The sequence below is a fragment of the Armigeres subalbatus genome, chromosome 2 (assembly GCF_024139115.2).
Source record: "Armigeres subalbatus isolate Guangzhou_Male chromosome 2, GZ_Asu_2, whole genome shotgun sequence".
NCBI lineage: Eukaryota > Metazoa > Arthropoda > Insecta > Diptera > Culicidae > Armigeres > Armigeres subalbatus.
The window spans coordinates 272,725,754-272,786,701 of record NC_085140.1 but is presented as its reverse complement, the minus strand read 5'-3'; the positions used below and the strand labels follow the sequence as shown (position 1 = coordinate 272,786,701).

At 40.9% G+C, this 60,948-nt stretch overlaps 2 protein-coding genes across 2 annotated transcripts; one reads left to right on the top strand and one right to left on the bottom strand.

Moving 5' to 3' along the window:
* Positions 1-940: 940 nt before the first annotated feature.
* On the bottom strand, positions 941-31,013 carry LOC134216356 (pancreatic lipase-related protein 2-like). The gene is made up of 3 exons (XM_062695263.1): positions 30,714-31,013; positions 11,044-11,808; positions 941-1,229 (listed from the first exon to the last, which is right to left on the bottom strand). The coding sequence occupies exons 1-3, from the start codon at positions 30,845-30,847 to the stop codon at positions 1,133-1,135; spliced, it is 996 nt and encodes a 331-aa protein (XP_062551247.1). The 5' UTR covers positions 30,848-31,013; the 3' UTR covers positions 941-1,132.
* A 10,360-nt stretch (positions 31,014-41,373) lies between these two features.
* Positions 41,374-43,127, top strand: LOC134216355 (glycerate kinase-like). Its single transcript, XM_062695262.1, is given in 3 exon segments — positions 41,374-41,489; positions 41,557-41,920; positions 41,922-43,127. Coding segments are annotated over 2 exon segments (1,527 nt in total). The 5' UTR covers positions 41,374-41,489; positions 41,557-41,588; the 3' UTR covers positions 43,117-43,127.
* The last annotated feature ends 17,821 nt before the right edge of the window (positions 43,128-60,948 follow it).

Sequence of the window (60,948 nt, the reverse complement as noted above, 5' to 3'; positions counted from 1 at the left end):
TTAGACAACTGACATTCATTCAAATTGACGATCGTCAATTTTGGTTTTCGAGTTTTCCAGCACATGCTGGCTGGAATCCATGATATCGAAAAAGTAGTGATGAAGTGCTGTTACCGTAAAATCATATAAGCAAAACACTTTTTGGCGAGTAATGCGTCGGGAACAATGTACCACGCGTCGGCAGATCTCTTTCTGGTATAGAAAGTGTGTGGATGCGCGTGGTACATTGTAGATTAGTGCCGCAAGGGCGAGGCGAGGCAACGGGAACGTTAGATGAGAAAAACTCATTTTTCCTGTTTTTCTATAATGGGACTAGTTTTGTTACGTCATTCAATTAATTTCATAAAGTACACTTCATTACTTCAATAACATTAGGATCTTTCTAACATTCAGTCGATTGGCGGTCAAACTCAATCACTTCCTCATAACCTAACTACACGAACAACAAATGAGAGAGAGGTTAATCACCTGATACAGAACCGCCACCGTGCAAGCACTTACTCAATATGAAAATGATCGCAGTGCAAAAGCCACCAACCTACCTTGATCTCCTTCGAATGCAATAATGACGCGGCATGTTTGTGGACCGCAGCAATTCGACGATGCCGGCAAGAAGCGTTAAAACTGCGAACATTAAATTCCTTCGCAATGCATATCGGAAAACATTGAACACAAATGCAGCATTCACCAAAAGATACCAATCTGAACGTCAAATTTCACAATTCACTGCTGTTCTTGCGGAGGTGAGTTCGACTGTTGACTAAAACCGCTTATTCAGAATTGACGGATGTTGAGTTCGAAACGCCTTCATTCGATCTATAGTTTAGCTTGTAGTGTTGATTTTTTTAAAAGAAAATATATCTATAAAGAGGTGTGAGAACAGAGACAATACATCCATGCCTGCGGTTGAATTGGTTGGCTCGGTTTTTATTGTCTAAAACTTTGTGCTCCTAGGTACATTGTCACTGGTCATATGGAGATGCTGTAAGCACAACATGTAAATCAAACTGAATTATTGAATAAGAATTACAATTATTTAGGTATTCAATTTATACTAAATAGGCCTAGATTACAATCCAAACAGAGGCATCATGGTTTTTTCATACTGCGCACAGTTTGTAACTGCCATTTTCTAGTCATGGATGGGAAAATCATCTTTTAATGAGAAGTCTTTTCCTTGCGCATATGGTGGGTTCATGTTGACGTTCAGGAAGTACAGCCCCCGTGTCCTGAAAATAATGAAAATACTATTAAAGCTTGTTTGAATCATGCTATTCTCGTGTTTTTTTGGTTTGTTACAAATAAACTATTGCGAAAATTGATATTTTACTTAAAAAATAGAAACATCGTTTGAATTACATACCTTTGAATTACAATATACTTGGAAAAGAAGGTACATTTGTTCCCAAAGAAACTCCAACAGTCCCCCCCCCACCCCCTAAATAAGACTAATTTTATTGAGGCAAATTTTATGTAAAATAAAGTTTCAATTTTATTTGATCAAGAACAATTTATTGAAATTTATGAAGCTTTACATCAATTTTGTACAAGACCTTTCCATTATAAGATTATCGAAGGTTACACTTTTGAATACCATTTTTGTATCTTGTGGTAATCGGAACAACCATAGACGCAGCATTATTCCCACATAAAATCACTCTTTAATGATATGTCTTTGAACACCTGCGTTGTCTATTCTTCTATGTTGCACAACATGCTGCGCTCTGTTTTAACAACGCAACCTTCCTCCTACTAAGCTCACTGAAAAAAAAAAAACCGACAAGGAAATGCAACGATTGGCTAATAAGATGAATACAAATGAGACTGTTTGCGTTATTTTGATGATACAGACCAGAACTAATGCTCCCAGTAGCGTAAGTAGTTATGAGCTATGAAGCAGTTGTTCAGCTGGTCATTTATTTTAAATTTTAGATGCCAAAGTAAATGTCATGGAGATAGCCAGGATTTCGAGAAGGGGGGGGGGACAACTTTTTTGGTCTTCTAAATCGTAGTTTTATAGTAGTTTTATAAAAACACATGAAATCCAAACCAAATCGAAACAATAATGATTAAAACAATAACGGATTTGAAAATGCGTGATTTATTGCTCATCAGATATTTTTAAATAAAGTGAGAAAATTATTAACGAACTTAGAATTCAGAAAGAATATAAAATCGGCTGTAACAGTTATTATAAAAGTCCTGCATTCTTCCATAAGTTTGAGAAAACTAGAACCATACATATGAATTTCTAAGCAAATCCTCTCTGAGATAATATTTATTATAAAATAGGCAGAAAAAAAAACAATATGCTTTCTCCAGGAATTCCTTCGACAATCGCTCCAGAAATTCTTTCCCCAGGAATTCCTTCGACAATTGCTCCTGAAATTCTATCCGAAATTCTATCAGGGATTCTTTAGAAATGCCTACAGCAACTTCGTCGGCAGTGTCTTCAGGAATTCCACCATAAATTTTGCCGGAATTGATCCGAAAACTCCACCATTATTTACTCCAAGACAATCTTCACGAACTTCTTTATAAGTTCTGCAGAATTCCCTGCAATAATTCAAATAATTTCGTGCTGTTTCCCATAATTTTTAAGAATAAGAATAATCCGTGGAAATTCCGCAGAATTGCCAGTAAACATTCCTGAGAATTTCACGAAAAATCTTCGAATTTCTTGTGTAAATTCCATAAAATTTTCCGTGAATTGTTTCGAATAATTTCTTGTTAAAATTTCAAAGAATTTCTCCAGTTATACCGAAAATGAAATCAACAATGGAATTTTCGGAGGAATTCCTAGATTAATTCGCAATGAAATCCTGAAAGAATTCCGGTGGAAACTTCAAGATTTCCACTGGGAGATCCTCCAGGAGTTTCTCCGAAAATTCCTCCTGGAATTCTTCCAGGAGTTCCACCGGCATTTCCACCAAGAATTTCTCTAGGATTTCCTTCGAGAATTATTTCGGTAGTTCTATCGGCAGTTCCTCTGAAAATTCTTCCGGGAATTTCGGCAGAATTGGAATTTATTTAGGCTTCTTCAGGAATTTATATAGATTTTCCACCAGAAGCTCCTCCGAGAATTTCTCTGCGAGCTCCTCAGGAAATTCTCCGGGAGGTCCTCTGATGATGATGATGGTCCAGCTACAAACCCCAACAAAGGTTTCAGCTAGACGAGATTTTTCTATAAGATGAATTCTCTTGTTTCCGAGAATGCTTCTGGTAGTTTCCCAGGGGTTCCTTTGAAAATTCTCCCAGGAGTTTCTTCAGAAATTCTTCTAGAAAATTACTTCAAGAGTTCCTCCGGAATTCCACCAGCAATTCATCCGGGAGTTTCTCCGGAAATTCCTCCGGGAGTTCTACCAGAAGCTATTCCAAGAAATTATTCAGGCTTTTTCAGGAAATCATTTAGGCTTTCTTCAGAAATTAGGCTGGAAATTCCTCCCGAAGTTCTTCCGATAGTTTCTCTGAGAGCTCATCCGGGAGGTCCTCTAGGAATTCTTCTGGGACTTACTTACTTACTTATGGATCCTGTACACCTCCGGTGGTGCAAAGGGCCGACTTGAAAGATCTCCATCCTGAGCGATGCCCGGCTATCGCTTTAACCTGTTGCCAGGTTAGATTTCGGTCGACTTCTTTTATTTCTTTATTGAGGCTTCGCCGCCATGAGCCTCTGGGTCTGCCTCTGCTGCGATGTCCCACTGGGTTCCAGTCTAATGCTTGCTTACAGATTTCGTTTCCGCCCCTACGTAGAGTGTGGCCGACCCAGCCCCACTTCCGATCCCGAATTTCTGTTGCTATCGGCCTCTGGTGACAACGACGATGGAGCTCGTTGTTTGAGATCCAGTTGTGAGTCCACCAGGCCCGAATTATATACCGCAGGCATCTGTTAATGAACACCTGCAGCCGTTGAGTGTTCTCCACTGATACACACCATGTTTCGCTAGCGTATAACAGCACAGATTTCACGTTAGAGTTGAAAATTCGTATTTTGGTGCGTTCACTTATCTGCCTGTTTTTCCAGATATTTCTTAAACTCGCAAAGGCAGCCCTTGCTTTCTTGATCCGTGCGCCTATGTCGATCTTGGTACCGCCGTCTGACGCCATTTGGCTACCAAGATATTGGAAGCTTTCAACATTCTCCACTGGTTGCCCGGCTACTGTGAAACTGGAAGGAGTCACCGTGTTTACATCCAACGATTTGGTTTTGTTGACGTTGATGACTAAACCTGCCGAGGAGGAGCGATCGGCAAGGTCGTTGAGCTTACTCTGCATATCAGAGCGCCGTTGCGCGAGCCAATTCGAAGTCGTTTAGGTGCTCCATGGTTATAGGCTGCCATAACAGCCCGCGGTTTGGTTCACGGTCAATCGCATCTACCAGAATCTCATCGATTACGATGAGGAACAGTAACGGTGATAGAATACATCCTTGCCTCACACTAGCTACGACCCGGATAGGGTCGGACAGGACCCCATTGTGCAGCACTCTACACGAAAAGGCCTCGTACTGTGCTGTGCTATTCTTCTGGGAGTTCCTCCTGAAATTCCTCCGGGAGTTCTTACGGGAGACCTTACGGGAGCTCCTCCGGCAGTTCAGGGATTCCTCCGGGAGATCCACCAGCAGTTTCTACGAGAATCCTTCCAGGAGTTTCACCGGCAGTTTCTCAGGGTGTTTCTCTTAAAAAGAACTCCCAGAGTAATTTTCGGAGGAACTCCCGGGGGATAGTCTATAGGAATTTGCGGAGAAATTATCAGAGGAATTCTCGGAGGAACTGCCGGTGGAACTTCTGGAGGAATTCATTGAAGAACTACAGGAAGAATTTCCGGAGGAAATCCTGGAGGAACTCTCGTAAGAATTCTAAGATAAACTCCCAAAGGAACTTCCGTAAGAATTCCAGGAGGAACTCCTGGAAGAATTCTTAGAAGAACCTCCCGGAGGAATTCCCGTAAGAACTCCCAGAGAAATTCTCCGAGGAACTTCAGGAGGAATTTGTAGATAAATGCCTAAAAAAATGCTAAATGAATTCCTGAAAGAAAGCCTGATTGAATTCCCGAAGGAACTACTGGTGGAACTTCAGAGGAACATCCGGTGGAATACCCTAGAGGAAGAGAAAAAATATTTCTGAAGGAACTTCCGAAATCCCATTTCCCGTGAAATTCCTGCCAAATATCGTCCAGGAATTTCCTGTGAAGTTCCTGGAGGTATTACCGGAGAATTTCTTGGAAAAACTCCTGGAAGAACTCCCGAAGGAACTTCCACAAGCACTTCCGGAGGAATTCCCACATGGAAGTCCTGAAATAATTCTTAGAGAAGTTCCTAAAGGAATTTCCGAAAAAAATATCTAAAGGAATTCCCAGAAAAATACCAGGATTAATTAATGGAAAAATTCCCAGATGAAATCCTGAAAGTATTCCCAGATGAATTGCTGAAGAAAATCCCTGCGGATTGTTCCGAAGAAATTTCTGGAAGAACTCTTAGCAGATATCCGAGTAAATTCCGAGTGAAGTCCGGAAGGAATTCTAGTACACTTCCGCGGAAAATCTCCCGGAGAAATTCCTGAAGGAATTCCTGGAGAAGTACCTTAAGAAACTCCCGAAAAAATAGCTGTAAGAATTTCTGGGGAAATACTTGGACGAATTTCAGGAGAAATTCATTGAGATATTTCTAGAGGATTTCTTGAAGGATATTCTGAAATAATTGCGAAAAGAATTCCAGATTGGAATGCTAGATGATTTCGCTATTGAATGTTTGGAGGTATTAAAGGTAAGTTAAACCGTTCACGTAAGGGCCACGTGCCACAGCCTGATATGTGCAAGGACATAAACGGGAATCTTCTTACGAACGAGCGTGAGGTGATCCAACGGTGGAGGCAGCACTACGAAGAACACCTGAATGGCGATGTGGCAGACGAAGATGGCGGTATGGTGATGGACCTGGGAGAACGCGCGCAGGACATAATTTTACCGGCTCCGGATCTCCAGGAAATCCAGGAGGAGATTGGCCGGCTGAAGAACACCAAAGCCCCTGGGGTTGACCAACTACCAGGAGAGCTATTTAAACACGGTGGTGAGGCACTGGCTAGAGCGCTGCACTGGGTCATTACCAAGATTTGGGAGGAGGAAGTTTTGCCGCAGGAGTGGATCCAAGGTGTCGTGGGTCCCATCTACAAAAAGGGCGATAAGCTAGATTGTAGCAACTACCGCGAAATCACATTGCTGAACGCCGCCTACAAGGTACTCTCCAAAATTTTATGCCGTCGACTAGCACCAACTACAAGGGAGTTCGTGGGGCAGTGCCAGGCGGGTTTTATGGGCGAACACTCCACCACGGACCAGGTGTTCGCCATTCGCCAAGTACTGCAGAAATGCCGCGAATACAACGTGCCCACACATCATCTATTCATAGACTTCAAAACCGCATATGATACAATCGATCGGGACCAGCTATGGCAGCTAATGCACGAATACGGATTTCCGGATAAACTGACACGGTTGATCAAAGCGACGATGGATCGGGTGATGTGCGTAGTTCGAGTTTCAGGGGCATTCTCGAGTCCCTTCGAAACCCGCAGAGGGTTACGGTAAAGTGTCTGCTATTCAACATCGCAGGGAGTAACACGAGTGGTACAATTTTCAATAAGTCCGTCCAGCTATTTGGCTTCGCCGACGACATAGATATTATGGCACGTAACTTTGAGAAGATGGAGGAAGCCTACATCAGACTGCAGAGGGAAGCTAAGCGGATCGGACTAGTCATCAACACGTCGAAGACAAAGTACATGATAGGAAGAGGTTCAAGAGACGACAATGGGACCCACCCACCGCGAGTTTGCATGGGTGGTGACGAAATCGAGGTGGTAGAAGAATTTGTGTACTTGGGTTCACTGGTGACTGCCGAAAATGACACCAGCATAGAAATTCGGAGATGCATAGTGGCCGAAAATCGTACGTACTTTGGACTCCGCAAGACGCTCCGATCGAATAGATGAAATAATGTTCTCTCTTGACGTCACATCGCTGTATACCAACGTACCGGTGGACTACGCTATAGAGTGTATACACCAACGCTGGGACGAGATCGACAAACACACACCGATCGACCAAGATAGTTTTCTTAGCAGCAGTCAAACTAGTATTAGACTCCACATTTTTCACGTATAAGGGAATCTTCTACAAGCAGACCTTCGGAGTCCCAATGGGTTCCCCTCTATCACCAGTAGTTGCAAATCTAGTTATGGAACGTCTGGAACAGGAGACCATACACAAACTGGAGGAGGAACACATACCTATGAAGATATACCGTCGTTACGTTGACGACTGTTTCTGTGTTGCTAGTGAAGGACACATAGAGACGATTGTGGCTACCTTCAATTACTTCCATGAGAAGTTAAAATTCACGGTAGAAAAAGAAGAGAACCACAAACTGAAATTTCTCGATATGACACTACACCGAGTACAGACAAAAATTCACAAAACATGGACACCGAAACAATCCAATGGAAGGTATCTGGATTTCAACTCAGAGAGCCCATTCCAGCATAAACGCAACACGGCGATCGCATTAATCGATCGAGCAATTAAACTTACCGATGCCGATGAAAGACACAACACTATCACCAATGTAAAGCACATTTTGTTAATAAATCATTATCCAATATAGTTTATTAAACAATTTCTTAAACAACGAACACATGAACATTACAACACCTGCACCCTAACAAACGATAACACGAGAAAGGAAACAAATTTTGTGTTAACACCCTACATACCATGCATGAGTGAAAAACTCGCAAAAATACTCAACAAACAGAACATAACACTAGCACACAAACCACGAAACAAAATCAAAGAAACCGTATTTACCCGTCTTAAGGACCCTATCCCCAAAGGAAAACCAAAAATGTTGTGTATGGCATTCCGTGCGGTACCGATGATGGGAAAATCTATATGGGACAAACAGGCAGAATGCTGGACACAAGACTCAACGAACACCAGAACAACATGAAGAAAAAGGAGGCAAAAACGGGTCTAACACAACATTTCCTGGAAGAAGGACATAACTTTAACTCCAGCAAAACCGAAATTCTGGAGAGGATTGAAAACCAGGAGGGCAGACTGATAGCAGAGGCTTTCCATATCAAGCTAATTGGTGACGACAGAACCGTCAACATGCAGCGTGAATGTGGTGGAATTAATTCTGCATACAATGGCCTAGTGTGCAAAATACGATCACTCAGAGCCAGGGTAGAAATATTTCACAGTCAATGCAGTGAAAAACATGGATCTCAGTCTAATCTGCAGTCGCCTTCATCGCCGCCGTGGTGAGTGCGACTGGGTGCAGCCGAAAAATCATTTTCAACACCGGATGGTTCAATTTCGCATTCAGCCACTCACAAGTCGCTCTGACAGGCTGCTCAGTTCGCCCCTTACCGTATGACTGTGAGTGGCCCATTTAAACGCGTGGTGAATTTTTTCAATTTGATGGGTGAATATGTACATTTTGCTGTGGGAAATTTCATCTTCGCGGCGCAGTGGGTGATGTGAGTTCTGTTGTTTACTTTTCTGCCTCTCCGGGAATGTGAGGTTGATTTCAAAGCAGGAAGAAAATAAAAACATGATATAAAAAAACATCACCTTCAACCAGTGCTGAACCGAAAATTTACAACCCTGCTTAGAACACATACAACACGAAAAGAAGATGGGTGACGTCACGCAGAGCCTCGTGTGGGATGCAGAAATTTAGTGGGGTTTTAGTTTGAAAACCACACTGGTGGTGAACGTTTGATTAATTGCAAGTGGGTAGAAGAAAATTGTATTCTGTATTTTTTTTTAAATGAAATTTTTTAACTTTGTTTCAATAAATCTTTAGATCTGATGATGGCTGAAAAGCAGTAGGCCGAAACGTTATGCAAAATTATGCAAAGTGTGTGTTTAGTTTTCACCGAAAAATATCAACAAATTAACGATATATTGAACTTGACTTGCTTTTCAACAATTCTATTAGTATATCAACAGTTCATCCATTGAAAGCTTTTCTATGCCGGTCCATTGCATAACTATGTGCCTTGTGTCCATCGCAAAGGATAAACTATGTCAAGAAAGTTGAGCACATTTCCCACTCAAAAGCATCTTAGATCCTAAATCGAACTTGACATCTGCGAATTGGTAATCACGCTTGTACTTTAGAACTGAGGACCCTGGCAACATAGATTTAAAAAATTCAAGGATTTAAATTGTTTCGGAAATATGTTTTTACGAGTAGCAGGGATATCAGATGGTTTACCACAAGAACGAAACAGATTTCCGTAGAACCTAAATTTTGTGGATTCGATATTCTGTAACCGCTAGTGTTCTTTAGCTATATGCGAGCTCGTCCTTATTCGATATTGAAGATAACATTATGTTATCATGTTAAAAAGGATATCTAGTAAGAGAGGTAAACACTACCGAGCCGACTGTTTTTAATTACATTTGCCGTTTTACCGTTTCGATGACAAACCTTCTTGAAGGCCCTTCAGCTTATGAAAGTACGTTTCAAAAAAAAATTCAAAAATGTTGATACTTATGCAACTAGGATGACCGCAAACTTGTCTGTGGATAGTTTCAGATGTGGCGTTTGTGGAAGTCAGCCGTAGCCACTGTTAACTGCCACTTGAGTCCCCGCGGGAACCTATTTCGGAATGACCGTTCCGAGACCAAAGGCTCAGGTAGTTCTAATTCTTTGTGAAGCCATAAACCTTGAATTGTCCACAAAAATAGGCACTCGCCACCGCGGTGCACCGTCGACGGTTTTCGAACTTCTTCAAGTGACACTGACGAATATCTAAACCATATCTGAATAAGGGTCAATTTGATATTCGATACCCCAAATACCTCATGTTGGCATGTGTATTAATTACCTTGGTATAATAATAACTCTAATCATGATTGATAGTTATTATTAGTATTTTACCTCTTATGCATCTTATGCATCTTCAATACTTCATCATGATAAAGAGTATCGGGTATTGAATGCCTCCACCGAGTACTTTGTAGCTATTTTCTCCTGATCGGGTTCGGAACATAAGCTTCAGGCTGATGTGTGTGGGAAACGCTTTTGCATATCGGACCTTATCGTTAACCAACCTGACCTTGACAACTGAAACTCTCCGTTGGAGTACGATAGATGCGTTAAATCGCATAACAAAAAGGTGGTGCTAAATGGAAAGAAGATAGAGTCAAAGGCAACTTTGTGGGGAGTTGATTCCGTTTGACATCTTCAATTGATACGAATTACGATTCAGTTCAGTTTAGTTCACTGTTAGAATTAAAATATGTTAAGTTAATAAACTTTAAACTGTCATATTTTGAAACTGATTTCAATTTGATGTGTAGATCAATAAGCTAGGAGAAAAAAAGTATAATGACAAAAAAATGCAACAGCCGTGTAGTAAAAAAATCTGAAATTTGTCAAACTATATTCAACTGAAAAAGAGTAGCCCACTTTAGTCTAGTTTTATCCTAATATGCAAATCTAATAGATTGTAAGTGGGTTATACGTAGTACCTAACTACTTTGAACGCATGGCGTTATGCCACCGTAACCAATTGAAATGACGTATTTCATCAATCAGTTACTAATACTTTTTGCCACTCTCTATAAAAAAAAAGAAAAACGCATTTGTTACGAGTCGGTCCATGCGTCATTTCTTTATATTACGGCAGTATAGTAAAGTACCACGCACAACAAACACTTAGTTCCTCTATTGCATTGAACATAGTTGAATGATTTGTCGAGATCAAATCACGGTGACGCAAAAAAAGATTTTTTATAATGTGTGGAATTAAAAATGATGGCAAATGAGCAGACCTCAATATGGCCCACATACCTGAAAAATAACCCTCTTTCAATATGCGCTCTCTGGCTTCGCCCACGGTTCCAACACCGTACGTTAGCCATCCAACGTCGCATCACACCAGTTACTAATGTGACTGCACTCACTCACTCACGGGAAAATAAAACAAAGAACAACCACTCGCATGCAGTTGGCTCCGTTTGACTTACGTGTTTGGCGTGTAAGCTCCCATTAGTGCAATCTGGCTATCCTCATTGGGGTTGCACAATCCCAGCATATACAAATACCAGTGGGCACATCGATAGCCATAGAAGCCAACTTCCGTGGCGATGGACTCCGCGTAATATTCTGGCGCCCGATTGTGGTTGCACTCTCCGGTGGTCATCATCGATTGGGCATTGCAACCCGGCTGCTCCACACCCCCGTTGACGTAGAAGTCCGCATGGCCGCTGGGGTGCAAAATCCCCCTCGCAAACACGTCGGTGTGAATCACCTGCACGAATTCCGCATCCGTTTGGTCCAACTTGTACTGGCTGGGTGCGGTGATGAAGAGCGGTTTGGCCGGATCCAAGCCGGTTATGCGCTTCAGTTTTCCCGCCGTAATGTAATTGGCGATCATGCCGGAAGTCTGGCCTCCGAGGCTAAAGCCCACCACGTGAATGTCATCCAACGTGAACATTTTCTCCGCGATCATGTAATCCAGCAGTTGGGCCGTGCAGTTGGCCACCGTCGGAAGGTTTCGCACCGCTTGGTAGTAGCACGGCTCCAGCACCAGCGGATTGTAGTCGAGTGAAATGATGTTGAACTGGTCGTGGTCCAGATAGGCGGGTCGGATCGATGTGTTGGGTGCGTAATCGCGGTGACCCGTGTAGCCGTGGATTAACACGATCAAGGGCCGGTCCAGCACGAACGGAGCTTGTTTTATCGTCTCGGGTGCGAACATGCTCAGCTCGGTTGGGTTGTCTTGAGTATCTCTATGAATGAAGGGGGAAAACAGATTTGTAAGAGGTAGATTTTGTTTTATTGTTTCTTTCTATAAAACTTTCATTGATTTATAGTTTATTAACAAATCAGAATAAATTCTAAATATTGAAATAGAAATTTTTCATTAAAAAAAACCTATATTACACATCGAATAAACAGAATATATTTTCAACTAGTCGACCCGGCAGACGTTGTCCTGCATAGTAGGCGAAAATGTGGGTCTGAACCACCCATTCAAAATGCCCATACGAATCTTCATTTTAGTTATCCACGATTTACTCAAACTTACTTGTGAGTTTTGCATGAGGAAATATCATATAAACCCGTCGGAAACTATAACGAATGTAACTGCTGAAGGAATGAAGAAAATCCATCCAGCCGTTTTCGAGTTATGCGGATACGAACACAGACCATTTAATTTTTATTATATAGAAGATATCCCGATTTTATCACCCCCCTGGTGAATTTTGGGGTGATAAAACAGGGTATGTGACAAAATTGGAAAAAAAATATTTCCAATTTTTTAATTCATTCCACAAATATGAATCATTTTATGCCTTGGAAAGGCCAAATGCGTGATCGGTACCCGTTATTTCTTGTCGAAATTGCTTACAGAATATTTCCCAGGTACTCAGAAGTCGTTCGTAATAAACTACAGGCGGTGAAAGTTATTTCATGAAAATCAATGTTGTTTGTGGTATTATTTACGAAAATAAAAAGAATGACAAAATTTTTTGGGGTGACAAAATCGGGTCGAAAACGTAAAAAATGGGAGTAGGCTTTGCCGCGAACGGTTGACATTCGATTTTTCGCCACGAGTTTTTTTTTTCTTTAAATGTTTTCTGTATCGCGATCGTTATTCGGAAAAGTGACCATCGGAATTCTGGTGATTTACGTTTTGTTCGTGTTTCAGCTTCCGTGTTGCTTTTAAATTCGACGCCGGAATAAGAAGATTTTGATGAAAGTGAAATGAATCTATTTGGTCTTTTGGTGAAATATGTAAAAAAAAAAGTGAAATAACGGAACTATCAATTCTATACTTTCGCCTCTAATACTATCATGAACATGTACGTCCAAGTTTGGAAGATGATATTAGCATTTCCATATCATTGTAAATCGTTTAACTTCACGTAGAAGTAACACACACGAAATCATTAATTTAGTAAAAAATGAAATGCTTTAACCGCGAAGTTTTCGAATAGTCTCGTGTTTCATTTTAACAAACTATGGGATCATCCTACCTACTCTGTCACATCCAAAGAAGCTGTTCCTACTTTTTCGAAAATCACGCCATAATCACCTACGGGGTGCAGGCCTTATGTGTCAACCAGTGTTGTAAAATGTCATTTGCATTCGTTTGTATAATTTCCCAAGAACTTTTTCCCGAAGGTAGCTATCAATTCATGGTGTATGGCGAACTTATAGAGCTTAAATGTGGCTACAACTTTGTGTAACAAGACATTGCTGTAAATATGTAATCTGGGGCGTGGGAGGCAAAATGTCATTCAAATGACATTATGTCAAGTGACACGTGACATTTTTGAGAGTTTTCACTTTCCAGCCTCAGATGTTATATTTAGAGCACTGTACTCTTGGACAAAAATATACACCCTTATTCTTGTTTACGTCCGTATCGGGCTTTCGAACGAACGTCTCGATTCGAATGAGTTCGAAAATGGTATTCCCGTTTTCGATCGAATGCTTTACGTATGCGATTCGTATGCGAAAAAGTGTTGCCCTATCGATGATCGTTCGCAACAATTCTAAACTGTCAAAAAGTTGTTTGACATTGTTGTTGTTTTCATTATTTCTCCGGAGTGAAGCAAGCAAGTGGGAAAAGTATTGCCCATCGGAAAGTTACCCGCAACTACGGCCCGGCAGCGCTGGCCCACCAACTGGACATCCCGCTAATCGTCCGACGGTGTTCCGAAGTGCAGGAGATGCTGACGGGAAAGCACGGCGAGGGAAGCAAAATTATCAAGTGACGAGGTTCTACGTTGCAATACGGTTTGGCGGCACCATTCGCAAGTTTCATCGTCATGATAATTGTGCTTAACATCCAGCGGTATCACACCGCAAAGGTCTACCGGAGAGATAATCCCACCATGGCAATGAACTAGTTCCATACGTACATGATGCTGCGTGACGATGCTGCTGAATTCTATAAAAATATGTACGAGATTTTGAAGGAGTTGGAAATTGGACTGGAAGGGATGGTGAAACAGGAAAAACAGGAAACAGCTGGAAGGGATGTTTAAGGATTGCGGGATGACAGGGGAGTGCTTGCATGCGGATGTATGGTGATGCGAAGCTGGATGACCAATTGGTGGAGTACCAGGAAATAAAAAAAAACAAACTAACATCGAGGACGACATTTTCGGGTTGAAGCATAAAGATTCTTTGAGTTTTTCTCGTAAGCCCGTGAGTTAATTATTTTCAATGTTACTGTTATACGTTATACTTATATATGCAAATAAAATGAATGCCTTTTATTTTTAAAAAGCTTTATATCCCAGCTGGAACTTGATTCGCTTTTTCGTTTTTGGTGTTGCATTGGTATTACCCGTCGGATCGCTATAGAGAATTATTTTACCGGTATAACATTCCGGCTACGTGCCTGGTTAACTACACTTGTCTGGTTTTAACGGTCTTCTTCTTCTTCGATGGCTCTACATTCCAACTGGAACTTGGCCTGCTTTTCAACTTAGTATCCATTAGCATTTCTTCAGTTATTAATTCAAAGCTTTTCTATGCCCGCCATTGCATGAGTATGTATCTGGCAAGTGGTGTGGCAAGTACAATGGATACATTATACCCAATCAATCGAGACTGTCTCCCACCAGAAAACATCCTAGACCGGACCGAGAATCGAACTCGCCATCTCCGGATTGGCAATCCTAGGTCTTTGCTCGCAAGGCTACTGTAGATCCCTGGTTTTCGCGGTGTGTACCGTACCCATACTTCCCCTATTCGCATAAGCGTCCCATGTCAGTTTTCTTCAATTTGAGAAATATGCCGTTGAATTTTTCAAACTCGTTTTACATGGAGAAATTAAAAAAATTCTAATAAATCGATAAAACCAGCAATCTTTCTGAAAATTTGGCATAATATTCTTTATCTGTATACATTGCTATGGAACTATTGAATGGATCATAATTACATTGATGTTTTGTGCGAGAGTTTATCAAAATCTGGAATGTGACTGTTATGCGAATAAATAGCAAGATGAGACAACACAAGTGGGTTTTGATTTTCAAATTTCTAGAACAAAGCCTATTATTTTATCAGTTTTTCTTAAAGATGAGTTCATTTTAAGCTTATTTCTGAAAGAAAATCAAAATCGACAAAAATCGACATGGGACTCTTATGCGAATCGCGGCAGTATAGGGGAAAAGTAATTCAACCAGATGTTCTATTGATAATTCATGTTTAGTGAAATCTTTGGGAATTTGTGGAGAAAATTTCGGGTGAATTACACATTGAACTTCTCCGGAAAAAATGTTGGAATGGTTAAAGCGCACAGTTCAAGTAAGAAAAGAAAACGAATTCCTCCAGGCATTCTCGGATAACCTCCCAAAGGAATTCCCAAATTAATTCCTGAGGAATTCCCGGATTAACATCTTGAGGAACTCCTGGTCTGGAAGAACTGCAGAAGAAGTTCCGAGAGGAGCTTTTGTAGAAATGCTTGGAAGAACTCCAGGAGTAATTCCTTGAGGATTTCCCGGACGGATTCTTGGAGGAATATCCGGAGCATCTCCTGGAGAAACTACAGCAGAAGTTACGGGAGGATCTTCAGGAGGAATTACCCTTACGGAACTATTGTGGAATTCCCTGAAAATTCCTGGAGTTCCTCCTAAAGTTTGGGACAAAGTTCCAAGATTAATTCCAGGAGTAATTCGCGAAGTAAGTTTCTCTCTGAAAGTTACTCCAGCAATTCCTCCAGAAGTTCCTCAACGAATTCTTTCGGAAATTCCTCCAGGAATTCATCCGAAAGTTCCTCCAGAAATTCGTTCGGAAATTTCAGGAGTTTCTCCGGAAGTTCTTCAAGGAATTTTTCAGGAAATTTCTCCCTAAATAAGTTCATCGGAAGTTCTTTCAGGAATTCTTTAAAAGTTCTTACAGGAATTCCTCCAGAAGTTTCTCTAAGAATTCTTAAAGTTCCTCCAGGAATTCTTCCAAAAATGCCTTCGGGAGTTCCTCCGAGAATTTCATCAGAAGTTTCTCAATGAATTTAATCGGAAGCTCCTCCAGGAATTCCATCGGCGATGGAAGTTTGGAAGTTTCTTCAAGAATTTCTTCTCAAAGTTCCTCCAAGAATTTCTTTGAAAATTCCTCCAGAAATTACATCCTTCGAAGTTCCCCCTATAATTCTTAAGGAACTTCTTTCAGGAGTTCTTTTGGAAGTTTCTCCAGAATATCTTCTAAAAGTTCCTCCAAGAATTTCTTTCAAGAATTTTTTCTTAAGTTACTCTAGTAATTCCTCCGAGAGTTTTTCCAGGAATTTCTCAAGGAGTTCCTTCAGAAATTTCAACAGCAATTCCTCCAGGAATTTTTTCGGAAGATCATCCAGGAATACCTCCAGATGTTCCACCAGGAATACTTTCGGAAGATTTTCTAGGAATTCTTCCGACAGTTCCTCCAGAAATATCTCCGGAGGTTCCTTTCAATTCCATGAAGAATCCCTCCAAAAGTTCCTTCAGGAGTTTCTCCGAAAATTCTTTCAGAAATTCTTCCTGAAGCTCCTTCATAAATTCCTCCATGAGTTCCTCTAGAAACTTCTCTGGTAGTTCCTTCAGGAATTCTTCCAGAGTTTCTTCCGGAAGTTTCTTCAGAAATTCCTCCGTGAGTTCCTACTAGAAATTCTACCGGGAGTTCAATTATAAATTCCTCCAGGAATTCATCAGTAAGTTCCTCCAGGAATTTCTCCGGGATTTCCTCCAGGAATACCTCCGAAAGATCCTCCAGGACTACTTCTGGAAGTTACTCCATGAATTCTTCTGGAAGTTCCTCCATAAATACTTATGGAAGTTCCTTAAGGCATTCCTCCGAGTTTCTCCAGAAATTCCTCTAGAAGTCCCTCCGTGAATTTATCCGGAAGTTCCTCCAAGAGTTCCTACAGGAATTTCTCCGGCAGTTCCTGCAGGACTTTCCTCGGAAGTTCCTCCAGGAATTCCTCCTGAAGTTCCTCCGAAAGTTCCTCTACGAATTCCTCCGGAAGTTCATCCAGGAATACCTCCGGAAGATCCTCCAGGAATTTCTCCTGAATTTCTTCCAGGAATACCTCCGGAAGTTTCTCCAGGAATACCTTCGGAAGTTCCTCCAGGTATTCCTCCGGCAGTTCCTCCAGGAATTCCTCCTCCAGTTGTTCCTGGTATTTCTTCGGAAGATTCTTCATAAATTCCTCAGGAAGTCCCTTCAGGAATTCGTCCTTAAGTTACTCCAGTAATTCCTCCGTGAGTTTTTCTAGGAATTCCTCCAGGAGTTCCGTCAGGTATTCCTCCGGGAGTTCATTCAGGAATTCCGCGGGCAATTTATTCAAGAATTTTTCCAGAAGATCCTCCAGGAATACTTTCTTAAGATCTTCTAGGAATTCTTCCGACAAATCCTTCTGGAATTTCTCCGGAAGTTCCTCCACGAATTCCTTTCAGTGGTTCCCCCAGGCATTTCTCCGGCAGTTCCTTTGGAAGTTTCGTCAGCAATTCCTCCAGGGATTCCTTCGAAACATCCCCCAGCATTTAATTCGGAAGGTCCTCCAGAAATTTCTTCGCAAGTTGAATCCAAGAATTCTTCCTGAAGATTTCCAGAAATTCCCTCGGAAGTTCTTTCGGGAGTTCCTTTGGGAATCCCTCCAGAAGTTTCTCCATTAATTCTCCCGAGAGTTCCTTCTGGAATTTCTCCGGGAGTTTCTCCAGAAATTCGTCAGAAGTTCCTCCAGGAATTCATCCGAAAGTTCCTCCAAGAGTTTCTCCAGGAATTTCTTTGTCAGTTCCTTCATGAATTTCTCCGGAGGTTCCTTTAAGAGTTCCACCAGGAATCTCTCCGAAAGTTCTTTCAGCAATTCTTCCGGGAGTTCCTTCAGGAATTCTTCCAGAGGTTCCTCATTTTTTTCATATACTTTATTTATGTGATTTTTCAATTCTAGGATTAAGTTCAACACAGTTCCTCTAAGAATTCCTGTAAGTAGTTCCTCCAGGCATTCCTCAGTAGTTGTTCCAGGAGCTCCTCCAGGAATTCCCCCCGAATTTTCTCCAGGAGTTACTTCAGCAATTTTTCTCGGAATTCCTGTAGAAGTTCCTCACGGAGTTCCTCTAAGCATCTTTCCGGGAGTTCCTCTGCGCATCCCTCCGGGAGTTCCTCAAGGAATCCTTTCAGGAGTTCCCCTAGGAATCCCATCCGGAGTTCCTCCAGGAATTCCTCCGGGAGTTCCTTCAGGAATTCCTCCGAAAGTTCCTCCGAGAGTTTCTTCATGAATTTCCTGACCCATTCCTTTGAGAGTTCCACCAGAAATCACTCCGAAAGTTCCTTCAGGAATTCCTCCGAAAGTTTCTTCAGCAATTCCTTCTGAAGTTCCTTCAGGAATTGCTCCATGAGTTCCTTCAGAAATTCTTCCGGAAGTTCCTCCAAGAATTCCTTTCAGTAGTTCCTCCAGGCATTCCTCCGGTAGTTCCTTCGGAAGTATCGAGAGTAATTCCTTCGAGAGTTCCTCCAGGGTTTCCATCGGAAGATCTTCAGGATTTCCTTCGAAAAATCCTCCAGGAATTCCTTCGTAACGTCTCCTATGAATTCATTAGGAAGATTCTCCAAGTATTTCTTCGCAAGTTCATCCAGGATTTTTTTCGGAAGTTGTCCAGAAATTCCATCGGAAGTTCCTCCGGGAGTTCCTTTGGGAATATCTCCAGAAGTATCCTCCACTAATTCCCCCGAGAGTTTCTCCTGGAATTCCTCCGGGAGCTCCTCCAGAAATTACTCAGAAGTTTTTCCAGGAGTTCCTCCAGGAATTCTTCTCGGAGTTCCTGTAGAAATTCCTCAGGGAGTTTCTCTAAGCATCCCTTTGGGAGTTCATCGAGGAATCCCATTGGTAGTTTCTCCAGGAATTCTTCCGGGAGTTCCTCTAGGAAATTATTAAGCAGTTCCTCCTTGATTTCTTTCAGGAATTTCTTCAGGCATTTCTCCGGCTGTTCCTAAAGAAGCTCGGTCAGGAATTACTTCGGAAGTTTCTGCAGGATTTCATTCGAAAGATCCTCCAGGAATGTCTTCGCAAGTTCCTCGGAAGTTTCTCCAGGAATTCCTTCAAATTTCCACGGAAAAAGTTTTCTGTAGTTCCACGGAAAATTCTTCAGAAATTCCACGGAAAATTCTTCTAAATTTGTGAACTCTACTGCATTTCCTCAGGACATTGATCTGATTTTCTAGGAAGAAGTCCTTATTTACACGCGATTTTTTTCTGAAATTCCAAAGAAAATTCTTTTGAATATCAACTTCTGAATCTCCTCGACTAACCTCTGCACTTCTACTTCTTTTTCTTCTTGATTTCCACGGGAAATTCTTGTGAATCCCCAGTGAAAACTCTTCTACATTTCCACAGTAAATTGTATTCAAACTTTCATATGGATAATAATTCTGAAATTCCACGCAAGATGTCTCTAAGATTCCATGAGAAAATTCTTCAGAATTTGCTTGGAAAATGTTCCCGAGTTGAATTTCCACGGCAAACTGATTCTGCTGAATTGCAATGGAAATAGTTCTGAATTTCTTCTGGATTTCAATGTTTTTTTTTTATTTCCACGGACAACTCTTTTGAATTTCTGCGGGAAATTTTTCTGAGATTCCCGAAAAATTCTTCTGAATTTCCACATGAAATTCCCCCTAATTCCCACAGACAATAATTTTAAGTTTTATGAGAAAATTATTCTCCATTTCCTGGAAAATTCTACTGCATTTCGCTGTAAAATTCTTTTGCACAGATTCTGTTTTCTGTTTTACACAGATTCTGTTTCCACGGCAAATTTTTCAAAATTTATACGGAAAATTCTTCCAAGTTTGCAAATAAAATGCTTCCTTGGGACATTCTGAGATTCCAGGAAAAAATCTTCTTAAGTACCACGGAAATTTTACTTTTATTTCAATGGGAAATTCCGCCGAACACTACAAAAAAAATCTGAATATCCAAGGGAATTTATTCTTATATTTCAAAGGAAATTCTCTTGAAATATGAGAGGGAAATTGAAGGTAGATCACACATTACAAAATAGCGGAGACGAAATCTGCAAGCAAGCGCTGGACTGGTCATCCCAGCAGAGGCAGATTCGGGCTCATGGAGACGTAGCACTGTAGCATTGTGCCCTAAAATGAAAATTTCAAAATACATTTATGTTTGGTAGCAATAAAGCGTAAAATACTTACACTTGAGATAATCTATGCTGATGTATCGCCAGGAACACCGACTTCGCAAACTTGGTTTGCAATAAACTTATTCAATTCGCAAGGTCAGAGTGACGAATTGAAAAGGTATCAAAATACGCATTCGAACGAAAACGGGAATGCGACAAACATTCGAAAGAGTGAAGTTCGAAAAATCGAATGGTTAGAATTGGTTCGAACGAAAACGGGAATGCGAATTAGTGAAACGTTCTCACGTATCCGCTTCGAACGTAAACAAGAATGAGGGTGATAGCCATACTCAAGCGTTATGAGTACATCTAAAATTATGGAATAAATTTGGCTTCTAAAGAAAGTTATGAACAAATTAGTTAAATGACATGCAGATGACATTTTACAAGCCTGGTGTCAACTATAACTAAGGCCACTCGTCGAAAAGCCGGTGAATGTGTTCTCCTCTGTCTCTTTTACACAAAAATGGATTAATTTGGTGAGATTGTTTCATTATATTTTTACTATGACTTCAATAAAAATAAACTAAATACGCGCTGAATTTCAAATTCAGAAGTTTGTTTATGGATCCATTATCCAATTGATAATGGTAGCATAAACAAGCGGGGCTTATTGTTAGTGAAAGTGGCCTCGGACTGGTCATGAAATACCAGGCAGTCTGAAATGGGTCACTGGATCTGCAGTAGAGCTAGCACCATCTAACTCCCGGATTAAATCTGACTGTAATATAAACAGACAGCTTTTTTCCATCACTGCCAGCCAGTGGGGGTTAGATTGGACAAACACACACACACAAAATCAGGTCGAAAACGTGATAAAATCGGGGGTAGACAAAATCGGGGAGTGACAAAATCGGGTCAACACTGTATATTAGGGTGGTTCAAAAAATCGATTTTGCTTCACAGTGCTCATCTGATTCTTAACCATGTTCTGAATGTCCTCTGAAAATTTGAGCTCATTTGGATGAAAACTGATTTAGCACAAGCCGTTTCAAGTTTGCATGCAAATTAGTACGGGGAAATTTATTTTTTCATTATACTGTTAATGACGTTTCCCCATTAAGCACAGGTTAAAAGAAAACCTACATAGCTAACAGGGATACTCAACAGCTTTCACCCAACGAAAACCGCATGTTGATTAATCGTCCCAATAATTAGTAATCGAATTTAATCTATACCGTGGTTTTCTGGAGCTAATCGCATAACTCATCAACATGGAAAAATTCGTTCCCCGAAATGGTAACATAGTTCATAATCTCCGGAAGCCATGTAAAAAAAATCCACCATGAACTTATTTAGTGTTTTCATGATTTTGTATATTATTTTTATGTAACGCATTCAATGCGTTACGATTTGATTGTTAAGATTGAAAAATATAAAAAGGCTAAACATGAGTATCGAACTCGAGTCCATTGAGTGAGAGCTCAAGGTGCTGCTTCTCAGCTGTCTTTGCTTCTTGGACAAGAAACAATCGCAGTGTAACTAGTTATGCATTTTATTCACTGGTGAGTATTGTAGAGTGCCATGAATAAAGTTTCTGGAATCACTATAAGCATGATTTCATGAACTGACAAATTTTATGATTTCTTCATTTTATGTTCATTAGGGTGGCTCAAATTAGTATGGGAAAAACTTTTTTCAATTTTTTTGATGGGCCGCCCTCTTATTCGGTTCTATTTGATGCCTTGATGCTCTGGACAAAATTTCAGCCAAATCGGTCAACGTTTGGGCGGTGCTAAACTCGTTGGAAGTTTATATGCAAAAATGTATGCAGAAACATCCAAAAACAGTGAATTGAAGTTGGACGGCACAACTTACGATGATGAACTATGATACTCATTCAGATCTTGAAGAATTTAATACAAAATGTTATGCAGAAAACCGCGAGAAGATTAGAGTTTGCCCGGCTAAGTTATTAGCATTTTTCTGAAGTGGAGTTTGAGTAAATTTCGTTTCTTTTACCTTTGAAAAGAAATAAATTCACCCCTACAACACTCCAGTAAAATGCTAATATCTTCGGCCAAAAAACTCTAATCTTCTCGCGGTTTTCAGCATAACATTCTGTAATTAATTCCCTAAAAACTGAATGTGTTTCATAGTTCTTGATCGTAAATTGTGCCGTACAACTGCAAACCACTGTTTTTGGATGTTTCTGCATACATTTTTCTATATAAACATCCAACGAGTTTAGCACCGCCCAAACGTTGACCGATTTGGCTGAAATTTTGTATAGAGCATCAAGGGATCAAATAGAACCGAATAAGAGGGCGGCCCATCAAACAATTTGAAAAAGTGCTTTTTGAGCCACCCTAATGTTCATGAACTTGTGAATGGATTTGTTTCCGTGCAGTTGAACACCGACTTTAGAAAGATGTCTACAATTTCTCATAGGTGCTACGGTGCTAGTGAACTAAAATAGAAACACAATGTAGGAAAGAGATGAGCCTGGAATTGAACCCACGACCTCCTGCTTATTATGTACTTGGGTAATCCACGTAGAGATGGACGAACGCTCACGAGCCGTTCGTTTGAACCGGTTTGTAAGAAAAAGCGTTCAAACCACGGCTCTCTAAATTTGAGCCGCGGCTCTCAAATGAACCGCGGCTCAAATAAAAACACTAGTGCTGTCCAATGAGAGCTTGAATTAGCTCTAAGTTTCTCTCTGTCCTGCTCATGCCCATTTGTTGACAAAAAAGAACGAGCAGGATGGGAACAACATCGAGCTACTTCGAGCTGCTTATTGGACAGCACTACTGTGTCACTCGATCTGACGCTTATTTTTGACATTTGCTGCACCCAAAAAAATCTGCACGTTGTTTCCACCTGAAAAAGTACGTAGATTTTTTCCACCTGAAATTCACGTAACTTTTACATGATTTTTTGATAGAATTTTCATTCTACGTGAAAATCAGGTAAGTTCTACTTGAGTTGAAAATTCGGGTGGAAACAACGTTTAGATTATTTGGAGTGTGTTTCAACTGTCTAAGACGAGTTCAGTATTTTCCATTTAATTCCACTACGTTTTGTTATCTTTACAGATACGTATTTCGACCTCAACTGTGAGGCCGTCTTCAGTGTCTCGTACTTGACTCAACTTGAAAAAATGCTGCACGAGTGAACTGTTGGTTTAAAATTAGGCGTATGTTAGGCCAAGATTAAAAACCAGCACTTCTTTGATTTTTTATTCGAGGAAAGAGAAAAGTCAATTCGAAAACAAGTACAATTACTAAAACAGGAAATCGAAGAATAAACAGCCACTTCATTGTTTTTTTGATACACCTACTTGGTATTTTGAATTTCTTTGAAAAATTGGTTTCTTGTTAATGATATTTGTGTTAATGATGTTTGTGTGTGTATTTTCCTCATTTGAAAGTAATATCAACAACAATAATTTGGCCTGGTTTATCTGAACACTTTTTAATTTAAACTCCGGTAATCCTTTAATCGTTCAAATTAAAATGAAGCACGGAGAACAAAATAAAACAGAACAGCAAAAAAAATTCACGAGTTGAAATGAGTTTTAAATTAAGAAGTTACTAGAAGTTCAAATTAAAAATGAACTCCGATAATTTGAATGATGTATCGCTCAAACCACCGGGAGTTCATAGTTCTTTTGAATAAACTAACGAGCCGTTCAAATGAGTCGGCTCATTTAATTGAACGCTTGGTTCAGAGCGGCTCATCTGAATGAACTGTTTTGCCCATCACTAGATCCACGTACAAATTGGAAATTCTTATATGAGTTCCTTCAGAACTCCCTCCAATATTTTTTTCAAAGGTTCGTCCAGCAAGTTCTCCAGACAGAATTTCACAAGGAGTTCTTGGAGGAATGCTTAGATAAATTACCGGAGAAATTCATGTAGCAATCTGCGGAAAAATCTCTGGGGGAATTTAATAATGAATTCCTGAAGAAATTTCGGAATTACCGGAGAAAATCCTGAAGGATTTGCTGCAAAAATTTCCAAAGAAATTCTTTGAAGAATGCTCGAACAAAACCTAAAAGAAATCCTGAGTAGCACACGGGTTTCAAATTAGTTGCCAAAACTTCTATGTGACCGAATTTGGTCACAAATACAAGTTGTTGTATCCAGATTTGATAGAAATGTGCTACTTGGGATCCCGAAGGAATCTCTGGATTTTTTTTTGAATGAATACCTGAGGTATAAACCAAAGTATAAACCAAGTCATGAACCAAGGATAAATCAACGATTTTTCACCTATATAAAAAGCAACGAATGTAAGTTTGCCAGCTATTTCAGAACCACTCGATCGATTTCAACCAAACTTGGTACACATATTCTAATGGGAAGATTACCCGATCAAGAATGCATAACAAAATTATAACAAGGGGAGTTATTTATTTCAGAAAAATAATGTAACAAAATGTGTTATAAAATTGGCTGGTTAGTTGTTAAAATAATAAAAATTATATCAAAATTCCCTCTAGCCGTAACATAATTATATCAGAGGTTGTTACCTTTATTTCAACATTATAACAACCGTTGATATGATTATGAGGTACAAAAATCTACTTTCATGGTAATTGCCTACATCACGTATAAAAATGTGGTACGCTACAACGCCGGATTCCCATCCATAATGTAGGCAATTAACTTTGTACTAGCTATTAACATCGAACATTGATTCAAGTTATACTGGAGGTGTTTACCTCCGCTTTTTTCCAATATCAAAAAATATAGGCAATTATTTTGTGTAAATATACATAACTAATGTTGTTATAATTTTGATATGAAATAAAACTGGCCGAAGACACATTTTTATCGAATTATCTAATTATAACACACGTTGTTTTAAATAACAACCATTGTTAGAATTGAGTTATAATTTTGTTATGTATTCCTGATCGGGTATATGGGGCATTGATGAAGTCATTGAGAAAAGATGGAAGGTATGGAGGGAGGAGTACTGTTAAGAAAACGAACATTTCAGAGTTATTTCTGCACCCCTAGTCTGATTTCAGCCAAATTTGGTACACATATTATTTATCCTTAGTAGACAAATATTATTTATTTGTTAGGCACTCTGTGTTACTTAACCGCTACTGTGCCGAGATCCACTGTGGTATTCTGCTGTACAGAATCCACACAGAACCTTTTTTCAGATTTCCATTACCTTTATCTGAGTAGACGAATAGTAGGGTTAGAGCAGAAGGCAGGTGGTGGGAACCTCTTGAATTTGGAGCTTCTCAATCGATTTCAACCAAATTAGGGATACTTGTACTCTATTCTCCGTATAATCCTTGAGCAGGTCGGCGAATTCTAAAAGACACTTTACTTGGTATTCATTGACTACGAAAAAGCTTTCGACAATCATCGGACTCATCGAGGCACAGTACGAGGCCTTCTTGTGTAGAGTGCTGCGCAATGGGGCCTTGCTTGACCCTATCCGGCTCGTAGCTGGTGTGATTCTTCTTCTTCTTCTTATTGGCATTACATCCCCTCACTGGGACAGAGCCGCTTCGCAGCTTAGTGTTCATTAAGCACTTCCACAGTTATTAACTGCGAGGTTTGTAAGCCAAGTTACCATTTTTACATTCGTATATCATGAGGCTAACACGATGATACTTTTATGCCCAGGAAAGTCGAGCCAATTTCCAATCCGAAAATTGCCTAGACCGGTACCGGGAATCGAACCCAACCACCTTCAGCATGGTCTGGTTTTGTAGCCGCACGGCTAAGGAGGACCCCTGGTGTGATGCAAGGATGTATTCTATCGCCGTTACTGTTCCTCATCGTAATCGACGAGTTCTGGTAGGTGCGATAGACCATGCACCACACCACCAAACTACTGCAGCCTTTAACCATGGAGCACTAGAGTGGCCCAGCCTAGTATGGAGAGAAAAAAAATCGTCGGATTCTACGGGGCACCCTCCAGAATTTTGCCTTTGGGTAAGAAAATCATTCTCTGAAAATGTCAGCCTGATCGGTTATTGCATAAGCTGGCGTAATTGATTTGAAGTTAATATGGGGGTTTCAGCCGAAATATATGGGAAAATACACTTCTGTTACTATTTCGTACATGAAATTGAATGGAAGAGCCCGATTGAGCCCAGATTTGCAGGAAATGAAGTTAACATGCCCATGAACATTTTGACATAAAATTCTACTATTACTAAATAAACTTTAAATTAGTTTTTGGATGATTTATTTGGAGTTGGGTTGATCACTTTGAAATTCATTAATTGCCATGAAAACATACGCATGCAATCAAAGGTGCCTGCGATGCGTGATTTCGCGCGCACTGAAACATAAGTAACTGCACGCGCGCCACAACACATATCGCAGCTACCTTCGATTACATGCGCTTGTTTTCAAGGCAATTAATGAATTTCAAAGTGCTCAACCCAACTCCAAATAAATCAGCCAAAAACTGATTTAAAGTTTATTTAATCATAGTAGAATTTTATGTGGAATTGTTCATTGGCATGTTAACTTCATTTCTTGCAAATCTGGGCTCAATCGGGCTTTTCCATCCAATTTATTGTACGAAATAGTAACAGAGGTGTATTTTCCCATATATTTCGGCTGAAACCCCCATATTAACTTCAAATCATTTGCACCAGCTTATGCAATAACCAATCAGGCTGAAATTTTCAGAGAATAATTTTCTTACCCAAAGGCAAAATCCTGGGGGATGCCCCGTAGAATCGGACAACTTTTTGTATCCTGGGCCAGTCTAATGGAGCACCTAAACAACTTCGAATTGGTTGATGACGTTACACTCCTCGCTCAATGGCGCTCTGATGTGTAGAATAAGCTCAACGGCCGTGTCCAGTTTTCCTCTTCGGCAGGTTTATTCATCAACGTGAACAAAACCAAATCGTTGGATGTAAACACAGTGACCCCTTCCAGTTTCACCGTGTCAGTACCAAGATTGACATAGGCGCATTGATCAAGAAAGCAAGGGATATCTTTGCGAGTTTAAAAAATGTCTGGAAAAATACCTCACCTCTGACGTGAAATTCGTGCTGGTAAACGCTAGTGAAACATGGTGTGTATCAGTGAAGAACATTCAACGGTTTCACGTGTTCATCAACAGATGCTTACTGTACATAATTCGGGCCTGGTGGCTTCACAACTGGAACTCAAACAACGAGCTCCATCGTCGTTGTCACCAGAGGTCGATAGCTACAGAAATTCGGGATCGGAAGTGGGGCTGGGTCTTCCACACCTTACGTAGGGGCGGAAACACATTTAGTAAAAAAACATTAAATAGACTGGAACCCAGTGGAACATCGTAGCAGAGGCAGATCCAGAGGCTCATGGTGGGGTAGCCGTAATAAAGTAATGAAAGAAGTCGACCGAAATCTAACCAAGCAACATGTTTAAGCGATAGCTGGACATCACTCAGGATGGAGATCTTTCAAGTCGGCCCTTTGCACCACCGGCGGTGTATAGGATCCACAATTAATGGTATCTGTTCTGAGGAGACGATAATAGGGAGTAGGAGAGTTAGTGGTTAGATGGGGAAAAGTATTTTTCAGGAAACAAGTAGTAGTTTACTAAGTGAACACACAAAGTGAATTAAAGGGATGAAGAACGCTTAAAGTAGAGGAAAGATAAAAAAGAAAAAAAGGATGAATAAAGGAATAAGTGAGAATAAAATAGGGCGACGAAAGAAGGAAGAAGAAAAAGATAAAAGGGGAAGGAAGAAGAAAAAAAAGATGAAAAAATGTAAGAAGGCATAAGGAAATAGAAAAAAAAAGAAGGAGAAAGAAGAATGACAGAAGAAATAAAAGGAAAAAGCAATGAAGATAGAAGATGGTAGAGAAAGAAGGTCCAAAAGTTTTTCAAACTATTGTAGTATTAAGCCAAATGACCTAACACCAAATAGAACACAAAGACAAACCATTACAGCCACCGTATTGAGAAACCGATCACAGTGTACACACCGAGTTGTATCTATGTCGCGACGAAAGATAATGTCAATCTTTCTACTTATGCGCGTTTAGTGCTGTAATAAGACAATTGCATTGCATAATCTACTTTTCAACCCGGGCAAAGCCGGGTACATAAAGATAGTAGCTTCATATAAGTGCTGATTAATTAAGAAGATCCTGGAAGAATTCGTAAAAAAGGCATGTAAGAACTCGAAAACCGAAGACTCAAAGGCCTTTACTCCAAGGTTTGCTTGGATGACCTAAAACATATTCTGTGAACGCATTCTATTGATGGAGCAGGTTGAATACAAAGAAAACTTTTGGTAGACTCTACCACAACATTCAATTTCCCAAAAATACTACACATCAAAATACGTCAGATCTCACATGGAACAATATACTCAAATATAACTGCTCACTAGCACCGCCTCTTGGAAGAAGTGTTCATTACACTGAGCACCACTTTGTAGTTCTGGACATCCTGAACAATTTTGCCGAAGACAACTTGGATGTTGGTAAGAGGGATCTTAAGCTAGAGCAATATTCCACACATGCAAGAATATTGCAAGCGTACTAGGGTCGCCTAATTGTAAAATTCCTAATTAATTTTTCCGCTACAAAACAGTCTATTCAAGTCTCCTCACTTTTCCCTAGTATGGAGCAGAGCTTTTTGGTTTTCTCGTACAAGTTTTACCGATAGTCTTTCTTGTCACTCCGAAAGCGAACATTTTTATTTGAGGCTAGGACGCCCACATCAGAGGAACACACGTGTTTTATAACAGTTTGAATAAAACCAGAACAAGTCACATGTCACACGGTGTAAAAACATGGATTATTATCGAAGTTTCATGTACCTCTGATTTTCTTTCACAGAAAGTTAGGCAAGGTCACTAGAAATGAGGTACGGGGTGTTCAAAAATATTTCATCGGCGATTTTTTGAAAAAGTGATTTTTATTGTTTTCTTCCCCATATACCGCATAAAAAGTCAATTGAGAACTCAGAAATTTATTAATCATTTTAATTAGCTCTCAAAGTTAAAAATATACATATTTGTAGCCTTTTTGTATAGACAACATATCTTGGGACGGGTCTAACATTTTGGAGAATATTGCGAATGCTCTTGGGGTTTGCAGACGAAATGCTGGAAACTTTTGCCTCACTGAAGATTGAGACGGTAATTCACTCTACAAATACGAAGTACATTGTTATGGATAGAAATAGAAATGTGGTTGGAAGTGTTGGAGAAATTGTTTTCCTTAGAATACTTGTGGATTGCTGTTGCGAATACGGTCTTCTTCGACTTACGTAACCAACTTACTGTCCATGAAGATATAAATGACACACATAAATGGAATCACTCAAATATGGGACAGTTGTGCTTGAATCACCAGCTTAGCTTCGGTAACATGCAGTCGAAAATTTAATTTTCTCTGTAGAAAGCATTAGTTCATCCGATAGCGTATTTCGGACATGAAGCGTGAAAACTGTAAGAGGCAAGCCAGGAAGCTTTCGGGGTTTCAAGCAAAATGTGCTGCGAACAATATTCAGTGAGGTTCTTCTACATGGCGTGTGCCACAGGAATGACACTGTATCTAGAGGAAAATACAGTCGCGATTCGCTGGTTGGGCCACGACCTCGGCCCAACTAACGAATTCGGTTTTTTTAGTTGGGTCAACTGACAGCCATTTGAACACGTGCATTTCGACTTGAACATCACAAATGATGTCCAATGACGCCAAATCCCGCTTCCGTGTTTACATTGAATTTTGACGTTTGCTTGCTTTTTGATTAGGTCATGGCCCAACCAGCGGAGGCGCAACTAAAAAGTGACCCAAGGTATTAAAATCTCAACCAGTGAATTCCGACTGTATTATGAATTCTGTAAAATGTGGCAAACTGACAAAGGGCTGGCCATCTAGTGCGTATGTCGTAAGAAAGAATTGTGAATACAACAGATAACCAAGGCTAGAAATAAATGATACTAATAAAAATGAAAGAAATGTCAATGAAGCAAAAATTAGAAAAAATAATTTAAAAACGCTTAAATCACAGAAAAAAACATATTTTTCAAAATTTTAGATTTGTTTCAAGATAGATTTCTATACAAAAATGGCTACAAATGTATATATTTTTTTAATTTTGAGGGCTGATTACAATGATTTATCAATTGCTGAGTAATCAATTGACTTTTTATAAGGTATATTGGGGAAGAAACCAATAAAAAACACTTTTTTCAAAAAATCGCCAATGAAATATTTTTAAACACCCCGTATCTCATTTCTAGTGACCTTGCCTAACTTTCTGTGAAAAAAAATTAGAGGTACATAAAACTTCGATAATAATGCACTTTTTTACACCGTGTGTCAGTTACTATTACCAGATGTTGCTAGAATTCTGATGTGCACACAATCGACCAAACTTGATGAACTGAGTAAAAGTATGTCTTTCCATTTTTTCATTTTGTAATCCTTTAACGATTTTCTCGCAATAAATTACAACAAAAAACTAGACAATCACTATTAAATTGGATTACAATTGGTCATAGTGTTCAAAATATATTCAGAAAAATGTGTATAAAACTTGTGTTTTTTTTTACCAACACACCTTGTATATAGCCAAAATGTGACATTTTCGTTCGGGCACCGTTTCTCCGTTTCAAAACATTTGAAAAAGTTCCAATCAGCCAATCCTACGGAAAGCACTCCAGTAAGTATTCCTAATATCCAGTATCGTGCCATCTCTTCGGTCTCAGCACTCAGCACAAATTCACCTTATTGTATTCTTATCTTTGATCTGTTCGTCATAGTTTTTTGGCTTTCATCTTCACAAAACACTTCATTTTCTGATACCAATTCCTTATTTATCCGGACCGGAACTATTACATCCAAGACATCCCGATCGAAAATGTCGTTAGCTTGTTCTGAAAACCACTTTCCACCGTCGAGCACTCTTTTATAAGAACTGCCACCGAACGGAAGCAGGCAAGAGTTTTCGTCGTGAGCCTACACCATGTGGCGCTATCGGAAATCGCACACCCCCAAACAATCCATAATTCATTTTCTTATCAACTTCCAACACAGAGCCCGAAAGACGTATGTCGAACATGGATAGTTGGCCAGAACACGCAATAATGAGGATCAAGTACCAAAAGCTTCTTCCCACCAGCAATTAATAAAATCCGCCTTACAACGGTAATGTACACATGGGGTGCTTCTACAGAACGTAGAACTATTAAACAAGTAATTCTTCCAACAAAGCGCCGAGTTCTGATATGTGGATCGGTCCCATCCGATGCAGGGCTTTAATTAGAATTTTATGCAAATGAGCTCCGTCGTATGTAAATACTGGCGATAATTTGGCAAGGCACTTGTTGAACCCTTCCTTTTCTTTTCGTCGACGTGATCTCCTCCGTTTCGATGTTGTCTGGTGTCTCCTGCTGATCCGGCGAAATTCGCGACAGGTACAAGATAATTACCGTTAGAGAGTAGTCACTATCAGTGTCGGCTGCTCGGCTCAGACAGGTTGACAAACCGAGAACATTTTGAAGGCGCTGCGAACTTGACGCGACCTGGGATCAACTGGGTGGGTAATTACTGGTGGAATTTAACGGAAACACTGCGGCTATCACCGACAGCACTGAACTTGAATTTGTACTTTGTAGCGAGGAGTAGAGCAGACATATGGTCGAGGGCGCCACTTTGTTGCATGAGGTTCAATTAGTTGATTAGTTAAAAAGTGTGACAGTCGTTTGATTAGACCTTTCTCTAATTAAAATTTATCGAAGACCAACAACAAGTTTACTTTGAACAGGTGTTATCACCGGCTTAATTGAATAAGTAGCTAGACGATTTACGAACTGTTTTGTCGACCAAAAATCAGTCTTCAAGTATTGCGTAGAGTATAGATTTTTGAAAATTCAGATAATTTCATCTTTCCGTTGACTCCAATTCGAACCAAGAATATGATTATGAATTGCGCTTAGGTCAGGGTCTTCGCGTTAAAAAGTTTTTATCGCAATTTAATGTTTGAACGGTAATAAAACATTTTTGAGCATGTACAGAACTTTGATGTATCAGGACATAGGAGATCAGTCTTAGTACCGATCGAATGATTCCCTAGCTTTAATTTCGTGCCTGCTACATGAATACCGAAACATACGTGCAAATACGTGCTTTCTTAGAAGGTTCTGCAACCGTAATTGAATTCTTGGTTAATAATCATAGGGTCAGCACTCATGCGGGATGCATATTAAAACAGCTGTTGCTTTGATTTGAATATTTCAAACATTACTGAAACCTAAAACAGTGATAAACGAATCAGTTTGCCATATCTGTTTGGAGAAATGATAACGAATATCCGATTGATGAAAGATAGAAAAGGAATGTTTTATCCAATATGATATCTTGTCTCTTATCTATTTACCTACGTGTGCACAAGCAAATGTTGAAGTGCAATTGTTACCAGAGAATCATCATCCAGGTAAAATAGGGAATCTTAGGGTCACCACACGATCAGTTTGTAAATAGCATTCTCTATTAGACCGTAGCAACTCATAACGACAACGGAGGAATTCCTAAGGAAACTTCCGACGGAATTCCTTAAGGAGTCTCTAAAGAAATACCTAACGAAATTTTCGTAGCAATTCCTGACAGAATTTTTTGTATATGCATTTCCGGAAGAAATTCGTAAAGGATGTTCTGAAGAAATCCGTAATAGAAATTCTGAAGGGACTTCCAGAAGAATTCCTGAAGTAATTTTCTAATAAAAAAATATTTTAAGCTCTTTTTAGTGGAATGTATTCAACCGTCTACGACGAGTTATGTAACTCCATTTAATACCACCAATTATTTAGATATCTTTGTAGATACGTATTTCGACCACAACTGTGTGGTCATCTTCAGTTAATTACCTTATTGCAATAGGGCAATTAACTGTATAGGTAAATGAAGTAGGCAATTAAGATTAGATTAGGTACCTAGCGTAGTATAAATAGTGTAAGTTGCGATTGTTTTCTTCAAGTCGAGTCAAGTATGAGACACTGAAGACGAGCATACAGTTGTGGTCGAAATACGTATCTGCAAAGATACCGAAATAATTGGTGGAATTTAATGGAGTTACTTAACTGGTCTTAGACGGTAATTTTCTAAGTTTTTTTAAGGAAACTCGGAGGAATATCTCGAGCAATTCACAAGGAAATATACCAGTGGTTTTGTCAATCATATTCAAACAAAGAAATTACAAAACATAAAAAATAGTTATTCTGAACAAAAAAACCCAGATTAATCCACCTAGCGTTGGTGGTGCCTTTCTCGCATTTAGTTAAGACACCAACCTTATATAGGGTTTATATGGTTCGATGTACCATTTTCTTCATAACTTTAAAACGCAATGACCGATTGTTATAAAATTCAATAGTGATCAACAAGGCTTTGTCCCCTGTCGAATGAAACTTGTTGCGAGAAAATCGGTTAAGGATTTCTATACGAAAAGTTGTCTAATGTTTTTTATAGCTTTTGTGCACACACATACACACACACATACACACATACATACACACGGGGGCAGCAGGGACAGCAGGGACAGCATGGACCATGTCCAAGGGCTTGACGACCCCTCCCCAGCTGTCTGTGAGTCAGGGAGAACTGCCTAGGGCGTGGTGGGATTTAGCAGTGGGCTCTGCTAAAATCCCTCCCAAAAAACCACAAGTGCCCGTAATCAGACTCTATCAAAGCGACTGTGTGCCGCTTCAAAAGCACAAGCCCAGGGAGTGCCAATTGGCATGGGGAGTGTCCCTACTTCGGTAGGGTAGCGCGTGAGCTGCTTCGGCAGGGAGTGAGTGATCTGGTTGTGCTGAGGCAGGAGTGTCACAGCGTGTCGCCGCTATTGTCACCTCGAAGCGCAGCAGAAGTCTGAGTATGGACTGCACATGCTGAGGTAGGAGTCGAGGTAGCTATCGACACCTCGAGGCATGGCAGTGGAGTGTTAGAGTGAGCACCTGAATAAGGGTCACATGGAGCGAATGGTCTTTGGAGAAGCTGCTTCGGCGGCAGGGTAGCAGTGGGTTGTACCCACACACCTACAGTTGTGCACATGTGGTGCATGGGGAGTGTCCCTGCTTCGGCAGGGTAGCGTGTGGTCTGCTTCGGCAGTGGTGTGATTGATCTGCTCGTGCTGAGGCAGGAGTGTCGTAGCGTAATATCTGTACGCCCAGGCAGGTACCGCTATTGACACCTCGAGGCATGGCAGCGGAGCGCCTGGGAGAGTATCCAAGTAAGACTCAAATGGTGTGAATGGGGTGCGAGCACCCAAGTCAGTCTCGCATGGGACGGGTGCCCGTGTGAGCGATAATGAGCGAGTACATTTAGTACTGCCATCCCCCAGAAGTAGTACTGGGAGGTAGTTCCTGGGGGAAACGATGGTGGAGCCCAAGGGAGTTTAGTCGGTATTACCGGTATGGTCGAGTCCGACACTCCACTCTCCAGTACACTTCCGTGTGGTAGTTTGGCAACTACAATGCACGTGTACTGGGTTAGTGTGTAAATGCATTCTCCCCTGTAAAAAAAAAAAATACATACACACGGACAGACAGACATGTGCTCAGCTCGTCGAGCTGAGTCGATTGGTATATAATACTATGGGTCTCAGAGGCTTCTATAAAAAGTTCGTTTTCGGTGTGAAATGATAGCCTTTCGGTACAACTAAGTTGTACGAGAAAGGCAAAACCCAGATTAATCCACCTAGCGTTGGTGGTGCCTTTCTCGCATTTAGTAAGGATACCAACCTTATATGGGGTTTATATGGTCTTATGTACCATTTTCTTCATAACTTTTAAACGCAATGACCAATCGTTATCAAATTCAATAGTGATCAAAAAGGCTTTGTCCCCTGTCGAATAAAACTTGTTTCGAGAAAATCGGTGAAGGATTACTATACGAAAAGTTGTCTAATGTTTTTTTATAGCTTTTGTGCACACACATACACACATACATACACACGGGCTGCGAAATGGTGAGTTGACATCTGGGAAGCAGCGACCTACACAGTTCTGGTCCTCACAAGTTCCAATCTCACGCTTCCACGGGTCTTCCGATGACAATTGACCGCCAGCTAAGGGTTGCGTACTTAGCTGGTAAAGCACTTAGCTGGTAAAGCAGCCTGGGCACTGTTGTCCTTCTGACATCTGCTAGAGTGAGTGGGTGCGACCAACGTGACCATCGTCCCTAACCCCTAATCCCAAGGCGTTAAGTGACCCGTGCCGAGGGGATGCATGGCCTGGTGGTGAAATAATAAGCTAGGCCTTTAACGGAGCCTGTGGGGTACCTGGGCACCCTCCACAGTAATTGTCCCTTACCGCGTCATGCTGGGCTCTGGCGTGGTGGGCCTCTTTTCCCGAGCAACTCGTGGGACCAAAATGGAAAACCAAGTTAATTCTTCAATTAGTGGTAGTAGTGTAGGCGACAGCCCCTTCGCAAGAGGTGGGTTGTTCAGGTCTCCGCCTAGGAGGCCAGAGGCAATAGTTGGCAGCTCAGTGCGCAGCTCCAGCGCGTGGGTCACTTAACCATCTCCCAGGCTCCGCCCATGGCTTGTGAAAGCAATGAACCGCAAACGCGATGGGCTTTCGGCCTTCGAGGTGGCGACGGAACAGCTGGACGCCATCATCGACTTTGCGTCATCGAAGCATAATATCAGTAAGGAACTCAAGAGGAGCTTGCTGAAACTTCGAAAGTCGATGTTGGACGCCAAGCTGGAAACGGCGGTCGGGACGGCCAAGTGCGAACCCGTGAAATCTGTGCAGTCGAGGTCTACCCAGACTGAGGCCCAAGAATTCGCGGATTCGGGCAAGGTCGAATCGACCGAGGCACAATGGTCGGATTCGTCAAATTTCACGACATAAATCGATAACTCGAAAACCATCAGTGTTAGAGTTTTGACGTCTTCAGAAGAAATGATCTACAAGAAGAGATGAGCCCCTCGGTGATTTTTTTGGAAATGTACCCTTTTATCCTTTTGAGTTAGGAGTTCATATAATTTTACAAAGTTGTAGAGAATTTAATTCTTAGCATTTTTGCTTAATAAACATTTATTTTATCTCATATAGGTTATGTTTTATGACAAAATTGCTAAATTTAGATGGGGTGGTCCCGAAAAAAATAGTTTTTTGCTTCCACTTTCATCAATTCAGAATATTTTCAAAAACTGTCTTAGCATCGCTTCACAATCTTTGGATGGCGCATCTTTTGGTTACATAAGATGGCTGATAGCTTCATTTTCAAGCATGTTCTAAGCGTTTTTTTCATGAAAAAGTGATATTTTTCTGCAGCTAGTAGCAAATATTAGCAAAAATTTCAATCGCAATCTGAACGTATACATGCAAGCCCATCAAATCTATGGTATTTCAATTGTCCATCTTTGTCCACTTACTATCGTCTATTATAGTATTATTTTTATACGAAAAATTAGGGTGAAACACATATATCATCTTTTGGATTTTCACAATATTTGGTAGAATAAAAGACAAGAACACCTTCTTCGACCAGAGGTCGTACAGACTGAACACTTAACACCTATACAACTGACAGGACACTTAATACCCAGTGGACCGGTGGAGAATTTTTCGATCACGAAAAGTTTCCTTCTTATCGAGGCGGGAATCGAGCCCACGCTCCATAGTATATGCTTCTAGATGATTGACGGTGCTAACCGTACGGCCACAAAGCCCACAAAGAATCGTTCTTTATCTAAAATATTTAAATCAACTCGTGTGGAAAAGAAGTCGAAAAAATCATTTTGACATTTTAACTACTGGAACGATTTTCAAGGTGTTCTCATGAAATAAATGCTTAAGAGCGCTACTTTTGTGGCGAAATACAAAATCATAAAATTCAAGTTGGTTTTTCATGGCTAATTCGCAGAATAATTTCATTTTCACAGTTTCTAAGTGAGGGTCGCCAATGACTACATGTGATTCCATGAACATTGATAATTGGTCCAGTAGTTCAAAAATTATGTTTTAAAAAAATATTTTTTCCAAAATGTTGATTTTTTCGACCATTTGGATCGAAATCGGACAAAATTAAAAAGGGAGTTTATTTATTTTCGAAAAAGAATGATTCTACCCAATATTGCGAAAATCAGAGATATGGTATATGTGTTTCCTATGGAATACCTGATTATTCATACAAAAACTAATATGATTATCAAACAAAAGCGGACAAACATGGACGAATGAAATACCATGGATTTGATGGGCCTGCAGAGAGCTCTCAGCCGCCCCAGACCAGGGAAATAGAGGGGGATGACGCCTCCCTGACCCTGGTCAAGAACAAGAGGAAACCCAAAACGTCAAGGGCCGAAAAGAAGGCCCAGGCGAATGAGGGTAGCAAGAAGTCTAGGGTAGGCGCCAATCGCTCCAGTGGCATGCCCTAGTCATCAAGACGGACGAGGCTAAGTACTCGAACGTCTTGAAGGCGATGAGGAGTGACGTCAAGCTCGGTGAACTCTGCACCGACGTACGTCGAATAAGACGTAAGCGGGGTGTCTCGCAAAAGGGCGCCGCCTACAAGAAGTTGGCGAAGGAAGTCCTAGGCGAGACGGTCAAGGTGAGGGCACTCACGACGGCGACGGAGGTGAATCTAAGTGTTAAAGACCTGGACGAGATCACCGAAGTCGAAGAGCTCGTCACGGCACTGCGGCGACAGTGTGAAGTGGAGACGTCTACCGCAGCCGTTCGGCTACGGAAAGGTCCGGCAGGGACACAGGTAGCATTGGTTCGGCTATCTGCAGCGGACGCCTCCAATGGGTCTAAAATGGCGGCGATATGGACAACGGGGAAATACCCAGTCCAAGAGTTGGTGTCTTCGACACACGAGGGCTTCGTCATTGCCAAAATCAACGGGGTCTTCTTCTGCAGCTGCTATGCGCCTCCTCGATGGTCGATCGAGCAGTTTGGTCGAATGCTAGATTGTTTGATGGCTAACTTGATGGGGCGTAGGCCGATGGTGATAGCGGGGGACTTCAACGCTTGGGCCGTGGAATGGGGAAGCCGATCCTCGAATCAACGGGGGCAGATCCTGCTGGAATCACTTGCCATGTCTGATGTGGACTTAGCTAATGTCGGTGGGCTTCGTGGCCGTGCGGTTGGCGACGTCAATCGCCTAGACGCATGGGCTATGGGGCGAGGGTTCGATTCCCGCTCCGGTAAGAAGGAAAATTTTCGTGATCGAAAAATCCTCCACCGGTCCACTGGGTGTTATGTGTCCTGTCCGTTGTCTAGGTGTTAAGTATTCAGTCTGTACGACCTCTGGTCGAAGACGGTGTTCCTGTCTTTTTTTTTAAAGTGTGTGTGTCCGGTGTGCGCAGGTTTAGAGGAAACGGCGGAACACCTGTTGTTCGTGTGCCCGCGTTTTCTTACAATGCGTGACTACATGCTTGCCACATGTGGTCTGGACACTACCCCGGACAACCTAGTCCGGAGGATGTGTAAAGATGAAGTTGGCTGGAACGCCGTTTTATCGGCTATCGTCCAAATCGTCTCGGAGCTACACAGAAGGTGGCGCGTGGACTCGAGGAATGGCTAGTTCAGGCGCAAATAAGAGGTGGTCCAAGGGTTCGGAGTCGGCTTCATGGGTCATACCGGTGGTCATGCCCTGTGGTCGAACTCGATCCTTTTATCGAACAAGTGGCCGCGCGAAGAACAACATGGTATCGTCGCTTTCGCGGCGTCGGTCAACCGGGCGGGTTCCGAGCCCGAGGACGGAAAGGGGTCCTCGTCAAGGCTGGGGCAGGCGTAGGCACCGCGTCGGCAAGTCTCTCTGTGTGCTGGCGAATAGGCCCTATCGCAGAGAGGTCAATTTGGGGTGACGCGGCTTCATCATTCTTGATACCAGGCGTGCAGAGGGAAGCAGGCGCGAAGTCGACCCCTTCCGAGGACATAGGGCGTGGTAAGGCCACCTGGAAAGCCGGCAATGCGCTGGCACTATACCATGGTGTTCTTCTAAAAAAGCGAGTCACGATGTTCGATGCTGCAAGTACACGCAGCTAACCTCGAGGGTGCGTTATCCACTGGCCCCCTTTGAAGCATTACTTTCTGGTTGTACCGAAGGGAGCTTGGCGGCAATGGAAACGGTTTAGCGGGTCGGGGATGCAGTCCTGCCTCCCTCGTTTGCTGTTGGAGGTGGCCCCTAACCCCGTACTTCCTGGACAACCCAGGATGTCCGTTGAGCAGATTCCCCCTCCATTGCTTAGGAAGAAAAAAAAAACACATACATACACACGGACAGACAGACATGTGCTCAGTTTGTCGAGCTGAGTCGATTGGTATATAACATTATGGGTCTCAGAGGCTTCTATCAAAAGTTCGTTTTCGGAGTGAAATGATAGCCTTGCGGTACAACTCTGTTGTACGAGAAAGGCAAAAACTGAAGAAGCATTTACAGTAGGGATCTTATTATTTTGCTAAATTGGTTTGCCTAATAAGTCAAATGTCCTAATAGCACAAATCAAATCATAAAGAAAACTGAATTAAAAAGTGACCTGGTTGATTTTAATAAATAAAAAATAAATATTGTCAAGATGATTATTGTGCTACTTAACTTGAAGTTCCTGAACTACAATGATTTGCCTACACCAATGTCAGATCCCATAAGAATGGGGGATCCTTGGGGCACGTATTCAAGCCTTCACAAAATTTTCTGTAGCACAACAAACATAATTTGAGAGTCACCTATAGGCTTGGGTGCCCGACTAAATGAAGCCTTAGCCTAGACGAATTCCAAAGATCAGTAAAACATTTTATGTATTACTAGCATACCCGATGAACTTCGTTTCGCCTAAAATTGATTTATGCTCTGATTAGATCTCGAGTTATGAAAAATTTGGTGTTTCATTTGTATGGGAGCCTCCCTTTCCAAAGCGGGGAGGGGTCTCGAACCATCTTAAGAACCTTTCCCGGCTCCAAAAAAAATCTGCAAACAAAATTTCACGCCAATCGGTTACGTAGTTTCCGAGTCTATAAGTTTCAGACAGACAGAAATTCATTTTAATGTATATAGATTATACTTAGTAGATTAAATCTACTAGATAAAGCCTCATTCAAACCCACAAACTAATCAACTAACCTATTCATTAACCAAAATTATGTATGTCACTAAATCGTATGTATTTTTCCTTCATTGACATTTAGCACCCTATCCTAAAAAAAATGCTAATGTTCAATTTTTATTGTATTGGATCTATTGAAAACAGGTAATTGAGTAATCTTCTTAGAATCTGTCCGGTAACCAACATATTGCAGACACATGCCTCGGAATCCGGACACCAAGAATTTATATAAAAGTGTTAATGCTACGTAACTTGAACCTATTTTTGCCAATTCATTAAAAAGTTAATTAATCGTAACTACCCATAGAATATGATGCAATATGTATGATACGTTCCTAGCATTTTTAATGTTAAGTCTAAGCCGTAGCCAGCTTTAAAAGAACAAAATATAGGGGAACTGTTCCATTTTCCATCTTACTGAACATATATTCATCTCATCGCAAAACAGAGAAATACAGCACCTATCTTGTCGCTTCTTTTTGCTAACATGCGTGCTCAATGCTGAAAAAAATCTCAAAAATAAAAAAAAACAAATCAAATTAGTTTTCATTGCTTTGTTTTTGATGGGATGGAAATGGGAGCTATGAGATGAAGTCCCGAACCGTTCCCCTACTATTGAATATCAATACAAGGCTAAACAAGTTAAAAAAGCCATTTTTTAGCGAAATTAGCCCTTTATCAGCTTTCAACGTTTGTTGGGCGGAAGAATATTTGCCATGATGTTTTAATGCCTAAGAAGTGTCCTCTGTACCAATAATCCTACAACGTGCTACAACACTTATTAAATAAATCAAATCGGTCCCGATTTAGGTAATTCAAAAAGAGAAACAAAAAGAGTGGAAAGCTTTCGACAATTTGATGTCTCTGATTTGAACCTAACAGACAAAAGGATTTATTTCATAAGCTCAGATGATATAAAATGATAATCAACGAAATCCTATAGGAATCCATATGCATACATAATAAAATTTCCAATTGGATTATCTTATACACCTTCCTCTTCAAAAAATGTAACAACAGATGGGGGTAATAAAAGTTTGACCGAACCATCAGAGCTTTGAGCTTTTTATTCTCTTCCGCACGTTGACGGCGTCCATGTTTTCGAAGTTGGTTTCAGTTTTGCTGCGTGGGCTAACTTTCATAATGAATTATTGTCGATGTATATGCGCAATGTTTTGGAAAAATTGTTTTTCAGTGGTACCATTTTCACTCCTAAACTTGTAAATGTTGTCTAGAATTATTTTTTTCCTTCAGCTTTCTTATCTTATCTTCTTTTTGTAGGTAATAAGGTAAGCGGTTCGATGGATTTCATAACAATCATAATAATCCTAAAATTTCTGAATTTTAGTTCAGTGCTCCTCCGAGGTTCCTTGTGTATCCATGTTATCTTTGCTTCGAAAACATTCAAATCACATATCGGTTGGATATCGACGCTCGCACGTGGGTGCCAATATGGATCATCATATTGATACTCTCAACACATTGTTTAACCAAGCAGTAAACTCAGTCAGACCGAAAGCACTATTTGAAACATATCTTAGGGGAGATTTAGTCAACAATCAGCTTCATATTCCGAATAAACGCTATCATGTAATTGGCTTTGGCAAAGCGGTACTCGGAATGGCGGTTCAAATTGAACGCATACTCGGCGATAGACTGTCCAGCGGTTGCATTAGCATTCCAGTGGGAACCCTTGATCGATTCAAAGGGACCCGATTTCCAACTCAACAGAAGTACAAGAATTGACGTTATCGAATGTGCTCGGAATAACCTACCTGATAAAAATGCGCTCGAAGCTGCTCACAAAATCAAATCATTCGCGGAGGCTATGACCGACGATGATGTTCTTTGTGTGTTAGTGTCCGGAGGAGGTTCTGCTTTGCTGCCACTGCCTAAACATCCCGTAACTCTGAGCGAGAAATTGTCTGTGATAAAACTGTTGGCCTCAGCAGGGGCAACAATTGAAGAGCTGAACGCAGTACGGATTCAATTGTCGGATGTGAAAGGCGGAAAGCTGGCATTAGCCGCCAAACATTCGCACAAACTACTCAGTTTTGTAATTTCGGATATTGTTGGCGATCCAATTTCACTGATTGCGAGTGGTCCAACAGTTAAAGCTAGTACTAGCAATAAGGAGGCGTTACGGATATTGGAAAAGTATCAGTTGAGTGATAAGATTCCCCATTCTGTAGTTGAAATGTTGAATAATGTTGATAAAGACCTAATGGATATTCCTGGTAATGTTCATCTGATTGGATCCAATAAAATTGCAATCGACTGCCTCATCAGTGAAGCATCTTCGTTAAATCACATTTCAGTTCTACCATTAACATCATGTATTGAAGGAAACGTAGAATCTCTGAGCCAAAAATACATAGAATTGATTATTTATATCAGGCAATTACAAGGAAGCTTTATTCAAAAATCATGTTTCATAGAAGCTGTTTCTGTGCTTGGGAAGTCACTACACTATGATAGTGCAAAGGCTACGGAATTAGCTGAAACAATTGGCAATAACTTTGGGAAAGATTTGCTTTTAGTTGCTGGAGGCGAGCCAACCGTAATCGTTGAAGGGAACGGAATAGGTGGAAGGAATCAAGAGCTTGCCTTGAGATTCAGTCAAAAGTGCTATCAGATGGAAGGACTTCATGATGTGCTCCTACTTTCAGCCGGTACGGATGGAATTGATGGACCAACGGATGCAGCTGGAGCAATCGGAGCCGCTGATGTCGTGAAGCAGTTTTCTGCACTGGCCAGTGAAAAGTGTATAGTGGACTTCATCCAGGAGAACGATTCAAACACACTCTACAAATTGGTTGGGAGTGGGAAGTATCATATTGTAACAGGCCATACCGGAACGAATGTCATGGATATTCATATGTTGTACATACCTTGGAAAAAAGAATAAAATATAGAATATTTTGGGGTAAATTATACACTATGTCCATTGTATTGTTTGGTTTGAATATCCTTATGCAAAACTACTTTTTGCAAAACATCATGGACATATATTGTGCTAGAAAACTAAGATTTCTACTGACAATAGATTTCCTTTTGCTGCCATCGCCTAGCCTCAAGAACAGTCTTAATTCCGTTTTCAGCTCGTCATACTTCCGCTGTTACGATTAACACAGTTCTGTAACCTACGGGATATCTTGTGCCTTATTAGTTACACCCGATTCTGTATTTACACGGATTTTTTTTTTTTTTTACACGGCCCATACAAAAATTTTGCAAAGTTGCTTCATTTTGCATGATTCGTCGAGAAATCATGTAAAAAAAGAATCGGGTGTATTTCATTTATACTTCTCGATTTAGCATGAGCATTATGACCGTACATTACGTAGTTACCACTCCGTGATTGACTAGAACTTGCACTGTACAGAGAGCCAAATCAATATGGCTTAGGATTAGCTACTTCTGCTGCTACTAGAGATCGAGTATACCTCTTTTTTTTTCTTCCTAAGCAATGGAGGGGGAATCTGCTCAACAGACATCCTGGGTTGTCCAGGAAGTGCGGGGTTAGGGACCACCTCCAACAGCAAACGAGGGAGGCAGGACTACATCCCCGACCCGCTAAACCGTTTTCATTGCCGCCAAGCCCATAGTCCCTTCGGTACAACCAGAAAGTAATGCTTCAAAGGGGGGCCAGTGCACAACGCACCCTCGAGGTTAGCTGCGTGTCCTTGCAGCACCGAACATCGTGACTCGCTTTTTTAGAAGAACACCATGGTATCGTGCCAGCGCATTGTCGGCTTTCCAGGTGGCCTTACCACACCCCGAGAAGCACAAGTCAAGTGAATTTGGTTGCAGCAACTTAATTGTGACTGAATCTGGTCATATATAAGTTACTGTGATCCATGTAGAACATGTGTGCTGCTTGGGACGCCCTATGTCCTCGGAAGGTGGAAAGGGTCGACTTCGCGCCTGCTTCCCTCTGCACGACTGGTATCAAGAATGATGATGCCGCGTGTACCCCAAATTGACTTCTCTGCGACAGGGCCTATTCGCCAACACACAGAGGGCCTTGCCGACGCGGTGCCAACTCCTGCCCCAGCCTTGACAAGGACCCCTTTCCGTCCTCGGGCTCGGAACCCGCCCGGTTGACTGACGCCGCGAAAGCGACGATACCATGTTGTTCTTCGCGCGGCCACTTGTTCGATAAAAGGACCGAGTTCGACCACAGAGCAATACCACCGGTATGACCCATGAAGCCGACTCCGATCCCTTGGACCACCTTTGCAGTCCCATTGCTTGTGCCCCGGTTCCAGGCACTTGAAGCAAACTTCGGGTTGCTCGTATATGCCCACAGGGCATACTGACCATCCTACCTTGACGCTCCCTAACTTGACTACCTTGGAGGCGTCCGCTGCAGATAGCCAAACCAATGCTACCTGCGTCCCTGCCGGACCTTTCCGTACCCGAACGGCTGCGGTGGGCGTCTCCACTTCACACTGTCGCCGCAGTGCCGTGACGAGCTCTTCGACTTCGGTGATCTCGTCCAGGTCTTTAACCTTTAGATTCACCTCCGTTGTGGGTGCCCTCACCTTGACCGTCTCGCCTAGGACTTCCTTCTCCAACTTCTTGTAGGCGGCGCCCTTTTGCGAGACGCGCCGCTTCAGCTCGAGGATTATATCGCCCATCTGGGAACGTCTTATTCGACGTACGTCGGCGCCGAGTTCACCGAGCTTGACGTCACACCTCATCGCCTTCAAGACGTCCGAGTACTTGGCCTCGTCCGCCGTGATGACTAGGGCATCTCCCCTGGAGCGATTGGCGCCTACCCTAAACTTTTTGCTACCCTCATTCGCCTGGGCCTTCTTTTCGGCCCTTGAGGTTCTCGGTTTCCTCTTGTTCTTGACCAGGGTCCAGGAGGCGTCATCCCCTCTATTTCCCTGGTCTGGGGCGGCTGAGAGCTCTCAGCCCCACTACCCCTTGTTCGGGGTAGTAACCTCCGCGTTTTAGAGCGGCCCACAGGGAGCTATCCCCTGGAGACTGTTTCCCCCGTTTTTGTGTCTGCTCTGTTGGAACAGTCACCCCCGACGTGTCCGCGAATACTTGAGCCTCAGTCTGGGTAGACTTTGGCACCACCTTCTTCGCTGGCACGCCCTCGGTCGATTCGACCTTGCCCGAATCCGCGAATCTTTGGGCCTCAGTCTGGGTAGACCTCGACTCCACGGATTTCGCGGGTTTAGACTAGGCCGTCCCGACTGCCCTCTCCAGCTTGGCGTCCAACATCGACTTTCGAAGTTTCAGCAAGCTCCTCTTGAGGTCCTTACTGATATTATGCTTCGATGACGCAAAGTCGATGATGGCGTCCAGCTGTTCCGTCGCCACCTCGAAGGCCGAAAGCCCATCACGTTTGCGGTTCATCGCCTCCACAAGCCATGGGCCATCAATAACCTCTACCGGCGTTTTTTTAGCCGAGATGAAGGTTAAGTGACCCACGCTGGCGCTGCGCACTGAGCTGCCGACTATTGCCTCTGGCTTCCTAGGCGGAGACCTGAACAACCCACCTCTTGCGAAGGGGTTGTCGCCTACACTACTACCACTAATTGAAGAATTGACTTGGTTTTCCATTTTGGTCTTACGAGTTGCTCGGGAAAAGAGTTCCACCACGCCAGAGCCCAGCATGACGCGGTAAGGGACAATTACTGTGGAGCGACCCCCCCTGGCCATGCATCCCCTAGGCACGGGTCGCCTAACGCCTTGGGATTAGGGGTTAGGGACGATGGTCCCGTTGGTCGCACCCACTCACTCTAGCTGATGTCAGAAGGACAACAGTGCCCAGGCTGTACTACCAGCTAAGTACGCAACCCTTAACTTCCACTGGGAAGACCCGTGGAAGCGTGAGATTGGAACTTGTGAGGACCAGAGCTGTGTAGGTCGCTCCTTCGCAGATGTCAACTCACCATTTCGCAGCCCCCGAGTATACCTCTGCATCTCCACGATTGCCTTGGGATAGGATATTGTGTTAGTTACAAAGAATAATTTATCTGGATTACCTTCGGTGTGCGATGCGGTCTATGGGATGTGTATAGTTATGCGCATTGAAATATTCTACTCACTTCCTTTCTATCGAACTGGCGTGCTAACCTGGAATACAACCAAAGCCGCACAACTTAATTTATTCACCGGCCGTACAACGCAAAATAAAAACGCCCGATCGTCTGCATACTTCTCGAAAAGATAGACAAACAAGCACCCGTCATTCACTGACCACACAAAACCAAACCACAGACAATATTTCTACGGATGTTATAGGATCTAAATATGGCCAAACTGGATGTTCAAAGTTCTCCAAATCATTTTGGAGTTCAAACGAATTGCCCTTAGAGGCCATGCGCATGATTTAAGACCTAGACATATCTGGACATCAGACCAATTGATCTGACAGACCAGCCTGACAGTCTACCACAGAGAACAGACGTTCATCTTCATTCGCGTGCTTGTGTAAAAGTTTGTACTGGTCATTTTGAAGTCTGTCGTTATGTCTTCGTTGCGCGGTGCTAGTGTGCTGGTAAATATGGTTAAAATTTGCCGTGTTTTATTCCGAATTGCTCCTAGGCTCGCTTCTAGGTGACAGCACTACATTGTTTATGTAGTGTATGCCAACGCCATCACTTAGTGAGATTGAGTTTTTATGTCTGGCAGCCTGCGTTGGCGGCGCTGAGGTGCGGTTTAAATCTTTACACACGTTTTTACCGAAATTTTGTTAGAGCATCCATGTCTGTTCTCTGTGATTCTACTCTCTTATTAAAGCCGGGTGACATTGACTCTAAACGGCGAGTCGGCTAATGGCTAGGCCATCTTCCGTCCCCTAAAACCGTGGTGGGCCTTGTAGCACGCTGTCCAATCCTGTCATCAAGCTTTGCCTGCTGGGTGGGAGTAGGCTCAGATGCCCTTTCCTGACTTGTGCTAATCTGGCTCTGAGGCGCGGAGTGACGGAGGCTGCAATTAGCAGCACCAGAGTCTCCCCAGCAGTGATAGGGTATAGCCCTATCAGCACGCTTGGCGGGCCACTACCCAGGATGGGGGTGGTAGCCGAACAACTCGATGATATCATGAAGTTCGCGAGCGCAGGGCAGAACATCAGTAAAAAACATTGGCGTAAATAAGGGGGGGCATGGAGGCCTCCATACTTGTATGCTCCTAAATCCAGCCAATAAGAATTCAAACGATGATTCTATTGTAAACCTTTCCAAAATCTAAATTAGAGATTAGAATCAATTGAATATTATTCAAGTAGGTATGTCACAAAACAGTTGATCAAATTCTTATAAAGTTTTTAAGTAGAATGTCCTTAACAGAAATGATTTTACCAGTCTTAAAAATGTAGATCTGAACAGATATAAGGTTGTGGAATAAGGAAGAATAGTTTTTTTTTAATAAACTAGTTGAATGAATAGTAACAAACTTATATATCGTTTTGAATTCCCACAAACTAAGCTTATTTACAAAAGTTTTATATTCTGACGAAACTAAGAAGTAGCTTCTGTTGAAAATATTTCCAGATGTTTCAGCTACTTCGCGAGTAGTGTGCATGATGAGGAATAGATGCACACCACTTGCGATGGATGCAGTTGCGACATCTGAAAATGGCAGAAAATTCGATTGTTGCCAGGGCTTTCTTCGGTTTTCCACTGGAAGAACAGAATCAGGTTTATTCACAAAATCTCTTGTAATTCAATTTTCACGTCTCCTTCATTCAATACTTCAATAACACAAAAGATCCGTTTTTTTTCAAAAATCCTTAAAATATTTCCAGAATTATAAAACAAAGAAATAATGAACAAAGTCAGTGCAAATATTAGTATTTTTTACTAGTTTTTTTTTATTTAATAGGCTCAGTCGTGTATGACGCTTTGCGCAGCCATAATTCTTTAGTATGGAAATATTAGGATTATTAAACTCTCATAAAGATTGAGATTCCATTTAATGTTTTATGGACGCGTATTTTTTATGGATATCATACAACAAATCATCTTCGTTTTTACTTTACCGCGCAAAAAGGCGGTAAGCACCAACCAGACGCAAATCACCGGGCCGCAAGCCGGACCAGCCAGCCGGTGCCATCGGCACAAGGGGCCGAAAATTCCAGGCAGCTGGTCAGTAGGGCAAAGCGAAAGTCGAACGCATCTCGACCCGCAAAGAAAGCTAAAGACAGAAGCGAGGCCTTGTTGGTGAACACTGACAAGGATAATTACGTCGAAGTCCTTAAATTGATGCGGGCGTACGGTACAGCGTCGACCAGAGAAACCCTACTTCGATACATAGGATGGGATTTTAAAAGACTTGTCTTGACCACTTGCAGATATTATATGGACTATGAAAAGTAGACCGTGATGTTTGTTCAGACGGATTAGATTAGGTACGACCGATAGGTTTAGAGTCACGAATCAAACTGCTTTATTTTTTCCAACTTCTCATTAGGTAAACCACTTCGTACCGATCAACGGCACTCATGTCGCCCGAAGGCTATAACGAAAGATGACAGCGTTTGAGTGTTCGAATGCGCAGGGTGTGCGCAAGGGGTCTAACAGTTCTTCCCCTTTTAGAATATTAATTAGAATACAATATTTCTGAACTGACATTAGTCAAATTTTAAGAATTCATTTTATAAACAAACAATCGAAATTCAATTCTGAATACTTATAAGCTTAATATGGTAAAAGATAAATGAGACTATTCATAGAAATAATCATCGTTCCGATTCGACTTTTTGTTGCGTTTCGATCTCCTAAGTTCATGGGTATCAACTTCGGAAATTGGACGTTTCCGCTTTTTATCGCATGTACTCCCAGTTGGGACTCCACTTGGGCCTTCTTCGTAAACATCGTGCCTCATATTCAAGTCCGTTTGTCCATTAGTCGTTGTACTGTCGGGGATGCTACGTGTAATGACAACGTTTGGCCGTTGCCAATGCGGACCATCCTTCAAGGGCTTAAGTTGGTTTCGGTGCGCCATGGCCTCTACGCTTCCAACACGTATCTGGAATATATTGTGAGAGTACCTTTTAATAAACGTTGCTTTTATCCATCTAGCATGATCGTGAGAGTTGTGATTCTTGTACCACACATCATCTCCCGCCATCAGACTGTCAATTGCATCATTTGAATGCTTTGGGACTCTCCCAACAAAAGATTCATTGATGATTTCATCAGCTGGTCGTGGTTTCTCTAAATAATTTTTATACTGTTTCTTAGGATGGATCAGGTCTAATATAGTTTTAGGCGTATAAGAAAATATTCTTTCAGACGGAAAATGTCCGTCAGTCGTCATGTTATTGTTTCTAAAATTAAACAAAAACAAGTTTATCTGGTCTTCCAGGTCTAACTCCATGATTTCAGGATCCAGGAGGAATCTTTTAAGGACTTCCTTTACTATTCTCACAAATCTTTCAGCTTGTCCATTACTTGAGGGATTATAAGGCGGGCTTTTCATCACCTTAATACCCTGCCTCTCAAGGAAAGATATGAAACCATGAGAGTTAAAAGGAGGACCGTTGTCCGAAACTAAAACGTCTGGTAACCCGAATCGTGCAAAAAACGCTATAAGTTTTTTCAATACTTTCTTACAATCCGTTCCTTGCTTCATCAGTTCTATTTCGGTCCATTTGGAAAAACTGTCAACAATTAATAAATATGTACAATGCTCAAAATAAAAAAAATCCAAATGTATTCTACTGAATGGTCTAGTTGTTGGTATCCATTTGGATGACCCCTCTGGTTTACGCAAAATTGCCATGCTACTACAAGCTTCACAACGTGCTACATAGTTCTCTATATCGGTATTTATTCCGAACCAATAAACCATACTTCTTGCTAATTGCTTCATCTTTATCACACCCGCATGGTTGTTATGTAGAAGCTTCAATATTTGGTTTTGATAGTTTTTTGGAACAATAACTCTGTCTTTGTACAGTAGACAATCGTCGACTGACTCCAAATCTTGCTGGTTTGCAAAAACTTCGCTGAAGCGCTTAGCCACTCTTTCTGGCCACCCCTTGAGCATAAACCCTTTGATCTCTTGTAGGAATTCATCCTTTTGTGTACTCTCAGCAATAGCTTTATAATCAATAGGAACATGTTTACTAAAATTGATGCTTTTAATGACCTCTGCATCTAATTCCTTAGGAACTTCCTGCTCTAAGGGAAACCTCGAACAAAAATCCGCATTTCCGAGTTTATGTGAAGGTCTATAAATAATGTCGAAGTCATATATTGATAAGTCCAGCACAAATCTTTGAAGTCTAGTCACGTATATTGAATTTTTCCCTGTTTTCCCAAAAATGCCTACCAGTGGTTTATGGTCAGTGTACACTGTGAAATGTTGACCATATAAATATTTATGAAATTTTTTAATCGTACATACAAGTGCTAATGCTTCCAGGTGCAGTATAGGATATTTTCTCTGTGCTTGATTCAGTGAAAATGAAGTGAAGCTAATTGGCTTTTCTTCACCTTCTACTATGTGTGCTATTAGTCCTCCTAGGCCATAACTAGACGCATCTGAAATAACAAGAATCGGTTTCTTAGCATCATAAAATTCAAGAAAATTCGTCTGCAGTAAAAATGTTTTGCTATCTTCAAATGCTTTTTGACAATTATCATCCCAAACATATTTTACATTATTTTTAAGTAAATTATACAAATGGTACAACTTAGCAGATAAGTGAGGTATGAATTTATGGTAATAATTCAACAAACCCAAAAAACGATTTTAATTCTGTTTCGTTTTGAGGAGCCTTTGCTTTCTCTATAGTTAAAATTTTATCCGGACAAGGCATTAACCCTTTCTCACTTATAACGTGTCCCAAATGAATAAATTCCGTTACAAAAAATTTGCATTTCTCAAAATTTACCTTAATATTGGCCTTTACCAACCTCTCCAACACTAAAATCAACTTTTTTTTACATTCCTCTACGTTTCTTCCTGCAATCAATACATCGTCCAAATAGCATGACACATTTTCAATATTCTCTAACACTTTATCCATTATCTGCTGGAAAATAGAAGCACTTGAAGAAGCACCTTGAGGAAGTCTATTATAAGTATATAATCCTTTCATAGTATTAATAACAGTAAATTGTTTCGACTCTTCAGTTAATTCAAGTTGAGTGTAGGCTCCTTCCAAATCAAGGGCACAAAAAATCTTGCATCCTGCTAAATTTGCGAAAATATCTTGCGCTGTGGGTAATGGATAGGTGTTTGGTATTATGGATTTATTGATGGATACTTTGCAATCGATTACCAAGCGAATGTCGTTATTTTTCTTCATAACAATGATTATGGGCGATGCCCATTCGCTTGTATCGATTTGAGTTATAACTTTTTCATTTTCTAATTTGTCCAAATAATCAGAAACTTTTTCTTTCAATCTATAAGGCACATCATAAGCCTTTTTGAAAATTGGTGTTTTATCTTTCATTACCAGCTGCGCCTTGTATCCTTGAATAGGCGACGTAAAATTCTTTTCAAATACTTGTTTATACCTTGTTTTTATCAAACTCACAGCAGTTTCGCTGGACTCAGTCACTAAATTGTTTATTACCATAGGTTTTGTAAAAAAATATCTCCAATTAGGGTAGAATACATCTAGCCATGTTCGGCCTAGCAAAGGGAAAAAATCATTTTCACAGTCAAGTACCAGCAATTGCAAACTTTCAAGCTTTTCATTCAATTTTACTAAGACATTTGCCTCACCCTCAATTTTCAGTGTTGATCCATTGACCACTATCAATTTTTTACTGTATTTACGCAAAGGACACGAAAATTTGGAAAAATAACGACTTTTACTAATAACAGAAACCGACGAACCACAATCAATTTCCATTTCGATAGGATTTCCTTCCACTTCGACAATCACCAAACATGGATCACTAATTTTGTTAATGGACGAAACCAACATACATTCTAAATCACCTGCATCACTCTCCTCTCCATCTGAATCCCTAGTATGCATCCTCTCCAGCAGTTCACTTATATGACGATCCGCCGATGGCCCAGGCCTATAAGAATCTACCAGATTAACTGTGTCTCTTATGTAAATTCTTAAGTTTGAAGCACTTCTTTTTAATGTGGCCTTTTACCCCACAGAAGTTACACACCATTCTGGAATAATCAGGTCTAAACCTTGTCGTGCCTGCTTCGCGTCTAAAGTTTACGGTTTTGGGTGAATATTGGCGTCGTCCTTTTGTTTGCTCACTATAATCATAAGCCCTCACACCCAAACGACTCTTAACCGGACCTCTGCTTGTACTTGCACCTCTGTTGACGTCATCTTCTTCGTGGTATTGCCTAGCCAAATCTAAAGTGCGTCTCAATTTTTCATATGTCTTACCATATCGTAAGCTTGGCGAACTCTGGATTCCTGCAATTTGTCCCGGAAACATATTCTGTTGCTCCTCTGTTGTACCTGCATTCGCCCTTGCAACTTCCCATGTCGCGATCAGCTTCTCTGCACTTGCTAGAGTTAATTTTTCTTCTCCTAACAGACGTTGTCTAAGCTGTTTATCTTTTATACCCGCTATAATACGATCAAGAATGGCAATTTCCTTAAAATTGGAGAAGCCGCAAAATTCCGCTTGCAATTTCAAGGCTAAGATAAAGTCTTCTGTCGTTTCATCGGGATTTTGTACCCTTGTACTGAATTTATAGCGTTGGACTAAATCTGGGTCAATTTTGTCCAATCTATTTTTGAGCTTCGCAATCAAATCGTCGAAAGCTGCCTCTTCAAAATTACCAGATGGGTACAGAAGTTTGATTTCCTCAAACATTACTGGCCCACTGAGTGTAACGAAATATGCCATTTGCTCATCTTCACTTATTTTGTTAACTTTAAAGAAAAACTTCAATCTAGAGAACCAATCGTTGAAGCTTGCGCCTCTGCGATAGGGCTCTATTGTGCAAGCAATGCTTGAAGAGCTCATTGTATAGTCTCTAATGAATTAAAATACCGCAGAAATAATTGATATCGTTCAATACAATCCAAAAAAAACACCAGGATTTGCCGCAAATTCGCCGATAATTCAAGAAATAAACAGAATGAATGGGAGTAAGAGCAAAATAAAAAGTAATTACCCGCTAGATACGATTGTTATTGCGGGAAAATTCGGTTTGCTCAATAACTAGATAGGTCTGACTTACCAAACAAATCCTTCGACCCTTGCCAGTCACCACTGCTGCCGTACCACCAAAATACAACCGTTTGGAAAAAGCAATTTTTGCAATTCCTGATCATAATAATTGGTTTACAGTTGTCATTTGAGTGATAAAACGGCCTACTTTTCCATACCAACAGAATGGGTGCTTTAATGACCATTATGCAACTCAAATGGGTTGCATAATATTCATTATAGCACTCATTTGGGTGCTATAATGAAAAACCTACATTGGGACAGTAGTTACATGACTACATTTAGCTGAATTAGTTTGGGTGAGTGTTTAAATAGTGTACTCTAAGCGTCTCGTAATAAATGAAATGGTTTGTTAGACATAACATCACAATTTTTCAAAGGCAATTGCATCCATCGCTTCATTGCTTTTCAAGCTATGCAATTTGGCACGATAAGATGGAATCTTATTGTTCTCTGCAGCAACATAATTTATTGGCATGAATGATCATGTGGAGTAAATTCCATTGTACAATTTTGGTATAGATTTATCATATTAAAGCCCATTTTTCGTCATTGCAAAAAATAGCGTGTGCAACTCGTTGCAAAACTCGATTTTTTCAGCACTCGTAATATTATCCAACTCGGCAAGCCTCGTTGGATAAACGTACAACTCGTGCTGAAAAAATCATCTTTTTGCAACTAGTTGCACAAACTACTATTTCCGCCGTTTCGTAGGTGACACAGTAGGCTCTCCTCTGAACCGTGCCGTAACGTTGCAATAACGTCGATCGGCGCACCACCAACGGGATTGTCGGTATTTATCAAACACTTTCTCCGGGGTTTATCCGATCTAGCACTAGTCTGTCGAACTGATAGGTACGTGATAAAATCACTAGGCGCTACCTTTTGTGTTGACCAAGGGCAGGAAACTATTGTTGTGGAAGAAAAATAACTCTATTATCGAGACGAACAAAGCACTCAATTTTTAATAGGACCGCGTGTGTAATGTGTATGTATAGAAATTCATAAAGGTTTCCGTAGATGAATAAAACTTTTCAATCATTTACCAATGGCATCAAAAATCATTATTCTCCCCCAAAATGTTTGCTACAAAATGGCGCACCAACGCCACCAAAAAAATTGGAAATCACTCCACTTACCGCTGGAGGATATTCATTTACTTACAAAACGCCGACTTTTAAAGGAAACTAGGTTCCAAACCGTGGTTACCGCTTTACTTTTCAATAAATTTGCCAGAAGTTATCTCGTCGCGTTTCGAAGCACGGCACCTGTTGCACACTGAGGAAGTACAATGGCTTCCACCGAAACGATAAGGCTGCCACTCGCTGCTTTAGTGCTATTATGCCGGGATACCGATAATTGTTTGGGAATACTAAGTCCTTCACTCCACGTCGCCACTTTAAAAGACTTGTCTTGACCACTTAACTTATTATATGGACTATTGAAAAATAGACCGTGATGTTTGTTCAGGCGGATTAGATTGAGTACGACCGATAGGTTTAGAGTCACGAATCAAACTACTTTATTTTTTCCAACTTCTTAGGCTGTGAACCATTCCACCGATTCGTTTAACTTTTAGTTAAAATTTGACACTTCAATTGTTATTTTCCCATCGTGGTTAAAATTTTACTCCGAAGCCGACCCATTTGAGTTTTGACAGATTGATAGTTATTCGGAACGAAATGGATTTGGCGCCAATTTTCTCGCGAACAAAGTTTAACTATTGAACTGTCAAATCTAACCATGCTCTGGAGCAGGGTTATTTTTAACCACGGCGAAATAACCATCGAACTGTCAAATTTTAACTAAAAGTTAAACGAATCGGTGGAATGGTTCACAGCCTTATTAGGTAAACCACTTCGTACCGATCAACGGCACTCATGTCGCCCGAAGGCTATAACGAAAGATGACAGCGTTTGAGTGTTCGAATGCGCAGGGTGTGCGCAAGGGGTCTAACAGGGATCTTGCGAGAGGATGTGGAAAACGAAGATCTTGGACAAGGACCTCCAAGTCGAATCACTTCGTGCGGCGAGGGGGAGGCCTACCCTACATGAAGACAGAGCATTAGTGATTAATCATAGATTTAATCATGATTAATGAATAATGGGTTATTTAATCATTATTCATTAATCATAATCATACAAAAAAATCGTTTCAATCATTAATCACTAATCGTTAGTCATAGATTTTTGCATTTAATCTTTAATCATTAATCATATTCATGATTGTTTTGAGGTTGTTCATCAATCATCAATTTTAATCATTGCATACATCGCTTTTATTCATTAATCTTTAATCATAATCATACAGTTTTTATACCTTTAATTACATAATTTGGTAGAAAGGTTACTTGATTATTGATCACTATGCAAATCATTTAATTTGATTATTCATAATCATTAATCATTAATCATATCGATAGTTAATCATTAATCATACACATATTGTGTCAACATTTAATCACGATTGGTAATCGTTAATCATACTTCAAACGTTTTATTCATTAATCATAATCGTTAATTATTGTCAAAATTAATTTAATCGTTAATCATAATCATTAATCATTGTAAAACAATGAATAAATCATTAATCATAATCTTTAATCATAGAGTTGCATGATTTAATCATAACAAATTTAATCATTCATTGGAAGCTTTATTCATTAACGCTCTGCATGAAGATCAGTTAACACCCAACAAACAACGACAAGCTGCAAATAAGCATCTAGGTTGAATTATTGTTTATTTGTGAACTTTGTAGCTGAATAAAATGGATGCTGAATAATTTGATAGACAGATTTCATTTCAGTATTTAATCTAACTAATATTCGACATGGCCTTTTTATTTGTTTACTACCTTTATTTGAAGTTGAACATACGTTTTCGTTTTATCACATTTCAGCACATTGGGGAAATTTAACAATGAACTGAACTAATGATTTTTAAAGTTCTCTGTTCGACTATGATGTGATGCTCTGAAAGGGTGGTCGAATTGAGTTTGAATAGTAAATTAATAAGCAGGCATTAGACATCCTTCTTAACCTTTGTCCTTCTTAACCATTGGATTTCACATTTATCTGATCTATCGCACAGTGGGAAAAAAACATGCTTTTTCAAGAAAATTATTTTGAGCTTTTTAGTGGAATGTCTTCACTTGTCATAAGACGAGTTTGTACAATCCCATTGAATTCCACCACTTAAGTGTCTTATGACAAGTGATGCTTTTTCAGTTTGAGAGAAAATCTGGATTCTAGATCTGGGAAATTTGATTTATAGAAAAATAATGATTTATTTTCAAGACATGCTTTTTATTTTCGTGATTTATTAAACTGTCGGAGATTATAACGAACAAAACTGCTGGAGCAATAAAAAAATCATGCATTCATGCGGAACTAAATTTACTAAAAGCCGGACATAACGCCGTTGAATAACATCGGAAAATTATTGAATCTTTCATGTGTGGAATCCCAATATTATCGCACGGATGTTGATCTTTATTGCGGCGAAATTGGAATAATCTTAGCATTTGACAATCATATCGCAACCGATTATCAAGAGATTCTGAGGAAGGCCGAATATACATTGATTTTATTTTCATAAATTCATAAATAGCATTGGGGACGGATTTTATTTTATCGCTTATCGACATTATTTTTACGTATTTTTCCTAGTGTGCGATGGTTATGACTGGCTGAACAATGGTTGAAATAAAAATCTTGAACAGTTATTAACAAACTGTAGTTTGACAGATCGACTTATTGAATAAGAGTCCAATTATGATTCATATTCAGCTATAAGATTATTTATGTTATGCATTGAGTGAGCCATATCTAACCAATCAAGGATGGCGCGGATGACAACGTTACCGGCGGATGATCAAATGACAGCATTTCGAGACCTGATTTAGGAAAAATTTAAAATGATTATATGAAAATAGCAATTGCTCCAAAATACGTTCATTGGAGATCTTACTGATGTTACCTTCTATGCGTTATTATTTTCGAAGAATTCACATGTAGCTGAATTGAGGCTTAGTAAAATGCTTATTAAAGATTTAACAGAATCAGTTTTTCAAAATGGGATGTTGTAGTTGTATAACTTCGCCAAAATTGTGTGAACAAAGCTTGAACAGAAGTTGTGATAAGAAATAGTACAGACATAATTCAACACAGCGCTGAATTAAATCATCACACTTCAACTAGTTCAACTAGTAAATGTTTGTTGGGCAGAAACTGTAGCGAGGGCATGTGATGCATCAATGCCGAGAAGATTGGAACCACGCAATAGGCGATGTCCGGCTTACTGGTGGAATGAGACACTCGTGGATCTTCATTCTACTTGTCTAGAGGGGAAGAAGACACGTTAGGAGATTGCGAACATAAGATGATGGAGCAGAATAAGGTGGCATTTTGTGCAGCCAGGGCAGCATTGAACCGCGAGATCAAGTTGAGTCAGTTGAACTGCTACAAGGAATTGTGTCGCGAAGTTGATGCCAATCCGTGGGGCTTTGATTATCGAACGACAATGGCGAAGACCAAAGGATCAACGAAGCAAGTTGAACTGTGCGCGGATAGGCTAAAGTTAATCGCTGTGGCCATCGACTCCGTACTATGATGAAGATCTCCAACTAAGAGCTTTTACTTGTCGCGAAAACTCTGGAGTTGAAAAAAGCTCCTGGTCGGGACGGAATTCATTGACATTGGCATTGAGGATTATTTTACTGACGTTCCCGGACATGTTAAGGATGGTAATGCAAAAATGCCTAGAAGAAGGTAATTTTCCGGATAGATGGAAATTACAGAAGCTGGTGCTATTGCCAAAACTAGGAAACTGCCCGGGGATCCAACATCGTACAGGCCCATATGCTTGTTGGACACCCTAGGAAAACTCTGGCAGCTGAAACGATCGATATAATCAAAAACTGGATGACTAGTGTCAGTTTACAATTAGCCCACCTCAAAACAGAGGTTGTGTTGGTGAGTAACTGCTAAGCCGCACAGCCGGGCGAACATTACTGTCGAAGGGCACGTAATTAGGTATCAGCGCTCACTGAAATACCTGGGGGTGATGATAGACGATTGATAATATTTTAATAACCACGTTGCCTATGCCTGCGTGAAGGCGACTAAAAGATATTTTAGTTGCTAGATAAAGATTGTCGCTTCGGTTCCCTTTGTTCTGCTGTCCGGAACATGTTGGGTATCAAGCTGTCAAATCGTATGGATTTTCCTTCTTTGACATTTAGCTCCCCTATCCTCGTCAGCAAAAGATGTTCCGGACAGCGACGACAGCGACAATCTTTATCTAGTAACTAAAATATCTTTTAGGCGACTACAGCGGGGGCCCGAATCATGCCAAATGTTAGGGGTTCGAGGAGTAGTAGAAGGCGGCATTTGGCGAGCGTATCATCATCAATCATGCGGTACGGTGTCCCCGCCTGGAGTAATGCGCTAAAAAAACAAGCGTAATCAGGCAAAGCTAAAAAGCGTGCATCAGCTCATGAGCTATGAGAGTCGCTAGCGTCTATAGGAATATTTCGTCGGAGGCTGTATGTGTGATCGCCAAATATTGAGTGCTACCAAAGGAAGGATATTAGCACGACGAAATAGGAATCTCTGGGCAGACTTCGACACTCGACCGGTTAGGTCACTCGCTGAAGTGAGAAAGGACTAAGGATTGGAGAAGACAAATTGGATGTAAACAGTAGTTCAGGCTACGCAACAGCCTTCCACGGAAGTGGGTCGTCGGTTTCGAGGGAAATTCCTTCGCAGCGGAACTCCCTGTCGAAGTAGGATAGATCCGCCGCCGGGGATCACCTGAGCAGTCCGCGACCGAACTGGGAGCTAAATGGCTTAACGTGAAAATTGGTGCTGAATGACACGAGAAAATAGTTTAAAATCAATAATTAGACCTATATCATGCAGGGAGCTGAATGGCCCATAGACAAGGGAGAACGGATTCTGGGGAGATTTCGCCGCCGGGAATATTTCGTCGGTGTAGGCTGCGGGGTGGTGTTTTGTGATGTTTTGATGATGACTTTGTGCATTTTATTCTAATTTTAGCACTTGTTAAAAAAAAAACAAGGTGGAATTCTTGGTAATTCGATTTCCTATATGTCTGCCACCAATCCAGCTGGATAATTTTCCGACCAATTAGTTCGCATTAGACCATCAAACCAGAAAAGACAAATTGTCGCCATCGAAAAGTTCAGGGGCAAGTTCACGAATAAAGGCCATCTGGATAGTCAACCACCGTAAGATATTTCCAATCATCACGTCACTCGGCCAAACAGCCGAGCTGATCGGCCAGTCGAAACTTGACCCCTTGCAACTTGTTGCCGTTGCCTTATGACGACGACGACGACTACAAGAGAACATCAAAGATTATGTGCATGATGGCAAAGAACTCGAGCCTGTCTTGTTTTCTGCCCTCGGGGCACCGAACAGTTCATTCATGTCGAAACTGCTGCTGCTGTGGGCAGTGTCCACCACCAGGAAGAGACCTTCCTTCCAGTACGGGGGGCAAGTGGTCAGCGGTCTGAAAAAGTATCCAATTTCAAGCACCGCTTGATTGGTTGGTAGAACACGATAGGTGCTCCCTGATGGTTTCGTGTTATTTAGCTAATAAAGTCATTCAGGTAAAAACGAGATGAACGAATTTATATCAGATAAGATGCACATTTCAGACCAACAATGTTGCTACAAACAATGGTAAAGTTTTTCGTGTTTTCTGAAAACGAGTTTCTCAAGTAGCACAATTCTTTCAAATAATCATGAGAATGGACTCTTATTTCGCCAGAGTATTTTTATACTGGAGATAGGCCTTATGGGCCAACTCTACAATTTTTCATCCCACTGTGTATCATTGAACACTGTGGAAAATTCACCTAATTTCGAAAGAATTTAGTGCTATCGAGGGTACTTTTTCGAATACTGACTGCACGTAAAGGCTATATGTTCACTCCAAATAACGAATTTTCCATAGGAGGCTCGGAGACCCGTATTGCTGTTGCCAATCGACTCAGATCGGCGAACTGCACCTAAAAAACTCTCTCGCTTTCAAAACCCTTATCATCAACCGATTTACTGGCAACAATTTCGCATTAAGTTTTTATTCATTCAATCAACTTTTAGAATGTAAAATATTTTTATTAAATTACTTTATTACAATGATTTTCAAAGAGAAAGACATCCTAATTCATAATGTAGAACATCACTACCTAACCGCTTGGTGGATTATTAAGGGTTCTAAATAACCATTCGTTTGTTATACAAATAATTAGTTGCGAAGTGATAATGACACAGTTATGATATTTAGCTACCATACTATAATCAATGCGTTCTTCAAGCCGTTTTCTATCAGAGGCCTGTCAATTCCTGGGGTAAGAAATATGAAAATAAAACAATTAAAAGCTCAAATCCCGCCAACCTGTTCAACCTCCAGCAAACGATATTCAAATGTTCCAACATTAGTCACCGCTAATTTTACGACCATACCTCATTGGATTGTTTTTTGAACAGCCATGGCAAGGTAGCCCCCATAGGGTGATCGAGAACAAACTCATTGAACTTCTTTGTCTTTCGATAACCTCTCCTGAATGTG

Bases quoted from the DNA above. Each gene is read 5' to 3' on its own strand.
- LOC134216356 (XM_062695263.1), bottom strand. From the start codon at position 30,847: ATGGCACGATACTGGATATTAGGAATACTTACTGGAGTGCTTTCCGTA. The intron at 11,809-30,713 runs GTGTGTTGGTAA...CTTCATTCATAG, and splicing joins ACATTTTGGCTATATACAAG to AGATACTCAAGACAACCCAA. The intron at 1,230-11,043 runs GTAAGTCAAACG...CATTATTTTCAG, and splicing joins GGAGCTTACACGCCAAACAC to GACACGGGGGCTGTACTTCC.